General features: G+C 38.2%; 2 protein-coding genes across 2 annotated transcripts in view; one reads left to right on the top strand and one right to left on the bottom strand.

The window, feature by feature from the left end:
• Positions 1 to 20,440: 20,440 nt before the first annotated feature.
• RASSF9 (Ras association domain family member 9) lies at positions 20,441 to 48,795 on the bottom strand. Its single transcript, XM_075150636.1, has 2 exons — positions 48,421 to 48,795; positions 20,441 to 24,034 (listed from the first exon to the last, which is right to left on the bottom strand). The coding sequence occupies exons 1-2, from the start codon at positions 48,465 to 48,467 to the stop codon at positions 22,759 to 22,761; spliced, it is 1,323 nt and encodes a 440-aa protein (XP_075006737.1). The 5' UTR covers positions 48,468 to 48,795; the 3' UTR covers positions 20,441 to 22,758.
• A 16,795-nt stretch (positions 48,796 to 65,590) lies between these two features.
• The window catches only part of NTS (neurotensin), a 13,753-nt gene continuing 7,254 nt past the window's right edge, over positions 65,591 to 72,089 (top strand). The window contains exons 1-3 of the mRNA XM_075150642.1: positions 65,591 to 65,722; positions 66,183 to 66,260; positions 70,379 to 70,440. Coding sequence (XP_075006743.1) covers positions 66,200 to 66,260; positions 70,379 to 70,440 — 123 coding nt within the window. The 5' untranslated portion in view covers positions 65,591 to 65,722; positions 66,183 to 66,199. The remainder of the gene's footprint in view (positions 65,723 to 66,182; positions 66,261 to 70,378; positions 70,441 to 72,089) is intronic.

Here is a 72,089-nt window from a genome sequence, read left to right on the forward strand (position 1 = left end):
TAATTTCTAACCATTCATGTTTGTAGAGGTTGAAATAATTGTAAAGCAGGGCAGAAATCACCAACTTTGTTGATTTCTTTTGTTTGAACAATACACTTTTCTAACAGTACTATTTTCCTTATCGCCGTGTGTTTGAAGATTTGTTTAGAAGATTTTGGATTACAATACTGTTGAAAAGTTAGCCCCATGAGCTGCAGATATCAGCAACTACTGCTCTGTTTACATGTACATTGAAATAAAGGATGGAGTTTCCTGTTGTAGATTACGTAAAATCCAGCCATTGTTAATCAAAGGAAGCTTCCTTCCCTGGTATCTCAGCTGAGATCTGATCAAAATATTTCAGAGAGTCACTAAGGTTGGACACCGTTTTACCGACAGTCATTTTTGGCAGATTTCCTCAGGGGCTCCTGGGAATATTCAAGATGCAGTGTCTGCAAAGGCTGCAGAGCTAACAGCTCACTTGGCACCTCGCAGCTCCCTGGCTTTGTGCACCTTCTCCGAGCCCTGTCAGCTTACAGCTCGCACAAGAGGAAAGCCAGAGAGCACCAAGGTGCCTGCACCTGGGCCACTCTGTCCTCTGGAAATGGCCACATATGCCAGCTCCTCACCCACAAAAAACAACAAAAAAAATTTGCTACATTTATACTACCTTTTCTAGATGATGAAGTATTGGCTGTTTTTGTCTCCATATTTGTACAGACAATTAGCAAATTGCAACCCAGCATCAGGAAACTGCGTGTGCTACTTCTCACTCGTTTACACAAGAATGTCACAGGAAGGGTGGAACACTGCCAGGGTGGTCTGAATATAGTCCGCTGACTTTCCAGGAATTCTTCCATTTAACACAGCTGAAAACACAATTTCAAAAAGGATTTTTTTTCTTTCTGTTATAGTTACTGAAATCAGAACTTAAATTTGTGATAATGATAACTCAAAAAAAAAGAAAAAAAATCACATGGCACTGGTGCCATGACATTGCATACTTTAGGGTACCATGAAACTTCTATGACTCTCATATAAGGAATACTGTATACAGTATAAATAATCATAACAAACCTTACTGTTAAACAATGATGTTTAACATCACTTTAACCCTACTGTTAAATGATGAACTGTAAGGGGAATTTTAAGAGAGAGAGAGAGATATCAAGAAAAATAACTTAGATTGTGAATTCATTTGGCCAATGATTGAAACAGCTATTGAACCATTTAAATGGATATTACCATTTTCATTTTATTTTAAATAACTTAGCTAAAATTCATTTCATCTGGAAGTCCATTTTCACCTTATTATAGATTTCTTTCTACTTCAGCTTCTTCTTCTTTTTTGCAGTTCTCTTTTTTCTGTTAGTATATTTACATTCATGACATTTTCATTTAATATATTCCTCTCCCTTTCAACTCTTTCAACTTCAGACTTTGCACTGTAACAGCAGAATATAACACCCAGGACAGGTGAAATGCTATGTATATTGACATGCAATAAATAAGTTGATTCAAACTAGCAGAGCTTTATTGCCAACTTTTTTTTTTAATTAAACAAGAGGATCAGAAGTTTTTATTTTTTTTATCTGACATCCCAATGACTTACGGAACTCTATGGCTTACAGAACGTTTAAAAAAAAAACCAGGCCTACCAGGTAAATGAGCTGAATAAAGGCCACAATAGACAGCAGTACAAGGGCTCCACAGACAGAAAAGAACTCAGTCTCTGAGGACACAATACATCTGTAAACTCTTCACCTTTTCTTACTGAAGAATTTTAAACTTGCTTCTTTTTTCCTTGCCTTGGTTTTCTGCCCATGGTATCTTTTCAACTCTTACAATGTTTCTGGTTTTGTTATATATTTATTTTTCTGTTTTTATTCCTTTTTATTCCTGAGAGATAACCAAGATCAAACAAGGTCCAAAAAGAATTTTGCGTCCCTCTCTATATGGTACATTTTCAGAGTTATATCATTAAAGTGGCTTCCCAATTTACAAATGTAAAGTTAAAAATTATTTTTAAAGCTCAGATAACTGATGGAAACAGTTTGTGGTTTGGGTTTTTTGTTTTTTCCTGTGGTGTTTTTTTTCCCCCACCAGAAAGCATGTCTAATAAGGAAAATGCTTAAACATATATTAAAATGTAAATGTGTATCAACTTCCCATAGAGAAAAAAAAACAAAATTATGCAGATATTTCTGTTTTTACTAGAATGACAATTACTTTGATGTTTTCAGCACTCATCTTTGCATACACTAGTGGTATCCTACTAAAACTTGGAGCTTCCAAAAGACGTGATCACTCTCAGCCTGCTTTTCATAGTTCTGCCTGTCTGATGAGTCTGCATGTACCTGATTACATATAGACAGCTATCAATTAGAAAAACTGCTTTGAAATGTAGGAGAACTGTCTTACAATCCTGTAGGCTTTGCCTCTTAGAGGTACTTGCACATGTTGAAACTGAAGGCCATCGGGTATGTAAACACCTAGTAGTTAGCCTGAACAGTATTTCAGGATCTAACTTCCATCAGTTTAAGTTCCTAAATACCTTTCAGGATCTAGGCTATAAATACTTGAAAATTTTTTTTATTTCACTACTGCCTTAAAAGTCTCAGTTGCATGACTTTACTGTGAGATGTAAATTCCCTCAATCTTCCTGTCCTCGCAAGCAATTTTTAATAGGCTTTGCTGTATGTAGTAATTTACTAGAGGATTTATATTAGTTTCTACCTTTTAAAAATTCTATATGTGCCATGCTGGGCCTGCTTTTGCTTCTAGAGAAGGGAATTTCAGAACCCTGATTGGCTTCCTTAGATGCTAGAGCAGTCCTATAGTAATATTTATGCACAGCAGGCCAAAGGGAAGATGCATCAGCAGTATCTACGACAGATCATATATTCTCTGCTTAATGGCACTGCAATAAATCTCCTGCAAATTAGCAGGACACTAGCGTGTGAGATACATTCCTATATGTTTGCATGCATTTTTGTTACTGTGTTTTGATATTAGTGATGTTTCTTCATTGGTGTGTTGTATAACTGTATAATAATGTATGATATGATATAATTAAGGATGTCCCACTTACAATTGCCATGAGAATTAATTGTTCAGCTTTATCTGTTTCTTGGACAGGCTTTCCATAAAAGATGTAAGAAGCATTTATGTTTCCCCTACATGCTATACTGCAGTGAAGAGCAATATCTGTTTCCACTATGAATCACTTAATCAGAAGGCAATGTTAGCCCTGCAACATGAAAGCATAAGAAAAACAGGCCTCTTGTTATGCAGGAAGAGATACATGCAGAATCATAGCAATACGAGAAGATTATGATGGCTGGGAAAAAGCTTCAGGGCAAAAGAAGTGGGTGGAGAGAGGAGGGAGGATCAGCTTATAGAAATAAACTGGCAGGGCTCTAGGTTTTTTTTGAGCCATTCCCTTTAATTCTATCACAGAAGCAAATGATGACTGAAAAATCTTTCCAAAAAACCTACTGCTGTCTAAACAGTGGTAGCACTGTTGGGAACAATGTTGAAAGTGAGCACTTTTGAATTTCAATAGGGCCTTTCCAAAGAGGAGAATAACAGCCCTGTACATTGTGTAACTTTGGACCAGACACCTTATGAGGGGAGCTACTACACAGCTAGGAAAATAATCTGAAACCTATTACAGAACAAGAGAGCAACTGTTTGTGGGAATATGAAAGTACTGGCAATGAAAAAAACAGAATGGAGAAAACAGTCCATTAGAAAAGCAAGAAGGAAATTTACATATATTTAAAAAAATGTGAAAATGTCAGAAATTGGCTGGTCAGTTTATAGAAGGTAGGTAGTAATTCAATTTGTACCCTGATACCTGAGAAACTGGAACGAGAAAAATAATTAACAATTTGTCTAATATAATTATGTCAATTTAACCTGGAAGCAATTTCATTTGGCAGAAAGAAATGAACCAATATTGTATTGAGGAGAGCTCTGGAGAGGATTGCGTTCTGATTACTGAGAAACTGAGACACTACAACAAGCAGCAAAGGCTTTGGACCCCGTTCTGATTTTAATTACACCAATATGAATAAGACTAAACTGGCTAATGAGTTTTCCAGTGCAAAAGTCAGATCACAAACAAGTCATTCAAATTTCAAGACCTACCTGGAAGAGGTAAGCAGTGAGTAGTAAAGAAAATTACTTATTCTTATAAATTATGATACTCAGAATACACTATGAAATTTGGAATAAAAAATACAGTTTGTATTCCCAAAGAGCATCAGAGAAGCTGAATTTCCTCTCAGGAAAAAAAAAAATAAAAAAAAAGATTTAGATACTATTTATAGTGTTTCCATGTCCACATAATTTATTTCTTATTATGACCTTGATTATGGCATGTTAACTTACATACATTGAAAAATTATATCTGAGGTAAACGTGATAAAAGCAAAATGAAGGGGGTTTTGTATTTTTTTTTTTAAAATTAGAAAGTTCCAAAACAGCCTAAAGTGGTGTGGCTGACAGGATGATTTTCTAGGTAATACATCAGAAACTCTGTAGATAACACAGCTGGAGATCTCATCATCATAAGAAGGGGGAAATTTTGACTGTTATTGTCCATGGCCTCTGAGTTACAATTTGGGAAATAGGATGTGTACAGAGGATTGTAGGGTTTGACGGGTTTCTCCTCAAAAGGAGACTCTGCATCTACATAATCCATGAGCTCTGCCTTCATTTTTTTGAACTCTGAACAGCCTGCATGTCACAACCTTACAACATGTTGCCACAGCCTTTTTTTTCCCAGCCTCATCAATTATTTTCTTCACGTTTGTTTTTTCTGTGAGGTCTTGTATCCTGGCTATATTGCCAAAGGCTACTAGACTGTAACCTGCCCTGTATGAGAATTTCAAAAGCATTGTACTCCATAGGAAAAGCATGAAAGTCCTTCATGTTCTTTGGAATAATAAATGAAAACAAAGGCAAAAGATCATGTTCTTCTCTCCCGTGCTACTTTGAACACATGCTCAAAATGCTTACAAACTGAAATGCTGCTACTCAATACAGCCACAACAAAGAACAGTACTTTTTAAAGTGTAGTGGAAAGCCATTTAGTGTGTTATATGCAGAAACATCAGTTTATCAATTTTCTTCATTTTCCATGGGTTTGGAAGTCCAGCACATGTGACCACATTATTCAAAGAGAAATTTCAAAGAGAAATTTCACAGATTTCATTGGATACATTCATAAAATGGAAGTGAAAGTAGTAAATGCAGATAATATATTCATGTTCGTAGTAACTAGAGGTACATTCTTATTTTTAATTGCTGTCCAATCCACAAAAGCACTTTAAGCATGTACTTACTTGCTTACTGTATTACAAAGTTTTAACATTAATGGTCCCATTGGGACTTTTACCATTTACTTCAAAGGGAACCAGATTAGGATTTATACAGATTTGGCTAGTAGCACTGCTTATTATTAAAGACCTTCTTTTATGTTGCATAAAACTTTGCCAGACTTCAACCATTTGGGCTGAAATTCCATATGCTTCATAGCTGCTTCAGGCTGAATTCTTCTGGAAAACTCCAAACAAAACAATTCAGCTCTTTTCAAGAGCTAGGACTGACTAGGCAAGATGACTGGGACAGGGAAAACAGAGAATGTGAGTGGGACTGGGAATGTCTGAAAGAGGAAACTTGGATTGGCAGTCCTGATAAAAGAGCATTATTTCACCTGTGAAATATCAGATTTAGGATCAGATCTAGGAAATTGTCCCCTTGTGACCATCTTTTTCTGGTGAGGAATATGAATTATATATTAAAGAGAGACCAGCAATAAAATGAACAAAAAAGACCATTTATGAACCAAATAGGAAACCTCAGAAAAAGAATAGAGAACTGAAATTTTGGATTGTAACCCAGATTATTCCTAGAAGTTCCTACATGACTGTGAAGAAAAGTGTGTGTCTGATTTATTTGCTTCCAACTTGCATATTATCTTCCCTATCATAGAGTGAGAGGGTCAGGTCAACTCCTCAGAAAAATAAGAGGTTGCTCCTTAGATCATGGATAAGGAGAAAAGTTTCCCAGAGACTGCAGAGAAGAGCAGAACAAGACAGAAGGGGAATGACAGCAAGAAACTGGGAGCATGAACCGCTATGAAGATCAGGGAATGGACAGACATGCCTCTAAGACAATGGAAGAGGAAAATACCTAGGGACCAGCAGGGACTGTGTCATTTATTGCACAACTGACTGACAGCAAGTCAGGACCTGTCTTCAGGGACACAGTGGACAAAGCAAGTGTGGCTTTTTTATTTCTATTCTGCTTCTATTTTTATTTAAAAAAAAAAAAATGCATTGTAATATTTAATTCTAAAATACCTAGAGATTTGTGGTTTTAATTTGGTTGGATCTTTTTTTTTTTTTCTTTACTTTAAAAACCTTGGGGAGCTCACCACAAGCAAAACATCTAAGCAGCTGGCTGAAAGATCAGCAAATCTGGGGTTCTGACATGATGATGAAACAGATGTTTCAAGGACAACTACTGCTTTTGCATTCCTTGACTCCTAAACAGACAGATTCCATAGGAAGAAGACTGATAGGTCTACTCTCTCCCTGACAAACAGTACCATCCTACGTAGTCCCTAGTCCCTGTGCTATGCATCACATGCTGTGGTTGCAGTGCTATAGCTGCATTGCTCTTCTCCCCCTCCAGCTGGACCACTTTTTCCACTGAGAACCCAGTTGAGGGGCATCCTGAAGACTCAATGAAATGTAAATTAAATCAATGGAAGCCAGGACTTTGAACTCGTACCTGTTATTGAGGGTTGTATGTTAATGCTATGAGTCAAGTTCTAAAGAACTCTTGTTAAACATGCAATATTAATGGAAACCTTTGACCTTAAGCTCTTTCTGGTTCAGCTTCCCCTCTTCTAAGAGTGACTTATAACAAGAAATTTATCAGTCTTTGTGAATCTTTTGTATCTGATTCCATGGATGCTTCCTACAGTGAAATCCAGGAGGGAATTAATAAGTCGTCTTAATGCCTGAATAGTGTGCAATGCATAGAGCAGAAGGCCACACAGGGAACAAGGAGAGAATAATACCTGAAACAGTGGTCCATTATGTGATAAGAACTTTTCCTGCACTGCGTAAAAGAGGGTCCTGCTGAAAAATATCATAAGTTAATGTGATTGCTGCCTGCATATTATAACGCATGAAGTCAAAGGAAGTGAATTCATTTTGTGAAAGGAAATTGACCCTGACATTTGAATATTTGATATTGCAGTTAAATTATATGTTTTTAAAGTAGTTTTCTTGGGTATATATTTTATAATAAAATTTATGCCTCTGTAGTCTGCATGCAGAAATAACACAAATATGAAAAAAATAAAAAAGGAAGCTATTTAAATACCCCAGATGTTAATGATTTAAGAACTATTTCCATTATACAAAAGGAAATGTCACTTTTAAAATTACAAATCTTTTTCCATATGAAGTACTTGAATGTTGACAGAAGGAAAAGGCAACACTGTATTTATTTTGTTTTTCATATAAATGCTATAAATTATCATTTAACTTAAGTTTGTTGCTAAAAATGCATAAAATAATTTTACTTTCAAAAGAAAAGAAACATTTATGTTTGAAATCCTGGGTTTCTTTACAGACTTTTTTATTTTATATAATCCTGCAAATCCCAGAAAAACTACTGTTGTTCTATTTGCTGTTAACTGTGTCTCTGGATTAGAAGGCAATAGTCTTCCAGAAAGAAGGCAGAGTTAAAAACTCCTGGCCCCAGCAATAACTATTGCTGTGGATCTTTACATTCACCTAAATGGGAACTGATAGAAAATAATGGACAGAGGACTATTCTAGAACTCACTGATTTCATTAAAAATCCCGATTCTACCACTGACTGACTGTTTAAGTGATCTTGGCCAACTCCATTTTCTTCTTCTGTTTTGATTTACCTTGGAAATAGTAATACTAACAAATTTCACAAGGTGTTGTAAGACCTTAAGATGAACAGCATTAGAAGCATTAGAAGCATTAGAGCTATGCTTTCCTAAAAGCTGTTACTGAAATGGTCAGATGTAATTAAATTACTGCTGCACGTTATATTAAAATTCAGGCATTCTGACTTTTACCTTTTTTTTTCCTCATTCCTCCTCCCCAACGTACACCTACACATAATTCCTGCACATCGAAAAACATGCTCATGAATCCATCCCCACACTCCTGTGGGTCAAATGGCTTCCCCAGTACATATCTACAAAAGAGCTCAGCTCTCTTAGCAGGCTGTTGAACAACGCGGCTTTTCTGTTCAGATAGTATATGAGAAGGAAGGTTTTCAAAACATATCCCCTAGAGTCATTGCTTAATAGAGGTAAATCATGGTCACAAGCGGCAATGACTTTAACACTAGTCACTTTGTCTCTTGCTTTTGCTTTGAAAATGTTTCAAGACGTGATCCTATGGTGATAACAAAAGCCATGAGATTCTATTATATTTGGTAGTGATGGCAGACCCTATGTCATTTCTTGCCACAGCAGGAAACTCCTAACTATGCCCCAGATGACGTATCATACAGCAGAAAATTCAAAGTGAATCCTACATGCTACTCCTAACTCATACACGCAGCCCGTCCTTTGCAGAGTGAAACTAAGCAGTTCCACAAATATAATAAAAAGGCTGTTGCATAACTTCTGCACACTTGGCAAAAGCCCTGTTATTGTTGTTGGAAAATGACTGTTGGTAAACACTGAAAATTTTTGTGCAATAACGCCTTCGGCATGAGGAAGCAATGATCTGCTGTAAAGCTGATGGTTGTTTTATTCCATACTTAATTCATACCCAATGCACAGCTTTCCTGGGGCCCGTGATCAGCCACGGTGCAGGTACTAGGCTCCATGCAAGGGGAAATGCCAGCTTGAGCCCTAGGAAGAAGCTGGACAAGAGAGTGACTCTTCTTCCTCTGAACTAGGGGCACTGCCAGCCACATTACACAGAAGCCTCACTCACAGTTTCCCAGCCTTTTGTGAGCTGAGGGAGCCCATTTTTAAAGAAATAAATCCATGTGCAACATATTTATTCTCCCTTTCTCTCCCACATCCTAGTGCTAGCAGGAGAGTATGGAGGGAATTTCACTACTGGCACATCTTCTGTCGTCTCTCCTTCCCATTTCTTCTTTGCAGTTCAAAATCCACTTCCAACCAAAGAGTCCAACAGAGGCCTTCTCTGGTGGATGTCTGGATTACAACTGATGCAGGTTTTGTAACATAAACCTTTGCACATTACATTGTTATTAAACCATTTCCTCTACAAGATGAAATGAGTATGTCTAAAGTGAGTAGCAACTGAAGAGGTTAGGCAGACTGAGTGAGCATTTTTCAGCATCTTACCATTTTTACTTCTCTCCCTTGTGAAATGTTTTTTCTTAGAAATCTGCATTGCCATAACTAGTTTTGAATAGTTATTCTGGGATCAGTTTTCTCTCTAGCACTTCCTCCCTTTGATGTATTTATAAAATACCTTATGCTTCTTAATTCTTTTGCCTGGCAGCAATAGTTTGCTATGAATGACTTCACTGTCAATGTTCCTGCAGAATTTTACACTTCTAAGTCACATGCAAATTTTCTGACATTTATTAAAAAAACCAACAGTCTATGCAAATACAAGGAACACATTATTAAAAAAAAAAAAAAAAAGAAGAAAGAAAAAAGTTACCAGAATTTTCCATTTGTAGCAAGAGGTCCATAGCATAGGCCTGCGAATGACACAGTTTCATAAATTATTGTTCTGGACTACTAGCACCTAAACTGGGAGAGCATTGTGTTGCATCCTGCACAAACACATGATGCTTTCACAAAGAATAAGAGAGAAATTGCTTCTTGATGCTTGTAGCATCATATAGCATTCATCATGACTGTATTTGCTGTATTAGCCCTGAAATTGCTTTAAGATGCAGCCTAATCTTTGCTGAAGATTCAGCCCTGCTTATTTGAGAACTAAGTGCGCCAAGTTCCCTGCCAGTTATGTGAAGTCAGATCACTATTTCCATCTTGACAATCCTTGAGCAATTCTTCCTTTTCTTCAGTGCCTCATGGCTTTTGCAGGCCTCATGGTACAGTTTCCAAGTACATCTAGGCTTTGAGAGACTATCAAAGCAGCAATTCCAGTTCTTCTTTTGGTCTGTTCCCAAGAATATCGTATCATTTGCCAAGTTAGGTGAGGAAAGGTGTATTTAACTTACTAGCGAGGAAAGTCATGCGATTCCATGTGAAATAGCTATGCCTTTAAGGAATAAGTGGAGCTTAAATTGCAGATGTTCTTATGCTTTCACATGTAATTTGCTGCTCAGCATGGGTGTGTATATTCAGAGATCCACACAGTTCTGCAGGGAAGCAAGCTGTTTTCAAATAACTTTATTTAATAAAAGGCTATTTGAAAAATTACTTTCCAGAGGCTGCTATCAAAAAAGCACATTTGCACCAATAGTCTATCAGCTTTGTTATATAGTAAATTGTCCAATTCCCGTTATAACAGACGGTGTGCAGCAATTAGATGATGTCTCATAGAGGACCACATGAATTTTATTAGCTGATGCCTTTGCTGAATCTAAAACTGAAGAATGCACAGGAGCATTTCTCCTTAGTGTGATGTCACATCTTAAATGAGATCCTTCATTTTACTTTTGTCAATCAGGGTAAATGCGATTATACTGAAAATTTCTTATAATAAACTGCCATTGTATTGAGTACTTCATGTGTTGGACCCTGAACAATACATGATGAATTGTGGTTCAGTGCACAGGCATAAACACAAGTTGTACACCAGGAAGTGTTTACTAAAACCTGCTGTCCCAGTGAGGTTCTGCTGATAATTTAAAGATGGGTAGACTCTGCTAACTCCTGTTTCTTGAGCTCAAGGAAGTGATACATTGATGGAAAAGCTTTTGGTTTGTTTTGTTTCACTTTGCCTGTTTTAGCTAAAAGCTTTTTGCTTTCAATACAGATATTAGAAGTATCAGTAGAGAAGACCAAGAAAGTGAGATCAGGTATTGATACTAAACGAATTTCAGTTAAATCACTAAAGCCATGAGTGAGGAATACTACGTAGGACAGACTATTTTTGTTAAAAATATTGAAAGAGGGATTGATCCTTCTCAATCTGTTCCTTTTATTGACTAACTTGCATTGCCCATAGTCCCATCAGGTATCTTAAGGCATGATTTTGGGGGTGTTCAAATTTCATGTTTTTGTGAAGGAAGGTTATCAAACACCCCAGATTTCTCATCCTTTATCGCTTTTTCAAGTTTTCGACCATACCCAGCTGTTAGGTCAGATATCTTATCTATTAAGTGTTCTGATCTGCCACTTTTCTTATCAGGGATCAGTTTTCAGATGTTATTTTTCTGAAATATACCTTAGATGCCTTTCCAACCATGACCAGCTTGTGATGTAGAGATAGCTGGAAGGAAAGGGAGAAGGGGTGGAAGAACGTTTTTCTTACAGTTTTCTGGGGTGGTGTCATCTGAAGGGTCCGTTTTGTTTAAACTTCTGGAAACATTCTGAAAAAGATGAAAAACCCTTTTTCCCTTGCTGGCACAAGGTTTCTTTTTTCTGTGTGAGCTCAAGAGAGCAGATCAATAGTTTGTGATTTAAAAGGGTATATGTCAATACCAACCCCTAGAACACTGTGTTCTCATGTCTTTGACATTTGTTCCAAGTACATGTAATGTACCTCTTATTCCTCAATCTTACAAACAACTTCTGAGAATTTACTAAGCTATGTAACTGGCAGTGCAAGCCTAACATAATTACAGCACTTCTGTTTGTGTGCTTGATGATTTACAGTGAATATATAAAGAAAAAAAATGCAGAAGTCATCTTTGCAGCTATAGTTTTATAGCAATAGGTTAAAGCAATCTGGCTGTGATTATATGACAGAAAGTTTAAATAGCCTAAACCAGCTCAGATTTTAATCCTAATAAAATAAGACCAAGACTCGTTTTTATAATTTTACTTCATACACTCACATGCAGCAGAACTGTCCCAAGCCTAGACTGAAATAGTGAATGGAAAATTAAGAATTAAAGTTGAAGTAGTTTGGAAATTTACAATTCACCCTAAAAAGGATGTGGCATGCAGCTAAAAGCTAAAGCAGAAGACAATTAATACCTTTGGGCTAGGGTATTTCCCTTCTCCGTTTTTTGCACTGTTGAAGAAAAGAGTCAGAAATTGCTTCCCCTCTTTTATTTTATATGGCAAATTATTTTCCCTTTGCATTCATCCATTCTCCCCATCTTCTTTTCACCTATTGTCAGGTGTTGTACACAGAATACTCCCAGTCTTTGAGCCCTGTAGTAGTATTACAGTTTCAGCAGGAGGAAGTAGGAAAGATTTACTGTATGCCAGGGTGTCGTGGCTTAACCCCAGCCGGCAACTCGGCACCACGCAGCCGCTCGCTCACTCCCCCTCCAGTGGGATGGGGGAGAGAATCAGAAGAGTAAAAGTGAGAAAACTCGTGGGTTGAGATAAAGACAGTTTAATAGGGAAAGCAAAAGCCGGACATGCAAGCAAAGCAAAATAAGGAATTCATTCACCACTTCCCATCGGCAGGCAGGTGTTCAGCCATCTCCAGGAAAGCAGGGCTCCATCACACTTAACAGTGACTTGGGAAGACAAATGCCATCACTCTGAACGTCCCCCCTTTCCTTCTTCTTCCCTCAGCTTTATATGCTGAGCATGACGTTGTATGGTATGGGACATCCCTTCGGTCAGTTGGGGTCAGCTGTCGCGGCTATGTTCCCTCCCAACTTCTTGTGCCCCCTCAGCCTACTCGCTGGTGGGGTGGTGTGAGAAGAGAAAAGGCCTTGACTCTGTGTAAGCACTACTCAGCAATAACGAAAACATCCCTGTATTATCAACACTGTTTTCAGCACAAATCCAAAACATTGCTCCATAATAGCTACTATGACGAAAATTAACTCTATCACAGCCAAAACCAGCATGCAGGACTTTGTCAGTCTTGTTCATTAGGACCTTTCTGCTTCTATTCCTCCAGTAAAGTGCTCCATGATGTGAGACAGGATGGCAGAAACTAGATAGGAGGGCAAGTCTTAGCATTAGTAGCATGATAGATCCACGCCTAATTCTATTTATTCCCTGGCTCTGACAGAAACTTCACAACTTTGAGTGACTCAGTCATTCTCAGCCTAGTTTCTCACATGTAAGAAGACACTATTTCATTGTCTGCTTAGACAGTCATTGTACAGGCAGGTAAATCTCTACATGGCTTGACATGAGCGATGTACACTTTGAAAGTGTAGGCAATACTTCTTTCAACTGCCAGAAGGGAAAGTAGTAGAGAACTCACAGCTTGCTTTTTTTTGTGTACGAAATTTTCAGTTAGGCTGTGACTACAACCAAGTCTGGGGACATAATAATTTCAGAACAAGCAGATTTGCCCATTCTGGAAACAGTGGTGCTTTATTATAAGGAAAACATTTTAGATCAGTGTTTCAACCCTCCTTTTTCCCTTCATCATTTTCTGACAAGGTTTTCTTTCTGAGCAACTGTAAATTTTAAGGGCAGATTTTAAGACATAAGGATCATCTGGTTTGATCTTTGCCTAACACAGGCCATAAAATTTCACCAATAATTCTTTTAGTGGAACATATCATCTTCCTCTAAAATGTAAGTGAATACTGTCAAGCCCAATAACTTGTGGTTTACTAGAGCATAAAAACATCCTGTCTCAATTTAAGGAATCCTGGAGATGAATTTCCTTCTTCCTTGGCAGTGGATGATTACTATCACTGCAGAACAGTTGTTTCTAATTTTTATGTTGAACCAGAAACAAATAGGGGGCTGCCATATGATATGGGTGGGTATGGCCTGAGTTTGTCACACCCACAACAAGGGACAAAATATTTTACTTTATATCTGTGCATATGTCCTTGCTCTGCTGGCCTTTTATAACTATGTTTTAAGGGTTTTATGTTATGGTTGGCTCCAGTTCAACCCTTACTTTACTTTTATCCTATTTCATGCTAAACCACACTTAAATTCATTCCTCTCTCAGGCCTCACAAAAGCTGTCCCAGGCCACAGAAAAGAGAAGGCAGGAATTATCTGGTATGTCATGGGATGCAACAGACAGTGGATTGTGTGATGATGGTGCTTTTTACTCTTATAAGATTATGTGTTAGGAGAAAAACTATGGTAGCACAATTCGGTTGTGAGACTCAGAATTATCGGCCTTGTGAGCCAAGCATCTGCCAAGCATAAACTTACCAACTTCTGCATAAATCATGCTGGGACCTCAACTACCAGATGCAACTGGTCATATGTAAGCCTGCCTGACTGCATCAGGCACATGGGATCATGAAGTAGGAGAGTGTCAGCACGGTGAATGCCAGAAATACTAGTGCTGTAACAGAGAAACTTGAAATTGGAGGAAGATATATACAAATGCGTAAGTCATAACAAGTCCATTCCCAGCGTATTTCCATACTCTTCTGATTTTTTAAAAAAAGAACAAAAACCCCAACCTCTCCCACAATGAAATCCTACAGATAAAGTTTCCATATGCTCTTTATGTGTTGGTGATTTTCCATTCTCAGTGTCAATCTATACCGTAATTGGCAAAATCATGTATTTGCCTTATAAATACATTTTTAAAAGTATTGATAAAAAGTCGATCTCTCTCAACAGTGTAGCAGCTGCACTAACAAACTGAAGCGTCTAAAGCTGTGTGGACTGATTATGGGTCCAAGTGCTATTTGGGGAGGGTCATAGTCTAAAAAGAAGGAAAAATGTTAATTAACAAAGTATAGATACAAACTAACTGTAAGATCATTACTCAGCAACATAAAAGATTAGTTAATCCAGTAGTGTATTAAAAAACCACACTATGTTTAAAAAAGAAAAAGGAAGTCATCTGGAGAATGCTATAAAACAGTGGAAAATTAACTGGGAATCACAACAAACTGTTGTGTTTTTATGCAGAAATATAAGGATATTAATCTACTTTTAGAAAACAGATGAGAGTATGCTTTCCTTGTTTTATTCCACTTAATTTTCTTATAGCATAAATCTGAACTACTGTATCACTCATTTAATGTAAGGAGGAGTGTAGCATATTTGTGAGGAAAACCCTATAGTTTTTGTGTACAATTTAGGGGAGAGTCCAGTGATGGAATGAAAGCAATTTCTCAGATGCCAGATGTCAGGATGCTATTTTGATGGATGCTTTCCTTAAATACTATTCTGAGGTTCTGTTGTGGTTCAGTAAATTCAGGTGTGAATAATTTTTTGAGGCAAATCTGTAATTTAAAACTACAGTTTTATCAACCCAAGAATTAAAAGACATTATCAAGACCTCCTGACCATGAATTTATCTTAAAATAATTTTAAAAATTGTTGGTTTTGAACAAGCTGCTTGTGCTTGAGCAAAAATTACATGTGGATCATTTTTCAGGCAGTCTTCTGTAAAACTAGAACAGGAAGTTTACTCCCCACCCCTCTCCTAGTGAAAGCAGAGTCCCCATAATCACAAAATTCAAGAAATTGGCTTATCAGGAAATTACAGTTCATAAAGCATTCTCCTGCCATCTTCACCAAGATGCAGTTGTAGAACACTCGTGTTACAGCAGATGCTGTGAGATGGCTCTGCTTCCACTCCATATATAAACAATTTCTCTTTCGTTTATCTCGTGGAATTTTACAGCAATGAAACAGTTACACAAGCACAGGACTTGGCCTTACTCTAAATGCCTATGTTGCATAGCTCAAATATTGACTTAACTACAAACACTCTCAGCCTGTAATTTTAGACATCAAAACCAAATATATGAAATATGTCTTGGAAAAGAACACTGAGAGCAGCAATAGTACGCAAGTGACTAATCTGTACAGAAAGGAATAGTACAATTTTTTTTTCAAAACACTTGAGCTAAGATTTGTTTATATCATTCTGCTCTTGCAAAAAAGAGAAATGAAAAACAACTAAAGATCTGCCTGCTAATACAACGTCCTTCCCAAAGAAAAGGAGGGTTCAAATTTACAGAACAAAATTGTTTACATAGTAAAATAATCATCCAGATGGCAAAAATAAGCAACCCTGAAAATGGTAAATGTTAAGAGGAAGATTATGCCTCTTGGGGTCATCATCAGTAACAGTTTCATAAAAACTATTTCAAGTTCTCAGCTTTAAGCATACCAGAACAGTTTAGTGAACATTAGCTAATCCATGTATCGCTAATCTATTATTCTAGAAATGTGTGACTGTGCAATACAGTCCTGGGTTTATGATTGACCTGGCCCTGTTTGACATGAAAATACCAGAAAAGAAATACCAGGTCAGAATTTTTTTTGTTTAGCTCCTCTGCTGTCAGAATTCAGTGCAACTATAAGTAATGTAGGAAATATTTTAATCAAGACATTCCTATGATACATAAAAGCATCTTCTGATCCACTTAAATTTTTTCATACATAAAAACGAAAATAAGTAAGGGCAAACTACTAAGAGGCTAATCAACTTGGTGAACTGAGATTTAAGCAGTAACCTCCTTCCCCAAGAAAATATGCATATCTATTTTATGAATATTTAAGCAAAATAAAATATGAAACAGCAGCTACTTAATCTGCAGTTTAAAACAAATACATGCACTCAGAAATAAGAACTTGAAATACAGTTGATCTGAAGCAAAATAGGAATGAACATAAAATAAAAGAGCACGATATTTGATGCTGGAAGAAATTCTAAATAAAATCTGATCTAACCACTGAACAGCTCAAAAAAGTGCAGATATGAGCATAATGGAACTTGCATGGAGTTGCAAATACATAAGACTGGTAATTATTTAGGTAAAGTATGGAGATGAGTCAAATCAGAATCAGGGAAAATGGTCAAATAAGCTTTACATTCACACAATCTGTGGCAACCTGCAAAAGAATTAAAGTACCATGAACACTGTATATTTTTCTGTTGCTATAGTCTAATACAAAAGGAGTCCCCACTACTTCTAGTTCATGAATGACAAAAGCTCTCTAAATCAAGGTCCCTCTCTATGCCTAGCAAAAACTCTGAATACCGATAGAAAGGAATTAACAGCTACTTCCTCATGCAAGTAACTCCCTCTTTCCCCCTACAATCTGCAACAGAGTTGCTGACATGTAGTATTCTCAGGAATGCACTGGTAAAGTGCTGAGATACTTTTGCATCTCGTAAACTCCTCTAATGCTTTGCATTGTGGAACAACAGAAATTTTTTATCACAGCAAGCAACTGCATGACTTTCTCCATAGTTAATATTATGTGATCTATCCAGACTCCATACTTCGTAGTATTAAATGGAAGTTCTGGCTGACAGTGAATTTTTTGTACCAGCTGGGCTTTTTACTTTATCTTAACTGGATCCTTGTAACATGATCCCTGTATTGTTCTTAAGAAAATAATTCCTCTGTCCCCAGAAAGGATTATTATTTCCTGAAAAAATGGATGTCAATTAATGGATTGAACATCACAAGTTAAGTTTTCAAATATTTGGGTGAACTAAAATCTCAACCAACAGGCTAGTCAAGCAAAATACGCATATAGTCATTGCCTAAACAAAACCCTGCATTTACATGCACAAAGACTAAATTTTCCCACCCTTATGTGGGTTTCAGCTGACAAAGCTAGCAGAGTCAACACTTTTCATTGTAAATATTTTTGAAAATGGAATGATCATTTGTTTTTTGAATGAAACATTGATGCGAAAACCCTCAAATTCCAGATGACTAAGATAGAAAACTGGTATGAATTCTAGTCAGATTTGAAGTTTTGGATTTTCTTTTTTTTTTTTTTTTTTTTTTTTACACCTGAAAAATGAATGTAGCATAAAATGTAAGCACTTAATTCATAGTTCAGGAAAAGTGAAATACTGCCCAAACATAACTATAGGTTCTTATTTGGGAATGTTTCCTGAATTAAATCTGAAGTCTTGTAAAACATTATGAATAGCTCCTATTGAAATTAGTGACTGGATTCCAGTTGGACTTGATCTGTCAGACATACAAGCCAGCCACAAATCTGATTCCAGAAAATCAGTCTGTAATCATCCATCTGAAAAGCTATGTTTGATGTAAGGCATATTAACTAAATATTAGAATCTGTTATGTATTAGAAAGAAAATCTTGACGTCTGTATTTTATATCCCAGCAGTCCTCTCTTTTGGAACAAAATAATTTCAGTCATGGCCAGTTTTGTTTGAGAAAGGGCTATGAGATTTTGATATAGTGTAATATATTCCGAGTTGCTTGTTAAATTAAAAAAAACAACAACAAACTTTGGAATGAGACTATTGCGTTTTACAAAACACTGTACCACAAAGGCAATATAATATTGAAAAAACCCCTATACTAATTTAAACACATTTCAGGAAAAAATTAAGTTTTAATATACGGAAAAAATGATTATATTATGGACACTGGAAATATTGTCATATTTAAGTATGTTTGTGTTGTCAGATGGAGACCTGAGAAAGATAGAAACAGCAATTTATTTTCAGAAGTTATAAAATGCCAAATAATCTAGTTGTCTTTTAAATGCTGTAGTAAAATACCCAGAAGGACAAACACCACAGCTCTAGGAAAAGAAAAATATTATGTGTGTAATCATTATGAGCATGTTACTGTTGGAAGAAAACAGTAATTTATGTTCAAGCTAACTAAACTGGCGAGACAGAAGAGATGGTCTAAAGTAGGTTTAGAAAAAAGCCCTTTGGATTAGAGACCCCTGTTCTTAAGTGCATGTTCCACTTGCACTGCTAAAGAAAATGTTTATCGTTACCAAAGATATTTTATTATAAAACCAGAGATTAAAATGGAAAATAATAAGTTGGGTTGTTTTTTTTTTTTGGTCAGAAGGAACAGTCACAAGAATACTAAAAATCTAGCAAGGAATGCTCACGTATTATTAAAGAAAATGTAATATGCATCACACACAAAATCATTCAAATTACTATTTGCTTAAAGTTAGATATATCAGTACTTTGTTGAATTAGGTGCATGAATCTAAATCTTTGTCCAAAGTGATGAACACAATTAGGCAATCAGAAATAGAAATTATATGATTTTGTAATAATGATTTGTTACATTACGTCTATTTATGTCTTTACACAGTTGGAAATATGCAGAAACTAACAAATGGTGATTCTGAGCATGTAGAGAAATATAAAGCCTACTACCTTAGCAGCCTAAAGCTGCAAGTCAAAGCTCTCATCTCTGTGAATTTCAATCTGTCTGTATCATATCATCGAATACTCTGTGTTAGCAATATGCACGTATGTATGTATGGAGCACAAGACAGCCAGTAGAACAATTCCTGAATGCACAATCTGAAGACAAATATATAATCTGTAAGTTTGAAGTGATAAAAGTTCTTGGGGACTGCTCAGTTTTGCAGGGAAAAAAAAATCTGTAATTACATGTTAATTTTTAAGAACATAAATGGATGGTAAATACTGTAAATTTATATATAATCAAATGATAATTATGTTTTATATTTGAAAGAGTCATCAAGGAACTGAAGCAGATAATTAAATTGACTCATCTGCTTTCATCGAATTTGTAAAAACACATGATAAAGTCAGACAGAAACGTGAGATTGGGGTATACACTGTGTTCCCTGGAAATTGTTGAAGTTACATTGGTTATAAATATATGTGTGAAACTATTTAAGGATGTAGGATCCAAAGAACTTTGTATTAGGCAAGTCCATTCATTTCAGTACTGTTAGCCCAGATGACAGTCACTGAAGTTCTCTGCATAGATTCATATCAGGGACTAACTTATTCCACCCCAAAACAGTCATGATACAAGCTGAGTCTGGCACCTACTCACCACGATACTCCTCTCACTCTGAAGAAATAACTGTCTTTCTGTCAAAACCCCCTTGTACAGATGAGTGTAATGGACCGAATTTCCTTTCATTTCACTTTGACATTTCACATTTCCACTCCCTGGGTAGAATTTTTCTGTCCTCTTATGCAGGACTTTTTTGATCTTCCTCTTTGTCGGTAAGTATAGCATACTCCATGGAAAATTGTATAAAATAAAACAAAAATGTGAAGATGGAAAGGGAACTAGCTTAAGAGAATGACAGGAAATGAGCCAAAGTGTTTGATTGTGCATTTCCTTATGGCAATTAAAAAAAAAATCATAGATAGTTGAGCCAAAGGAAGAATGGTTAAGTAAGGCGCATAAAGATTCATAAAATATACTTTTGGCATTCTAAAACCAGATTGAACAAGTATATGAAAAGTGTAGAGGCAGATAAACAGCAAAGAGCACACAGAGTCTTCAATCATCTTGTACATTCATCTAAATTCTGAAAGGAACAAGTTTGTTTGAGATATCAAAGTATAAGCTTCAAATATAAGCTTCAAAACACTGGATTTTATTATATTATTTTATTTTTTAAGAAATATTCTCTCCCAACCTATTTTTCCTATTTTCTTCTTAAAACACAGTAATACTCTTAAGATCTACACGTTGCAGGGGATGTACAATCAAGCACATAGTGTGGATAAAGATCAGTTCTGAGAACCAGTACAAGTTCCTGTGAGTGAAATAAATTTGACAGAGTATGAGTGGAAATTGGTTCCCCCACCGGTCTTGCACTAGCCTGCGCAGCTGTGAATATTATTCTGCTTGAATTCTTTATCCCCTAAGTATTTATATAAAAAAATGACTCGTTAGAAATAACTGCTAGCTAAATTCACAAGAACTCATAGACTACATTAGCCTACTCTCAACATCCAGAGCTCTGTGCTTACTGCTTGTCAGAGTGATACCACAGAGTTCAAAAGATGCCGAGTTGCGTTAATAAATTATTACAAAGATAAGATAATATATTTGATACATACTTGTGTTTCCATCAGGAGCTGAGTCTAAATATGACATATTATTATTGAAGTATTCAAATAACATTGTATAACAAAAACACAACACAAAATATATTAAGGCAACTAGCACACTTTCCTGGAACAGAAACTATTTATAATATCCAGGATTAAAAAAACTTAAAAAAAATCCACAAAAATTGCCTTTTTAGAAAAGGCTTTTTCTTTTCTTTTTTTTTTTTTTTTCCCTGCATCAAATATGTGCTAATCAGCAGTCCTAGCACTTTGGTCATTTTAGAAAACAGATGGTTGACAGACATTTAAGAGAAGAAAGATACAGAAAGGGAAAGCAGTGTATCTGAAAGTATTCTACATTTATACCTTCTAGGTACTGTCCGTCCATTTACTTTGTAGGCTTTTAATTCCAGGATCTGTTTGAATTTTGCTAGAGCTAAACTTTGTTTAGAAACTGTAACTATTTCTCCATTCAATTCATTTAATCAAAAGCGTTAAACAGATTGATCTGCAAAATATAAACATGGCAACCCAGAAATTACTCATGTACTCTCTGTTAGCAGAGTCTATACCTCAGAGTTAGAAACCTTGTTTGGTAACTGAGGAGAATACCTCAGTTATACACCTTCTCCTTGGATTCACAGCAACGTGCTGGAGAAGGATTTGAGATCGACTGCTACATCTTAAGTGAAATAATTTGACTTAACCATGTAGTTGTGAAATTCTCAAGTTTTGCATTCCTTCTTTTTTTTCCTGGGGCCCAATATTTAATTAGCTATATAAAGCGGATCAGCTTTAGCTGTATCCCAAAGTCCTCATGACAAAGTAGGATTTACAGGTCCATATCCCTGCTCCAAAACAGCATGAGACGGGATTCACATACCTGCTATGTGAAAATGGTAAATACCTGGCTATTGGGAAACAGTGTCTAGCCAGAGCCAAAAATCTCTGGTTCCTGCCTGTCCCTTCTGTTATGCTTTATTTGGTAGTCATGACCTGAGGAGGCCTAAGACACTGGATTCGGACTGGTGAGATAGGCAGGAGAAACCCTTGCTGAAAATGCCCCTGGGGTTAGGTGTGAGCTTGGGATTTGAGCGTCTCGCACAAGCAGGACATGGGCAGTTCTGACATGCCCGCTGGCAGAAACTATGTGGACTTAAGCATCACTGGGGCAACTACAGGGTAACAGCAGATAAGTAGGGGTTTTACGGATCTTAGCAGCAGTTAAACGCTGCTGAAAGAGAATGGAAATTAAAAACTGATGCGTGTAAGGTAATTTTTAAAATGGGACTTAGGCATTTTTAAAAATATCATCCTGATAATTCAAAACTAAATTTAAATATACAGCATAAATGCAATTGCATTTTTTTTTGTCTTACAATATAATAAAAACTATTTTTTAACAGATTACATGCTCGATTATATATTCCTTTACAGCAGCTTTATGGCAGGGAAACTCCAGCTGAATAAAGCTAATGTAACAGAGCAGAAAATCAAGCTTGCTCCTGGTCTAATCTCTAATTCACATTCCTAAAAAGTTAGAGAGATGCAGAAGCGGACCCAAAGATTAGGGGATATCAAATCTCCAGACTTTTGGTCCAAGCCAGTCAGAATGCTCCTGTTTCGCTTAGTATCAATATTGCAAGGTCTAAACAGTCTGTCCTGATTTAGCAAAGCCAACAACCTTGCACCTATTAGCAGTTAACCCATGAGACTGCCCATGCATTTAAGCACAAGTATACTATTAAGCACATAAATAGACTTGGCTAAAGCAGTGCCACAGTTTTAACATCTTGAAGGGCTGAAATCTCAAGACAACAAGGTTTACTAACTCTTATAAATATCCTCCAAAATATGACTTTTCATAGATGTGTGACTGTTTTCAACTATGTTGACAACAGTACCATGTCCCCTGAAGTTATTTCAGAGTCCTGACTGTGTGTAGAGCTGATTCCAGTGTCAGAGTCTGTATCGTTTATGTCCAGATTAGTCACTCTATGAACAAAGTCAGGAACAGCAATGCTGTTACTGGAGATGCCACTGCCCTTGGATGGCTCTTCATTTGATGGAAGCCTAGTTTCAATGTTGTCTTTAACATGTAGTAAATTAAATTCTTCTGTAAGAAGATCATATTCTTTTTCCTTCTTTTGAAGCAGTGAGTCCCTGTATGTAAGCTCTTTCTGAACGCAGCTCAAGTATGAGTTGATTCTCAGACCATCTTTCATACTTTTTTCCAGCTCATATTTTACATTTTCCAAATTTGAGTTTTCCAGTTCAGCATTAGCAGCTCCTTCTGTGTGAACATCATCTCCATTTTTTTCGATGCATATACCGTGTACCTCTCTTTCAATTTCAGCACACAGCTTCTCTATTAATTGTTTGTGATGTTTCAGTCTCTCTTCAACCTGTAAAATTCCCTCACTTTTGCTCAAATAGTCATGCATCTCTTTTTGATCATCTGGTCTACTCCCTTGCTGCTCAGTCTCACTTGGATTGATCATTAAATAGGAGTCCTGCACATAATTTTCTCCATCATTGGCCACACGATCTAGATGGAATTTCGCTTCACATTTTTCAATTTCCATATCTAGTTCCTTCATTCTAAGGACTTGTTGATGAATAGTATGATCTTGAGAAATGATCAGATGAATCAGTGTCTCCATATTATCTCTCTCTTGCTGAACACTGTCCTGTTTAAGCTTGGCCAGTTTCCGGAAAGTCTTCCTGACAATTTTCTTTTGCTTGTCTATTGGCAACATCTTCATGTAATTTGCTGGGCTGAGCTCCCACTGTTTTTCTACATTTTGCACTACCTTAGCTTCAGCTGTCTTCCACAATGGAAAGGAGAGGAAAGCATCTGACTTTACCAACACAAAGTGCAAATTAGACTGCTCTTCCCCCCAGGCCTTCCAAAGTCTCAAAATCTTTGTCAAGGGAGGAAGTACTCTCTCCGAACCTCTCCATTTTTCTACAATGCAGTAATCACTAGGTTTTCCAAAAAGGACCTTTTTCTCTCCAAACGTTGCCTGATGTTCCTCAAGCAGTGCTTGAATCACTTCTGCGCACGTTGTACGCTTTGTCAGGCCACATACAATCTTCTCTTCCTGGCAAACCCAAACCACAATCTCTCTTTCATTTGAAGCCATGTCCTTGTTGGGAGACCTGGAAAACAAGAAGAGACCAAATATAAATTACAGATCAATGGCACAGACTGTATGAATAATAGCTATAATTCCGATATGACTACCACATTGAAAAATTCCCGTATTATTGTACATGACAATATACCTGTTTAAATTGCATGAAGAAATACCTTTGGATTAAGTAACAGAAAAACACACCCATTTCAGCTGCTGCTTTAATATTATTATTAGTCCAGCTGAATGTGAATCTCACACAAAATGTCTTTTATCAAATTTAGCTTTTGTACACATGAGAAGTGTGTATTAACAATAAGTGATAAAGTTTGGCAATCTGCATTACATTTCCAGACTGTCCTAGGATAACATAACTTTCAGATCTGTGTATCTGTTCTTATCACACAGACATTGCGCAAACATTTGTAAGCTCTTAATATCACCAAGGCTTCTGAAGGGAAGAATCATTCCTCCAAATATGCGCTGAACATAGATGGACTGAGAAAAGATGATTGAACACCATCTAAGTTAAAAGAACTTGATGACAGGATAAATCTATAGCTCTTCTGCCACACCTGCACCCACGCAAGCATAAACACCATTGTTTTCCACTATGATTTTTCACTAGCAAGTCTCAAGAAATGCGTTGCTTGTCCTGAAGTACCAAATAGCCTGAATTCCAGTGAGTTGTGGGAGAATACCAGCTGCACGAGAATACATATATAGGTCCATATTTTATAACCTTTGTAATGATACAGAAATGCCAGGAAATGTAAAAAGTGTACATTTTTTAAAAATTTATTTACGAAGTCCAGTGAATGTGGTATTAACCTGAGATTAGCAGCTGGTACCTCCTTATACACTGAGATACCTAACTTCAGGTGTCTAAAATCCCATTATGGCTACTGTAGCTGTAGTAATTAATACAATCAGCGGACCCTAGAAAGCGACTCAGCTGACCAAATGTAGACGTTCACTTTACAGTTAACTCTCAAGTTTGTCCCCATCTGAGTGGCCCGGGACTGCCATGGGCCTACATTGGCAGAGCGGCCTTGTGGAACCTGCCCGGGATATACCTGTCCTCTAGCCTCTACACGCATCAATCGCTGCTTGCTCAGACCTGGTGATTTGGCGTCTTGCCTAAAACGATAAAATAAATTCCCTGAGGAAAAATGCATTTCTTTGAATTTTCTGGTATCACTTCCAGTCCATTTGAATGAATGAGATTTAACCCACTCTGACAGAGAAAGCTTGAAAATGAAAATGACAATTCAGACAATATTCTAGGGGCTCAATACCACATTTGTTTCTATCTGGGACTACTTATTCTCAGTGCTTTTCTAGTCTTTTGAGATGTAGTAGGAATAGAGTTTTACTTGGCGCAATTAGGGTTATACCCTATGATTATTAAAGCAATCCAACTTGTTTCTTTTTCTTAATTACTACACAACACGAGAGACAAACTGCAATCCAACAAATTGAACTATGATTGACTCAGCTCTAGGTGCCACTCTGACCAGGAGGCAATAATCCTCAAAAGATGGGAGACTGCAAATGAATACTAATAAAACCTACAAGAATGAGTTTATTAGTATCATCGCACAGGAGAGCTCTGTCTAACTACATTGTTCCAAGTCTTGGAACGTTCCTCTGTAAAATTTGTGTTTCGGTCGATTACTCTGAGTAATGACATCATTTTCCCACTTCAATAGCTCCCTCTTACAGGCCAGCATTTTACACTAATTATTTTTTAAAACTGGTGTTCAGACGATTAATAATGTTTTCACAGACGACTACTCAAAATAGGAAAGCTTATGTCACAAACAGAGAAAATGGCAAAATGGCACAAAGAACTTTAAATGGAGGAGAGGGAATGAAAGACAATATCATATGAAATGGCATTACTGTTAAGTATGTCACATGCTAAAAAGTCAGTATCTGTAAGGTTTTTTAGGTTTAGAGGATACAGGATGCTACAGAAATATTTTTGTCTGTTAACAGATTGTTAGTTAAATGAAACTTACATAAATAGACAATTGCAACATAAGTCAGCTGTGACTGTCAAATAACTCAGTATTTATTTTACACTACAGATATAAAAAGAAAAAACAGATAAACTAGAGTTACATTATATGTAAGTATAAAATTATGCAAAATGAATTATCAAAAATACAGTATCTCAAACAATGTTCACTACTGATACATAAACAATTGTCCTAGAAATAAAAGTATATTACCAGTCATTGGATTTCAACTTATAAAAGTACTGACAGAAAAATAAAAATTAAATAGGCATAAAAACATAAGAAATACTAGATTGGGACTTTGAGGCAGTAAATTCAGACCGCATCTTTCCCGTGTTTTTTGTAATCAATAAATACATTTCAGAGAATACATGTTATCTCAGTCATTTAGCACTCTTCTGAGAGTCTTATGCAATTCGTTTGCACATTGAAAGTCTTTTCTCATTCTTGTTTTTGGTTGATTGCTGTATTGTCTGCTTGTCAATATTTTTAGCGTGTTACAGATTATGTGAGCTAAGCAGAAGTTTACTGTGTCTTTTCCTCCTGTCCGCTTTAAAGCTTTCCTATGAAGACAGTTTCTCTCTGGGATATTAGTAAATCTTCAGACAAATTTGAAAACCCCATCGATACCCCATAGTATTAGTGTACTGATAAATACTTTTGCTATACCCATTTTTTACTTGGACTTCCCACTGACTTCAGCAGGAGTTAAGCAAGCTTCTGATGGAAATACATTGCTTATTGTAAGGCAGTCTCTACAGGATCTATGAAAACAATACAGATACAAAATAACATTTTAAAATTACTGTTTTCAATCATTTTCCAGTTGTTTATCACCCCCTGTTATTTTTTCAGTTACAATGCACCTGTCTACCCAGACTTTACATTGAGCTTTTTGGGGAAGAATTTTTCTTTACCTTGTCTATAGCATATTTAACATACTGAAGTCTGAAACTAGTAGTAGCACTGCAGGAATGAATAATGTATGCACATGCAGGTACAGAAAGAACTCAAGTATTTATACATGAAAACATATACACAAACATATATGTATGTATAGCTTATGTATCATACACCTTGTAATTATGTTGTCACCTTTTACAGAAAAGGAGAGAAGAAAAAAAAAGAAATTCTGAACATGGCTTTAATTCTTGGATCAAAACAGAACTGTAAAGTGCAAATTCTTTCATTATTTTTTCCATGTGTTTGTCACAACATATATTATCTCCATTTTTATTCAGTAGCATAACTAAATTTTTGATCTTTCTTTTTAATCAAAAAGAATTAGCAAGTCATTTATAATCTTACAGTGCCATGGAATTCTAATATAATCTAAAAAATCAAAAGTGTTCTTTATTGTCTTCCACTATAAAATCATAAACTGATGTGGCCTACTATGCACCTTTTAAGTAAAATTTATTATATAATTCTTTAATCATAGTTAATTCAGGTAGTGCCAAACAAAAATGAAGCTTCAGTATGTCAATCACTGCATAACAATTATTAAAGACTTGCTTTCAGGATGCAAGAATATGCTAATATTGGGAACCATCTTTCATTAAACTATGCTTTCCTCATAGAAAGTGGAGAGCATATTCTGCATATACAAAGTGGAATTCATCTCACTTAGGCATCTGGAAGTTAAGATTTCAGTATAAATTCACAATCAAAGTTCCTCCTTGTCATGGGAGGAGAGTGGACCTCCAAAGAGAAAGTCACCACAGCCTAAACTATATATGATCATTGGGATGAACCCTCGAATGAAGCTATTTCTCTCTTTCATTAACTACAAGAGATCTATGTGGCCACCTTCAACTAAATAGCTCATTGTCACGTACCTAAATACAGGTGAGAGTAACCCAATCAGATTCTGGTTTACTGTCTGAGAGAAATGTAACAGGAATGATTCAGATAGCAGTAGATTTAATAAAGATAACTAAACATGGGACCTACATATTATGACTTCTAGCTTAGTTTAGATGCTGACTATTCCATTTGCTGTTCAATTTATTACTACCATTTATAAGGAGATACATGAAGTCATTTCAATACTAAGGCAAATGTAATCCCATTTGTAACTCCTCATCTTGAATAAATGTTGGTCGTTGACAGTGATTTTTTTTTTCCTGAGATGTAATACTAAAAATAACAACATTCAGCAACAAGATCTGCTTTTACATGGTCATTTTAATGAAGAGGCAAGCTTCTTATATTTACTGATTCCTTGGCCTTGACATCCTGCAGTTTTGTAAAGAAAACAAAAGAATTGTCATTTTTTAATAACCTATCAATTAATGAATCTTGAATAGCTAAGGTGTTTATCTAGTTTAAGTGTTTGACTTTCTTGAAAAACAATTTCAGTAGCAACTTCTTCATTTTTTCAAAAGTTTACTGCTGTTGCTGTAAGCAGGCTGTAAAGCTTTCAGTTCTGGCTTGAATTCTGTTTCTTTGAATTGATCACTGAAACATTCTATTTATCTATCTACGATTTTAAAGATTTGATGATAATGAGAACATGCAGATCTATCTTTTTTTGCAAAGTCTCTTGTTGCTCATGAACTGATGAGAATTTAAGCTTAAGAATGGTCAAAAGTACATTTCCAATCTCTTTTGTTTGTTTGTTTTGATTGCTAGTTTTATGCCTTCTACTCTTTGCTTCTCTTCATGACGATCCAAAAAAACATTCTAATCACGTTACAGACCTCACACAAAGGCTTGATTGTGTCAGCACAAGCTGATTGTTGTGTGTCAGATATACACTTCATTAATTTATTATTCAGGCCTAGGGGAAGAAAGGTAATACATTCCAGCAATGTATAGACAAACCAAAAATATGTACTTGTGTTGCACAAAGTCAAAATATGAGATAGCTCAAATGCTGGTAGCGGCACTTTTGATAATCACTAACTTTAAGGGATGTCCGGCACAAAAGCATACATATCAAACACATAATTCTTTGCCTTCCTGAAAATTTGAACATTCTTCCTAAATACGCAACATATAGTTTTACAATCAATCATGCCAATCAAATAAAGGGATCCCCCTACTTTTTAGAATTTCATCTATATGTCTACAAGATGCTTGTTTTTCCTTACTAATTTCAGCAAACATTCTGTTGGGACTAGATCACTTACAGATCATATTGTTAGCAGATTAATATAGTGTTTCTGAAATACCATTGACATTAACAGAATATTTTGTCTCTGTTGAGAAAAAAACACAGATAAAACTCTTCTCTCCCTTCACTGTAATAAATTCTTTGTAGACTTTCTCAGAAAAATAAAATGGAATTTCATTCTCAACATTCCTATATTTCTTGACGTACTGTCCCCAAGGCACTAATCAAACTGAGTAACTCAAAAATACCTAGATAATGGCTAGAAATTTTACAGCCAAGACATTTTTGCGAACCCCTTGCTAGCACTATTGTTAACTATTACTGTTTTACTAATTTTAAGTCAGTGTGACCAATTGAGCCAATTTTAAGTCATGAAAGTTCTTGTGTTAGGAAAGGGATTAAAAACTTGGGATTATGTTCATGATCAAAAATTTTATTAATTGTCTCCTCCCAGTCATTGAAATAATTTATACAGAATAAAAAAAATCTGCAGATGAAAACAGATGGCACACAAAGCAATACATTAATCCTTTGCCTGAAAATGTATACAGCTTAATAATTTATGAATTTGACATCAAAAAGTTTATGCTGGAAAGCCATTTGTGTGAAATAGCTTAGTCATTTTTTCACCAATTTATTGGGGAAATCGTGCTTTATAATCTTTATTTTCAGAGGTAGAAGAGCTTTTACTTGCTACGTATGAATTAAATTACTGTTAATCAGATGTCATAAAGCTGTATCTCTTAGAGAGTACAAATGTTTGTGAGTTGGAATATTCTTGTACTTCTTAGTGTAATAATGTCACAGTTTTTTCTTTCATCATTGCATCTGCAAGTGGCACATGTGTAATGTGTAATTAATTATTCTTTATGTCAGAAGGATTGCTTGTAGTATCATCTAGTAGCAGATGATATAACTAATTATCCAATTTTAGTGTAGAAAATGAATCAAATTTTGTACTTTTGAGATCTTTTCTTCTCTTCATCTATTTTCTTATTTTTGATGCTGTGCTTGCATAAATATATTTCAGCATACATAAGACCCAGAAAGCCACACAACACAACTATCACTTGCAATGCAAAAAAAGCAACAGAACAGTAATGTATAAATGGCCTCCTACTGACAGCATAAACCCTCTCAATAGCGCATTTGAACATACAGTCTAATCGGCAGCAAATCAGATGATAATTGTGGTTTATGATTGACTGGCTGCCGCGGTGGGGCCCTCAGTTGACCAGAGCTCTCAGGTAGGTACGCTGTTGTCACGACCTCCCCAGAGTAAGACCAAGGTGCTTCTAAACTTCTAAGAAACAAACTCCTACATTATGTCAAGATACCACCCAGAACGATTCACTTCTTCAATGGAGAAACCAAAAATGACTAAGTGACAGAACAGAAAAAAAAAAGGCGTTAGGAGACAACCCTCCTGCTGCCTTCTGCATCCTTGCAGTGAAGTCCTTGCCTAGAGCCTCGGTGTCTGCCATCTCAGTGCTTTCCTGGAATCCACTAAGAAACATGAAGCTTTCCGGCAAACCCAGGCAGGGTCTGTGCTCCCTGCACCTCTCAGCAGGCTCTCCCTTTCTCAAGCTGCACACTCCCAGCTCCTCACCAACACCTTCTGTGCCTCGTCTGCTACCTACCATGCTGCACAGTGGGGAACAGTCTCCCAGCCAAGCACGCTCAGCTGTTGAGCCACTGCTCTCTTTTGAAAACGGTGTGACACAATGGCATAAAAATGCTGGGAAAACAAGAGACATCTGCCACAAAAACATTTAATAATCTGATATTTTCAAGAGGATGGTCTTTAAGCATGCTGCTGGGGCACGCAGATGTGCCCACTTGGATTTTGGCAAGTATGTATTTGTGCTATGTTCTTCTCTTTGTTCTGCACCCATAAATGTTTCCTTCATGTGCTAGGACCCAGAGAACACATGCTTTGTTTAAGCACTTGCTAATAACCTTGTTATCTGTGCCTCAGATCCAAGCCATAACTACCTATCGAAGAAATCTGATGGCTTTTAATTATATTTACTTGCTGGAAATAAGGAGAGGCCAATATTACAGGGATACCTACTTGATACAACCAACCTGCATTTCTAGCATAGGACACACTCTCCATGTCATTTGAGAGCTTCTAATACCAGTGATATTTACATGTCAGGGTATATAAGGGCTAATTAGTTTATCAGTTGCCACATTCCATTTATAAATGATAATATAATATTGCTTTTATTATTTATTTTTCAAAATCTTAGCATGTTACCATACATATAAATAAAAGCATATATGAGACAGTGGAAGATCATTCTGAAAGAAAAGATCAAAACATATTTTGGCTCTGTGGGATTTTTATCTGTGAAATTTGCAAAAAAGTAAAGCTATTGGTGCCATGTGTTGCAGCCCTTGCTTGGAAGAAACTCTAACTTAATTTGATCCAAACGGATTTTTGACAGTGAGTTTAAACATTAAAGCTATAAAGAATACACAGCCCATATGAAAGCTGAGCTCAGAAGTATTTCAACCTTTCAGGCACAAATGGATCATACTAAAAGTTCACACTAAGTTTATTCAGACTATCCACATTTAACCCACCTTTTTTCTCAACTTTCTGTCACCTTCTGTAAAGTTATTCAAAAAGCAATAAAGGCCAAATCTTATACTCAGTATGCCTCCTGCCTAAGTAGATTACATGCTTCTGAGTTTCCTAAGGGCAGCGATGAGGAAGTATCTACTCTCTCACCACCCAATGAAGCTGGAATTACTCCAAAGCCTTAGGGATTCAAGACAGCCTATTAACTAACTGCATTCCCATTCCCCTTCACCTGTCCCTAAAACACAATATTAATGGAGGCACAGTTAATGTCCATATCATGTAGGAGACAGAAATTCCATACATGATGTGTCAGAAACTTGGTCCTTCTTCCCTTCTGCATCACACAAAAGTCAGGGCAATGTCTAGCTAAAAAGTATCATGGCAAGGCAGGACTGGTACTTTAACTATAATAATAATAATAAAACCCTTCAATAGAGATAATCAGAGTAGTCCCAATACTGCAGGAAGACTTGTAAAGAACACCACAGAACTTGTGAAAACAAAATAATTCTTTCAAAAGAAATAACTTAAATTTCTCTCTACCATCTGTTTCTGTATCCATTGAATGTTGCTCTATGATAATGCTTCCTCCTTTACAGAAATGTACATAGGCATTCATTAAAAATAAAAGAAAATTAGGCATCTAGATATTCATGTGACATTTTTCAAACATACACTTATACACAGCAGTTTGGATGTTCTAATTGAAACATTCTAATTGAGATATTTGAAACAAAAAAACAATTTAAACAAAGGCTATTTTAACTAGCTATGTACGACACATTTCTCCTAGTATCAGTTTATGTTCATTTTGTAATTTCTTTTTAAATGCATAAATTTTTAACTTGGCAAGAGTCCCATACTGTCAGGAAGCCTTTATGAAACATTTTAATTAGCAACAGCTGTTGAAAATTATGTCCTATATCAATTATCATTTATGCACTTAAAACTAGTTCTTTAATCCTTTCTGGAGAGGAATGCCATCACCTCAGTTAGCTACTGTACAAAATTGCATACATTATAATTCAGCAATGATCTGTGGTGAAAATTTCTGTTCATCCAATCATTTTACATTATATTAGTGCTCTATGACAAATTTCAGTTAAATAATTTTGAATTGGAATGGGATAGCACTCTTCTGTCATGGAATAAATAACATGAAAGGTATGAAGATTTTTTAAAAAAAAGTTCTGTAAGATAATTATTGCAAATAAGTCATTCACAGAGGAGTTCTTGCTGACTTGAAATGTCAGACTTCAGTAAAAATCCCATGGGAAATCGTGTGCTTCATTCTAATAACTGTACTTCTTGGACACAGATGCCTGAACAAGGACCAATATTTAAGAAAAATAAAATGGGGAAAAAAAACCCTGACACTACTTAAAATAGATACAAAAGAATAAAAGCAGCCAACAAGAAGAACCAACAAGGACTGACAATAATAATTCTGTCATCTGATCAGTAGATGGATAGCAGAGTTTATACTACGTAGAAAATAAACCAAGAAATTGCACTAACTCAGAATGTTGCGCTAATAGAAAAGAAGAAATAAAAGACATTGTAAGAGGAATTATACACCTTGCTCACTCAATAAGAGTGATAGTTATGGTGGATTATCCTGAACACCCTCCTGCCCCCCCGTTGAATAATGACATAACCCTCTGTCATCGCTCCAGTGGTCGATACTGTTTTGCAAAATCTCAGTTGCAAAGTTCAAGTGCAGATTTTCAGCAGAGGTGACCAAAAGGTTACTAAGTCCTCCCCTTCACTTATTAGCTCTGCCCTATACCATGTTTACACTCCCAATCACTTAACCTACAGGCAAGTGCAAAGGCTGCAGTCTCCATTCAGATGAAGACTCCATCTGCCCCTGCCCTTTTCTCCTGTCTTACCTCTGAAATTATTCCTCTCCCCCTAAGGGTACACATTCTCTATAAATTACATCTATGCTTCAAATCTTCCTTCCTGTCAGACAAATCATCATTTTTCCATTGTATATTCAAAGTCGTAAGGTTGGTAAGTGGATATTAGTCAAAAAAATGTTTGGAATTGCAGTGAGTAACATCAGCAAGTGTGCTATGTACACAAAATGCCATGAGAGGTAACATATTCATTGTATCAGGTCTGTATTTGTGGTGGCCTGACACAGTGGAGGTCTGAGAACAGAGGAGAGCTAGCTGTCCACCAAAATATTTTCCAAGATGAGCAACATTAACATTAATAATTTGCTTTACTGGGAAAACATGCTTTGATGTGTATATTGCAACAGCTACTGAGGAAGCAGCTGTGATACAGGAATGGAAGATCCAGGAAAAACTCCAGAGCCAAAACAAACACTGACATATTCAGTGGTAATAATTCTTTAGACGATGATGGGGGGAATGGGAAGATGGACATTTTAAAATTCCTCAGTGTTAGTAAGCAACATCCAAAGTTTAGGAATATCGATATAGGAAATGTTACATCTTGATTTTGGGCAGTGGATAGCTCTCACTAGTTGACAAATGAAGATGCCACTGGTATTTTTTATCTACCAGAAGAATTTTGCTACATTGCAAAAATATAATTCTCTGTATTGTTCCTGTGTCTATTTAAGTGCCTATGCATATGTGAACACAAGCTTTATGGGGGTTCTATTAATAATGTACAGAATGTGTCTAAAATTCCATCACTTTCAATAATACAGAGGAAGCTGAATCATTTATAACTCATTTAGAACATAGGCTTCTAAACGACAAAGTCAGAGCTGCTATTGCAGCTAACAGAAATTTGGTTTGTCTAACTTCTCCCATTAGAATTTTTATAACTGCCTTTTAGAAGCACCCTGGTTGTTTATGAGCTTTTGAGATCAAAGAAGCAAGGGGAATTCCAAGGGTTGAAAGCGCGATTTTTGTTGTTGTTGTTGTTCCATGAAATTCAGTTCAGCTTTTGTTGAAAGGCAAACGTATACTATCTCCCTCCCCTGGGTTTGTTGACATCTTGCCCAGTGAAGAAGTAAACACAAAGCATTCTGATATTGGGTCTGGACTATCAAAACAGGAACAAAGCACGCTATACGGAGACCAGTGACAATAAGGTAGGTTAATAAAGGAACAAGATAGAGACAAGGAAACAATAAGATTTCGTGCCACCTTTCCGATATTCCCTGGGCTAAAGGAGGCTGGGATGGTTACCTTCTTATGAACCCTTGTACAGTGCATGGCTCAAACAGTCCAGTGTACCTCTTCTCTACTGGTGGCACCATGTGAGGCCAATGTTAACGTCCTTCACAATGAAAGGAAAGAAAGTCCAGATGGACTTCGTTTCTTTTCACCAATTCCCCAAGTTGAACTCAGGCTCAGCAAAGCATCTCTTCTTTTCCTTATAGTCTTTTCCTGATAGCTACCTACTGTAACTACTTCTCTAGCTGCTCTAGCAGCAGCCTGTGGTGAATTTCAGAGTTTGGACACTGCACTTTGTGATTCTGAAAAGGAACATTGTAGGAATCAGTATTTTTGTCTTCTGTTTTTTAAACACCCCAACACTCCCCAGACCCATCCCCAAAATATATAAAATTATTTACAAGATAACTACCTTAGGAAAATGATTATCCTAAGTACTATTTTTACTGCTAAATCTAGTCTTATAGGTTAGCAACTGTATGACTTAAGATTTCATGAAGTAATTTAGGCAATCTGATGTCTGCCTGACATTCCCATCTCCTTGCTTGTGCCAGCTCTGCTGGGGTTTCCAGTTTGTTAAACTGGCAGCAAGCTAACCCTGAAAAAAGAAAAAAAAAAAAAAAAAAGAAAAAAAAAAGGAAAAAAAAAAGGAAAAACTTTTTTTTTGTAGTAGTAGTAGTGCTCCCTGAGTTAGGTTCTATGGTGTCAGGTGAGAACAGTACCAGTGCACAGAGTAGTCAGGAGCCTGGAAAGGGGGCTTAGGACTGCCCTTTGTGCAACAGTAAGCCTTTAGAGCTGTTTAGCCATCTCATCAAACATCATCCTTTCTTAACTTTTTGACATTTAATGATCTGTCAAAATAGCTTTTTTTCTAGATCATAGAACCTAGTTTGAGTATCTTTTTACAGTTTGCCAGGAGTGAGAAAGGCAGGATGGGCTTTAATTTTGTTCTGTATTTATTGCAATAAATTTTGCAGAGAGTGAACAACCCCACTTTGAAATTATACCGTATGATCTTCCCCTTTTCGTTTGCTTTCATTAAATTATATTGAAGATGTCACCTCAAAAGGGGTTCTATCAAGACCTCATTTACAATCAATTCTTCTTCTTTTTTTTTTTCAAATTTCTGCCTTGAACTTTCTGAAAGATAATTCAGGGACAAATGTGTTCCATTACTTACAATATTTGAAGAGCTGAAAGGAAAAAAAGATGAGATGATGAAGTGAACTATTATATATATCTTCACCCTGAAGAGCTAAATTGAGTACTAGATACATAATTATGCTAACAAGAAGAGTGGACATAAATTTTAAAAAAAGAAACCTGAAGCATTTTAGTGTCCATTGACAATCTGAGAGATTTGTGCAGCTTATGCTTTCAAGTAATCTTCTAAAATTGCTTATCAATGAATGCTTCAATATGTAGTTAGCCAGGCACAGGCTGATAGGCTCTCTGAAATATCACCACATCCTCTCTGAAGAAGCTACTGAACAAATGAAATAAATTGTTAACCTTACCAACTGTGCTCTGCCCTAGCAATGGATATGCTAAAGAGGGCACAGGAGCTTGCAAAACTAGTTCTAGCCAGCTGAGCAGTAGAGATAGGGAAGGCAAAAAGAGAGGAATTGCTGTCTGGATGCAAGGTTAATGCTGGATCCTAAAGATCAAGAGTAATGGGAAATTCACTGGATTAATGTAAAGAAGAAAGCGTCGGCAAGAGAGAGATACAGAGAATAGTGTCCAGTAGCACACACACACAATTTTTAGCTGTGAGAAGATGAAGGAAGCGGACTATGGAGGAAAGACATTCCATGATTCAGATAAAAAGCCATGTGAATCCTAAAATATTTTAATGATCATGACTTAAGCCCACAAACTGTTCTAGAAAAGAGATAATGAGTACAGATAATGAGTTTCCAGCCGGGGCCAAATGAAAAGGCTCATAGCCATGCCAGTTGTCCATCACAACCGTCCCACTGGAGCTGAGCTGCTTGCCTGACTGTTCTTCAAACCACATGAGTCATGATGAATTAGACCATAAAGATAAAGGCTTTGTTAAACCATCTAAGATAACCCACCTGAATGTGATTGAACAGTTTAGGAAGAAATCATTCAAAAATTTGATGCAGCTGAAAAGATGGTAACCTCTGGCAAAGGATTTGTGATGAACAGTGAGAGCAGGTGCGGGCCAAAAACCTGCAGTGAGCACAGCTGAAGCCAAAGGAGGCCAGGTGCCTGTGGCCAAAGACCAAGGCAGACCCAAGAAATAATGGGGCTAGTTTTGCGAGACGCATCTATGGCAGGATAGTGATTATCCCAAGAAGGCTGTGACACCAGAAAGACACTGCAAGCTACTTGTTGTCTTTAGTTCACAGAAAGTCAGACTGAGTCAACATTCAAATTAATCCAATGTTTCTTTATTTCACATATCCAAATGTCTTTGCAGGTGGGGATCCTTTCAACATATGAGCAATTCAGATGACTTCATAGCTCAGGGAGGATAAAAAGGCAGTTTACTTCTAACAAGGCACGTCATAAACTGAATGGATACCGCAGTGACAGCTGAATGAAGGCATTCTTCCTTCTGCCATGCGAACAACTCTGTGATGTTTGGAGACATATACATATTTAGCATTCTTCCGTGACATGTTCACATTCTGTTTGTCACTTCTGACTTTTAAAGAACCCTTGCATGTACCCAGTTTTGTAATATGTAGATGCATATGTATGAGATCTACAGAAGTGGCTATTTCTGCACATATTGTTTATATATATGATGATTTCGGGTTTGTAATATATTTTATTGTACATTAGATGTACAGGATACAGGTTAGATATGTGACAGTATATCTTATGTGCTACACATATGCATTACATGATCACATACAACACAAACTAGTTGTACTAGTATATACATTTATACACTAAATATATGCCTACCATGCACAAATGCTTTAGCAGAAAGAAATATGCTTAAGTTGCAGTCAAACACTCAAAAAATTTAGGCATTGGTGTCAAAGTATTCCATACTACTTAGTTCAACGAAAATGAATTTGATTCAGCATATCCATAGCAAGATGCATTTTCTCCCTTACATCGAACCCGTGGCCTCACTTGAATGCATACAAGAGACAATATTCAGTTTTACCAGAGCCACAGAAGGTACTGAGGCGTTGCAAACACTGAGTGTTACAATTTTCAGGTGTCTTCCCCCCTGCTGAAATTCATAATCCCCTCTCGGACACCTAAACTTCCACAAAAAGTGCCATGGAAGGGTTCAACTCCTAACAACGGGATTTGCTGACACCAGCAAGTTCAGCAGGAACTGACCTGAAGTAGACAGAAACATGAACAAAAGGGCAGGACTTAGGTAATGTTAGACTATATTCAGATGTTCACTGCATAAAAAATACAATATTAATTAGAACAGCAACCAAAAGCCTGATCCCCTTCTCCCACTGAAGCCTTCAACATGAATCCTTGTCTTTCTCTGGGTTACTGTAACTCATACGAGCCAGCACAAAATGAAAGAGCTTCAACAGGAAATACGGAGAGAATTTCAGTTTAGAATAGCTTGACAGGACTTTCCTGACAAATACATGTTTGTATCGGGGCATCTCACAGGGGTGTTCTGGCCACCAGGCCGCCTGGCTGCACTTTGTGTGTTGTTGCACATGCTCTGAACAGGGCTATTAGATGGGCCCTCATGGTTGAAAAAGCTGAGAGACTGCCTTTTTCTTAATTTTGGTAAGGTGTGAGGGAGGCACGTAACTGCAGAGTTTTCAGCACCTGTGTAAGACATGATGGGAGTACAGGTGGTTGTGGAGTGCTGCCAGTCAAAATGTTACTATCTCAGGATTTAATCATAATTTTGTGAACATCAGAAGTTCTTAAAGCTTGTCTTAGGTAACTGTAATGACATTTAAGTACCAAAGCCTCCTTCATAAATCTAGTCCTTATTACTTACATTTGTTCAGTATGTGTTCATTTTACACCTTCTCTCCTATGTATGGTACTACCCTTTACAGAAGACATTTTTAAATTTAATCTTTTGCTATATGCCTTTTATCACCAGATATTCAATTGCTTCACAAGCTGACACATTACTGAATTTATCTCCACATACTCTTGTAGGGAGAGAACTCCCTTTTACAAACCAAAGCTCAAAAAGATCTAGGCCAAAGCTATCCACTCGTTTAAGTTCCCACTCTGGCTAACTGAATTGATATCTAAAGAGATGTCCAAAGCAGGACATCCATAAACTTCCTCTGCTCAGCCCTTGTGCAAAACAGATTACAGGACATTGAATTAGCAAATGAGGAACATGCAGTGAGTAACCAGTTTTGTAAACTGTGGTTTATGTGACTTGCCCAACATCACGTAGAAATTTGCAGCAGGGGCAGCGAAGACATCCATGCTATTAGGATGGTTCTCCCTTAATCATACATTATCCACCTGTAATTCACCTCTCCATTCACTATTCCCTTTTTAATTTCTAAAATGAATGGTACAAAAGATGGTTAATTAGGTGCTCTACAAAGTCTGAGCATGCTCCATGGAGACCTTCCCTTTGAAAGTGATTGGGGTGGAGCTCATGTCATCCACCTTAAGCTATTTAAAATGTAGATGTGTAGTCAAAGATAATTTTCTGACCTTCCTCTGTAATCAGTGGCATAAGATAGGCACCGCCAAAAGGGTGACTAATCCCATACTGAAAGCTTGTCTAAGGCTGAATGAATTGCCCTCTGGAAGTGTTTAGATGTATCCATTAACTACAAAGAGTATCTAGATGACTAGATACCTACATTTTCAATGGCTCAAGTTGAGTAAGATGAAGCTCGACTTTTGTGTTTTACCGTGTACCTGAATCTCATGAACAGTATGAGTGTCAGTAAAAGTAAGTACTGTGGCCATCCACAACTGCAGTTCCAAAAATAACTCAGATCTTTGTCTGACACCTGTAGTGGCCTTCATGGGTAAACAAACGTGATTAGTTATCTATCCAGACCTTAAAGTACCAGAAGTCTGGGAAAGTGCAGTAAAGTCAATACCAAGCCTAAATTTTTGTTAGAAAACTGGATTTGTACAGAGCTTTTCGGTAAAACAGGATACTAACAACAAAGTGGCCCCAAGAGATACAGGCAATAATCAAGTTAAACAAGTACACTTAGTGCCTTAGCCAAGTGAAACAATAGTTCAGAACATCAATTTACCAATTATAAAGCCAACAGAAACAAGAGCAGCTGAAAATCGGCGTATGGTCCCACATTTATAAATATCATCCAGCCACTCTTTGATTAGGGAGCAGAATCTGCTAACTTCCTATGAAAAATGAGCCATACTTTATGTCATCAAAACAGTGCCGCAACCGTTTCTCTGAAAAATTTTGTAGTTTAAAAGTGTTTTCACAGTGGAAACTACCCTCTGTAGAAATAATCCTTTCGAATTTGGAGGAGGTTGGGGAAACCAAAGCAAGGTGTTCCACATGGATGAAGGAATCTATTAACACAGAGCAAACTGCTGGTTCAAGACCCAAGGGCAGACTCCCTTAAAAATTAGTAGTCTTCACTCAACTACATTATTCCACTGAGGTCATGCATCCTTACAAGTCAAAGTAAGGTAAACATATTTATACCTGACCAAAACAAAACTTGGTCTGATAGATTAGTGTATTTTTATAAATCTGATTTTGTCCCCGAGCACGAGAATGTTATGCTTTTGCATATTTATTTTAAGCTTTGTTAGTTTTGTATTATTAAAAGGAGAAAAAAATAAGTATCTTGTGCTTTTCAAGAGAGCTGATTATATTTTCCATTATGATTGGAAATTCATAACTCAGAATTCTTACATTAATGAATGAGAACAGATAGGGTGGAGAATAAAAGAAAGCAAATTAATCAGATTGACAGTTTTGACCCTCAAAATAGACAAATTATATTTATGTATTTCATTCACAGCAAATACCTACCCTCTGTATAAATATATTTTCCTCCTATCGTTACTCTGCAGCTGACTAATGAATGTGAAAAATAAAAACAACAAAAAAACAAGCCCAACCCAGGAAAACAGAGGTTTACATCACCTCCAAGATTACAACGTAAGAAATAAATTGGTAGCCTGGCTGCTTCTAATGCTAATGCTCAAAAATTGTATGTCTAGCAACCATCTAAACTACAAATGAAATGGTTCAATTTGACAGAGGCAAACATGTACTCAGGCAGACAGGAATGAGAGTGAAATAGGAAAAAGCTGGTGAAAGGGAAACACATCTTTAAATAAAGTGCATTTGAGAGGTGTGCCAAACTTGCACTGGAAAATTTTCTTTCAAGTTTAGTGTCTTTTATTCCTCTCCACATGATATCCACATGAAACGGACTTAGGTTTCATAGTATTAAAAATATAATTACATGACAACTTTATTATCATTACCAGTGAAAACCTTCCTTTCTGATTTTTGGTTTCAAAAGCTAACTTTCTTTCCTTATGTTCACCTCACAGAACCATCTCAAAATCTGTTAAGATACACACGGCATTTTTTTATTTATTTCCCTTTCTGTGATATTACAACCCTCCTCACAAGCCATTTTTAACATTATGAAAAATTTTAGACCGTCGAAAATTCCTAGTGAATCATGTGAAATCAAACCTAAACAACCCGCAGTGTATTCTCATTTCTCTGCGTGGCAGCCAGCTCTAGTGGACTGTACAAGAATTAGAAACAAGGAACTCCCAGGTTTTATTCATACGTCTCCCACTAACTGGCTTTCACACTCTGCACTTCTACAGATTTTACACTGTCTGGTCATGCCCTACTTATTTTCCTGAGGCATGTAAATATTATCACCCAAATTACAGCTAAGGAAAACTAAGTATGCTTATCAGTTGTCTGAGGTCACAAACAAGTTGGTATCATTATCACTATTACAACACGTGCACCTTAAATGCATTTCTGGATAGGTCGAGACAGGAAAAGGCGACTAGTGGGTGCCCATTTGAGGCAAGTTCCAGAAAGGTGCTCAAATTTTTCTTTTGGACAAGGCTCACCAAAAAATGCAACTTCCAAAATCACTAATTAGCTCTTGGTTTTTATATTTATGTGTAACACATATGCATGGGAAATGGTTTATGAAAAATTCTCATTTTTATTGCAAGAATTTTGCAGGTCCATGAAAAATTTACAACCCCGGAAGGTAAATGCCATCACCAGAATTTGCATGAAAACTATACTGCACTCAGCAGTTCTAAGTAATTTTTTCTAATGGGAGACATAGGCATGGAATAGTCGATTAAAAAAAAGACCAGACACAAACTGATCTGATAGAATTTTTCAGAGAACTCTGCATGACATTTGTCTGTAATACAGTATCTTACCTACCTGAAAATTACACTGAACTGTATTTGTTTAGTACCGACATTCTGTAGAGGATGGTTCTGGCCTTTGTTACACAAATAAATTTAGTCATCTATTTTCCCCTCTAATTCCATTTGGTTGGTCACTCTTTCTTTCTGTTCATCCTGAAACCATTTGACTCTTATCTGTTGTGTCTTGTGTGATACTTGGGGAATTGCTAGCATGGTAACACTGCAGAAGAAGACAGAAAGTCACCGTCTTGAGAGTATCATAACACATAAGAGAAACAATAGAAGTGACAATAATAGCCCAGTTACCTATGCACACGACTGGATACCAACATGTCCAACATTCAGTTCTAGGCTTCACTTAGTGTGTGGTCTTAAACAAAAACTTTATCTTGCATCATTCTTTCTGTCACCATTAATAAGGATTTATCTACATACTAAATATAGAAGTTAGACGAACTAATTAAGGCTTGTACAGCATGTGTGATGTTAATGCTTGCAGATAATAATGTTTAAGATCATAATTTTAAGTTGTTATTATTCATCATATAAAACAAACAAAACAAGAAAATAAGATTTTCTGAGTGTAAGCGTATACCTTTGCAGGTCAATCAACAGGTACTACCCTGTGATTATCACTGACTTTTATTAAAGTTATTAGAATTTTTAAAAATCCCCATCTCTGAAAACTTACATCTCTTTACTGAAATCATTACACATTTAGCAACATGTCTGAGTCTTTTCTCTGCATGTAAAATGCTAAATAAAATAGGAAATCAACACTGACCAGCAATATTTTTCTTTTGTATTACTAAAAATTCTTCTCAGCCTGACTCTACATTATACTAGTGTTTCAGATTAGCTTCAACTTTACCTAAGTAATGCTCTTTCCTTAGATGGTGTAGTATTACACACATCTATTACTCATTTTATTTACTCCTTTGGAATGAAATTGCTGTCTGCCCTCCTGGAATAGTAGATAATTAACTCGTTAGAAATAAGGTTAGTGTTTTGCTAGACGAAAAGCTCTTCCTGAAAGTGAAGTGAACAAATATGTACAAAGATTATTAGAAAATTTATGCAACCACTTTGACCCCTGAGACAAAGCTGACAAGCCAGACCAGAAAATAAATTATAATGCATGAACTCTGGCTCAAAAAGGAACAACTTCTTCGATAGTTCACTAATACATCTCACACTCAAGGAAAAGTAAAAATAAGGAGAAGAATGTGTTCCACCATTACGAAACAAACACCATCTTCTCAACCTAAAAATTTAACAGAGAGAGCACTACCGATTCAAAATAAGCTTTTCTCTACCCCCTCCAACATACATACCAGATGCCTGGTAGTCTTGAATCAAAAAGCACCTTTATAGCTTCATATAGACTTTTCTCCGGGTATGCTCATCCAAGAGGAGAAGTATGAGACGTCTCACATGATCCCGTGAGAGTTACAGTGTGGGTCATACACAGTTCATTCAGACAAGCAGCTGATCTCCAAGCGCTTTTCCAGTTCAAACCTAAATGCTGAATATTTTCAGTTGTGCTTCACCAAGGCTTAAAAAGTACAGCAGTGTACTCAACCGTAGAGCAGTAGAGATGTTCAGAGTAACACTCAAATCACTGTGCTAACTAGGTACAATGAGAAACTACTGGAGGGAGGGAGGAAGGGAGGGAACATGGTAATGCTAGGTCAGTATCAGATAGATGAAGTCTCTAATCTAATTCATTAACCTGCGCTTGTAATATAAAACCTGAGAGAATAATTGAATGTTTCTCTCACTGGGGAGGGGCCTCTGACTGTCAGGACAGGAAGAACTCCCTCTGTATCCATACAAATGAATGGATATATATGGTCTTTCTTTCTACCGGTGAACCAGAGGCGAGCTGATTAAAGAGAGGCAGACATAAAAAGTAAGCAAAGTAGATCTTTGCCTCCTATACAGAAACACTGTGCTAACTGCTGTGGCACTGAGACGTTGACAGTACAAGATGGGAAAAAACAGGAAAGAAAAGCAAAAGCAATAAATACGTTTAAATAATAACAGATTTGTAATACAACTGTTTCATCATCAAACAGTACTGTGGGTTCAGATGTGTTGTATGTCAACAAAGCATACAAATGGTTGTGGTAAACTTAGGACCAGTATGAATTACACTGACAAAAAATATTTCTCAAGCTATTTGTGCCTAACAGGACAGCCCTACAGCATCAAGGACAACTATGTAAAGAAGACAGATTCTCTGTAACCTCTCCCTTTCAGACTGCTACTTCCCTGGCTACAATTTGCATGGAACAGTAGAACTTCAACAAGTTTGGGTAAGGTTTATGTGAAACACTCAAGGAAGTGGCCTCAATGGAAGAGAAACAGCAATGGAGTCAGCTTTCACGGTGTGAGATCACTGGGCCGATAAGACAATGATAGATCCAGATATCCTTGAGATGGTGGATAATGTCTGAAGTATTTAAATGAACCTAAAGACCCATTCTCAGAAGTGACCAAATCTAGCACCCAAGAGCAGAGAAGTCCTAATCTTACAGAAAATCAATGGGGCATAGATTCCTGTTCTACTTAGCAACCAGGAAATCGTATACAATATGAAACCCTGGTACATAAACACTGCAAGTATATATGCTTCGTCTTTGTTGCTCATATTTGGATAAGGAGCTGTTTTGTCTCTGCAGTGCAATGTGTTATATCAATACTAGACCTTGTCTGCAAAGAACTCAAAGCCCTTTCTCTTACTCCATCTTGGGCTGAGCATTTCCTCACATCACCACACTTCCAAAGTGTGATGTCAGCTGAGCATTCCTCACACTCCCAGAGAATAGCAACTTTAAGAGATTTGCATAAAAATAAATCCCCTTGAATTTATTCATGTTATGGAGGCTTAGTCCTGCAGGAAACTGTCCCTTGTCCTTTATTGCCTTAGAGGGTACAGTCTGTCCCTGCTGAACACATTTGATTTGTAGGTGGGGTGGGGCATGGCCTTGCTACCTTTTGGATGTATTGTTCTCCAGGGGACACACTGACAAGCACATACACGCCCTGGGGACTATGATTATTTCTGCATGTCACAGGAGGTCAAAGAATAGTAGAAAAACCCCTCATAACTCTTGAAAAAGATATCAAGATATCACTTGTTCTCTTTCTGGCCAAGAAAAATACATTGGGGCCACATTCCTAGCAGCTCCTCTGAAATCAAATCAAGGCTTACAGAGATCTAATGGTTACCTAGGCCTTGTGCTGTGTCTCTGCATGAGCGAGATTTCAGCAGCCCAAGAGAGTAATACTGACTGAACATCTTTTAAATACTAGAAGCAGTTCAGCACAGGTTTTGTCTTCCTGAGGCTTAATCTCAGTTTCTTTCTCTAAAGGCTCGTGGCATCCCAGCCAACATCCCCTGCCTCTTGCTCAAATACCTCATACACACAGATACAGTTACAGTAATCTCTTTGTTTGAACTCTGAGGTCTTAGGGGTAGAGATGGACATTTTATGATCTGGATGTGAAGAGTCTGCTATGAAACAGGGCCCTGATCCGGGACCTCTGGGCAATGCTGCCAGACAAGCACCAATTACTGAGGTGTCATCTTCTTATCTGAGCAAATGACTGTAACGCCTTCATTTTCCTTCTGGCTCTTCTTCCAGAAGCAATCTTTGTTGCCTTGACTTAGCTTTATGTTCTCCTCCTGTGAACATAGATTTTATTCCTCATTTGCTTATCTTATAGCTCTCAGGAGTTATATTTGCATATAGTTAATGGTCATTAAATACTTTCAGTGAAAAAGCAAGGTGGGAAGCGAAGGAAGGAGAGTGCTTGCTCCTCCTGTACTCCACCTTTACTCAACAATTTTTCTGTTACAAAACCTGAGTTTCTCAAAGAGAAGCACTAGACCTAATAAACAAAGCAGCAAATTAAATATATACATATATGTATGTCCCTTTTTGGTCCCTCTTTACAGGTAGGCAAACTAAGACAAGGTAATAAGCCACAAGTTCTGACTCCCCAACTACTGCTCTAAACACACTCAAGGATTTTAAGCTCACTTGACTTCCTTTTCAAGATTTCAAATGAGTTCACAAAGGCACAATTATAATGAAAAAGGAATTATTACATAGCTCTTCAATCATACTACAAGACCCTTTTACTAACTGCATAAGCAAAGTTTAATTCTCAAAATTCAGTATCAAAAGCTAACGTTAAATACACAGAAATTTAAATATTTGAATAGATAATAACATGTCTTAAGAATTATGTAGTTTGCTTTGTTCTTGACACCCCCTCCCATCCCCCCATTTCCGTAGTCACAAGACTTTCAGCCCCTTCTTACGGCCACACCATCTCTCTACCATTAAAGGCATTAATTTCTTTTTTCGGGGGGGATGGGAGGGGTGAAATGAGAAGAAAGTGCTAGATGTTCACAGTAATGGTTCCTTTGGTATTTTAATTTTTATTGGCTATTTAAAGCTTTGGATTATGACTTTCTTTTCCTGCGGAATCAAATGTCACATCAGCAAACACAGTGGGATTGATGCAATTAGTACGAAGATATTTTAAACGTCCAAAAGAGGAACAGTTTCACCGTTGAACGGAGTGGAACTGTGCTTTGTGATTTAACACAGTTATTCAGGTAATTGCCAGCAGTAGTAAAACTTTTATTTTAATAGTAATAAATTTACAGGTCTATGTAAAAGCAAGTTAATGTAAAAGTTCATGTCCACCTTTCCAGTTCTTCTGAACATAAAATGGCCACATGAGTACATCAAAGTTTTTGCTTCCAGACACATTAGCAAAATACACTGTTTAATCAGTAACCTACAGTATTAATAATTCTAAAATAGCATCCTATTTTTTAAACCCTGACAATCTTCCTGATTTATAGTCCATACAATATGCTAAGTTCCCAACAAATACAATCCCCCCAGAATATCGTTCAGTGTACCGAATGGGAAAACCGAAAGCCAAACCTGGAAAAAAATTGGGGCGTTTTTAGACGACTTTTTAGCGTCCAATTATATTCCCTCTGGAAAAGATTTTCCCTTGCATACCCTTAAATATGAACTAAATTTCAGTGGTGAGCACCAGTCAAAGCGGGGAAGAGATGACGAGTGATTTTTGAGTTTCTCGCTGAGCCAAACTTTCAGCGATCTGTTCCTGTTCAGTCTTAGCTAGATGGGTTCGGCCACTGGAAATTCCATAGGGTCCAAGCAAATTTACTCCACTCCAAGCACATTCGCTCTTAAAAAATCTAGTGCCATCCTAGCACTTAAAATGATTACATAACCTTTTTCTTCTTTTTACAGTTGGTGTGTGCGTGGCATGTGGAAGCACGCACAACGTGAGGGGCAAAGTCTCCATAAAGAAACTTCGCAGGAGCCAACCCAGGGACCACAGCTGTCACCCTGAACATTTTTCTAGGCGAAAAACCCCATAGGCAGTCAAGTCCAGCTCAGACTAAAAGCTAACCAAAAAAAGCATCCCCCCTGCCCACGCTGGAAGATCGATGCTCTCCTGCTTTCCGGGCTTATAGCCAGCGGGCGAGTTAAGGGACGGGGTTGATCCTCGGGGGTCGCAGGCTGCGGCTCTGCCTGCCAGGGAAACGGGGGGAAAGCGGACAGCGAGGGGCCCGGAGCCCGGCCCGGCCCGCCGCAGCCCTCCCCTGAGAAACTCGGCGAGTTTTTCCCAGGGCGGGTGAGGGGCTCCAGGTCCCCCCCGGCCGTCGGCACTTGCCGCTGCAGGCAGGACCCGCACGCCGGGGCCGGCAGACTTTCCTCCCAGCCCCGGCCGAGTCTCACCTTGTTAACACGGGGGACTTCCAATGTTCGCCTTGGTTTAGACGGGGGAGGTTCAAAGTCAGGAAGAGCTACCTTCCCCTCACTGAAAATATTGCCCAGGAGTCAAAAGCGCCAGAGCGAAGAGGGCAGAGACAGGTCCGGGTGTGGGGGGAGGGAGAAGCGCCCCTTCCCTCCGCAGATGCCGACCCCGCTCCCTCCGGCCCCGCTCCCACCGCAGGTGAGCCCCCAAGTTACAGCTCCCGGGAGCGGCATGGGTCCGGAGCAACACATTCTTCCTCCAGAACCAAAAACAGAGTATAAAAGAAATCCATCCCGTTTCGCCCTCCCTTGTCCTCCACGTACCCACGCACTTTACCTGTTTTTATGCCGGGTTTTTAATAAATTCCTTCCAAAGGGAGCCATGATCCCAGCGGCAGAAGCATAACATCAGCGATCCCCAAACAATTCGAGGGTGTTCCCTTCTCCCCTATTTTTTCCCTGAGCGCCTTCCAGCTTGTTAATAGTCACTGAGCGTAGCGATGAGCTGGAAGTTGTGCAATTTACTGCTAACTTTGAACTCCGGCTTGTTGCTGCTGCTGCTGCTGCACCTTTGGAGTCCTGCCCAGCTGCGAACTTGAAGGAGGCGTTTAGGAGCAGGAAAAAGAAAGGAGGGGGGGAAAGACGCACTTGCTCTTGTGATGTGAAGTTATGCTAAACTTTCAGCCTCGTCACCCTCAGGGCACCAGCCAGCAAATGGGAAAGAAGGGGTTTTGCTCCGGTGGGGAACTCTGTAAAAACACACAACAAAAGGACTGAAAACTTCCCCCTGGGAGGCTCCAGCCACTTCAGGTCAAGTCGTTCAGCTAAACACCAGCGTTAATGAAGGCCAAGCAACAGTTGCCACACCAGTTCTCAGTACATAATAACCTGCCTTTTCAGTAGCTCTTTACAAGGTGTTGGACAAGTAATGGGAAGATGAAGGGAAAAAGTCAGACCGCTGTGGCCCCTCTGCCCTCCCTGGATTTTTAAGTAAACGAGCTATTTGCATGAAAGCCTTCGCAGACTAAAGCTCTTAAGCGTGGCCTAGCAGAGAACAAGTGCGGCAGCAACACGAAAGGCTCAGTTCATACTGCGATGTTGCAGGATCTTTTTTGTTATTATTTTAAGCTGGCTTCGCCAGAAGGGAAATGAACGCACGCTACAGTTCCTGTTCGCTGGAACCCCCTGGGAACGCGAGATTTGGAGTAAAGCTTCAGAAGGGAAAAACATTTTTTCCCCCCTCCAATTTGGAGCGGAGCAAGGGAAAGTGGACCCATTGCGCCCCAAAAGCTGATGCCGGAGGGTGAAGGGCCGGGGCAGGTGGTAAGTCCCCAGCACAGCTTAGCCCATCCTAGCCCTCTACTTTCTGCAGTTAATTTAACAGGTACATATTAGATGTAAATCACTCCTTTTTTTCTTTTTTTTTTTTTTCTTGTTTCTCACATATTACAGGGCAAATTCTTTATGTGGCCGCCCAAAGGTGCAGCACAATAGAGAATTGTTTTATTAACCAGGGGGGATCATTAAACAGGAGCCTACCAGAGTGAGGGCTTATCTGAAAAAAGACTTTTTCTTTTTCTAAAATTCCCCTTTCCTCCCTTAGTCAAGATAGTCACAGCAGCCTGAAGAAAACAAAGCAAAGGCCCATTCCATGGGTTACCTATTACTGGCAGCTCTGGGAATACCCTACATATTTTCAGTTCAGTCCCACGCCTCTAAATTCTCTGAGCTGTAACTACAAAGAGAGGGACCGGAGCCTCTTAAAAGCCTTGTTTGGGTAACCATCCAAATAACACAAAAATAGGGAAGCTGAAACGAAACAACTTTCAGATTTCTTATCGTGCTGCCAGGGTAGATTTTAAGTAGTCTGATTTTGGCATTATGAACATAAGCCCAAACACATTAAGTCCATAGAAGCCTTTCCTTTTGCTTTGAATCAGGTTATATATGCCATGAAGAGGGGATTTTCTTATATCTAAAGGAAGGGGAAAATTTTTCGGTCCCTAAGAGATGTTCAAGGCATATTTGGCATAAAAATCAAATCAGTGTAGAATTTCCTAGAGAATAATTAATATTCAAAGAACTATTTTTATTGGCAGAGGTAAAATGAAATAGCTTTATCTACAGAATAATATTCACTTTTCTCTTCATTATGAAAAGAAATGGGAACTCGACGATATTTGTAGCTGGTTTTATTACTTCTGAATAGTCCTCTCACAATTTTAATTTATTCAAATATTAAAATACCATGTAAATTGTTCCTCTTTTACTAGCAAATGCAAAATAATTTTCAACCAAGGATATGTAATGTGGGAACTGGGTCCCTCTATGCAAGTAAATAAAAATGCTTGTTACATTCATGTAGCTATGCAAAGAATTGTAGGAAAGACTCCATCATAACAAGCAGGCATCTTCCCCACAGCTGAGGGAGAAGAGAAGGCTTTCAGTCTACGCGCTTTCACAATTAGGCTAACCAAAACCAGGAAGAAAGTAAATGGGTGTATGATAAAGTCTTACAAAGTAATAAAGGAGAGAATCCTAAGAACGAAGAACATTGCTCTTTACTAAAAACCAAAGGACAGTTAGTATACCACAAAGAAGTGAATACATGCTGTTTCACTTGGTATTCAATTAATCTGTAGAACCCAATCAAAAGTATCATAGGGGGCAAAAAGACTTATTGAGTTTATACAAATAATACACAAAAACATAAAAATACACGGATATTTCTCTTAGTAACAGAAGAGACATGAAATTCCATTCCTCAGCACATAAACCATTCCCTGAATAGAGTAGAAATAGTAGCAAAACATTTCAGAGGGACAGGTTAATTTTGTAGGCAGTGTTGACAAAACAGTTCAATCAGCTTGCCCTTAAACTTCCAAAGTGCCTCAAACTATCTGTATCTGTATGTACACGTCCTTAGTTTTCTTTAAACTCTAGCTCTGATCTTCCAGGAATATTGGGCCAACATTCCAGACCAGGGCCCTGGCACTTGCCAGCATGCCACGTGGACATAAAAGGCAACTACCGCTCAAGTCTTGAGCATGATCACCTTCTAATCATGCTTTCTCCATGCAAAAATGTAAAAGGCGGATAGCTGGTAACATCCCATTTTTCACCCGTGAGCTGTTGAGCTCAGCCAAATTTTCTCCGACACAATATCTTCCCCCTAGGAGAAGTAATGAATGAATGGCAGATAGTTCAGTTTGTAGGACTTGTTTTTTGAAAATGATCCATAAAATACGTATGTACTGAACTTGAGATCATCAGAAAGACGTGTCAACAATTCACTCTGGTATTTAAAGCAGAAGGAAAAGGAATTATAAACACTAGAGTATCACCTGCCACCTGGGTAAGCTTACTGAACAACAAATCTGGATGCAAATCTTGGGTGCTTGATCAGAAAGCTTAGGGTTAATAAATTGCAATGTTTCATTTGCCATCTTCCAAAGCAGCTCACACTGAGCGTTGTATACATCTCTTTGGCAAAAATACTGCAGCATAGCAATGCTTTAAACCCCAGCTTTAACCCAGCTTTAAAACCCAGCTTTAACCATATCAGTCTACAGGTACAGCTTCAAATGAACTTCTTACATGCAACAAGGAGCAGGTGTGCTACTGCTCTCTCCTTCCCTTTCTTACGTCTCTTACCCACCACTTGGTTCGAGCGCCTATCTTACACAGTCTCTGGGATCTCATCTGATCTCCTGGTAAGCTGACGTAACTCATTCAAATTCCAAACCAGCAACAAAAGTTTGTTCCTTCTGTTTTGGGCTGATAGGTGAGGTGAGTTGGCTAACCTCGGGATCAGACAAGATCAGTCAGACAGTGTGATTTCCAGAGCTGATGCAAGGGAGGAGTTGAACTATAAGTAGGACTAAGAACGGAGTGGAAGCAAAGTGAAAGGAGGACTTGGAAACAGGGGGAGGGAGCAAGACCTCCTCCTTTGGCTGTGTGGTGGGGCAGCTTGGCAGCTTAATGAAACCTATTCTAAGAGTGGGTTTAAGTGAAATGACTTCATCTGATCTAATGGCTTGCTGTCCTTAAAAGTGGGGAGGTCTCATTCCTCTCCCACCAGCCAGAGACTCCTGACCCTTTCCTTGTGCCAGGTCTGGTTGTCAACAGGCTTTGTGCTCACACCATTCAACTTTTAAAATGGATGGAAACCTGACTTGACACAGGAAAGTGAATAAACAGCTTTTTGTTGGGCTAACAAGTTAAATTGGCTTATTGTGGTGTCAGACTATTGGCAGGACTGGCATGTGAGGAGAGAAACAGGACCACGTGGCCAAGAGTGTGGGCAGAGGGATGTGGGAGGAAGACGTCCCGTCTGAGCAGTCCTGAGCAGCTGGATTGGCTCAGCCACCTTGTGTAACTTCATTCTGGCTGCAGCAGCGAGCAGCTCAACGGAGGCAGCAAAAGCTACCTTAGGAACAGGACAAATTGTCCATTCCTTGCTCTAGATTACTGTGCATAGGCTCCTTCTGATACCTTGGCTCCCTCATTTTAAACCATCATAAATATTTATGTCTGCTTTAAGTGCAGCCAGGTATATGAATACAAGACACTAGACTAAATGGTCCAATAGAGTAAGAGGGAAACGTCAGTGCTGGGATTATAACTAACTGATTAAAAGGCAGGAAACTGGGCAATCCGTCTTCAGAGAGGCTGTGGATTTGTGCTGCTCAATTTACTCACTTGAGAAGATTTGTAAAAGGGACTCAGAAGACTGGTGACTGATGATAAACTGGTAGGTGAAGGTCATGTTGATAAATGCAGAGTAATATACTGAGAAGAAAATCTAAAGAAACCTTTAAATTTACTGTCACGTCTCAGAAACATAATTTATTTGGGGCAGTTCACTCAAAGCCTTAGGTAAATGTTCTATACTGGTAAAACCAAAACCAAACAAAAAAAGAGAGTTAACAATTAATGAGAAAAGAATACAGAATGAAGTGGAAAACCTCATCATGCCACTGTAAACATTAATTCTGAGCCGACATTTTGAATATCCCAAAACACCATCTGAAAAAGGATGGAGGGGGGGCAGCAAATGGCAGCAAGAGAGTTTTAATATACAGAATAGCTTAATATTTGAGGAGAAATTAAGTAGAGAGATAAGACTCTTGAATCTGAAGAAAGGTGAATATCTGATTATTATAAGAGAGGTCTATAATAATCGATATTACAGAGAAAATAAGTAAGAAACAGTTATTTCTCACAGTATAAGTACAAAGGCCCACTGAAAGAAATAATCAGCGAAGTTAAAGACACACACACACAAATGTAAGTAGATGACAGAACTGCCTTCTGACTGCAAATGTCAGAGAGAACAAAAGTATGAATGAGTCAAAAAAGACAAAGAGATTAGGCAAAACCATGGACTATATGGCAAATAGAGGCCACAGAAATCACTGGGTTCTTGAGTCTTTATCGCCTCGGTCCAGCTGTTTCCCAAACCTCTTTCTCTTTTCCCTTCCTTCCCCTACAGCTCACTAGCTACTGGCATAGCCCTAAGTACAGTAAACCTCACAGGTTACTTTTGACTTGCAGGTTGGGTCCAGATGTAGCATCACCTCAGCTGCTGTGACCTCTGTAGAGGACTTCCATGTCAGGATTTTCCTGTGCTTTAATACAGCAGTAAACAAAACAGGCAGCTTGTCCCCCTGTAAGCAGATTTTTATTCAATATTGCAGATATAGAACTATTTTTTATATTCTACAAGCCTTAAGTATTCCTATATCTCAAGGCAGGGAGCAACTCCCCAGATGTGGAGTCAAATTCTTTGTCTGTGCATGACTGTCCCAGTCAACACGTTCTTCATCTAGCCCCAAATCTCCTTCTCTCCTTGCTTTCTTTGGGTACTGAGATGATGTCCTGTGATTGAATTTACCATTTTCTCCATTTCCAACACTCCTCCCTCATGTGTTCCCACTCTTTCTGTAATGGTGTAAATGTTTGTCAGTTAGGTACTTGAAGGCTCTGCAATAAAGAGGCCGAAGCAAATTAAGTGAGCATCGAGGTATATGAAAGAACATCCTTCTGTCTATTGCAGGGACTATTAAATATAATGGTCCAAATAAGCTTTCAGCTCTGAAAATCCTTGAATCGCTGATTACCTGATGCTGGGAGTAAAAACACTACCTCATATTTGCCTTGCTTTTATACTCTTCCCTAAACATCTGCTAGTGCCCACTATCAGAGACAGGATACAATGCCAGCAAGGCATTCGGTGTGATCTAGTAGAGCAGCATATCTGTTAATAATTGCATGTAACATGACAGTTACTCCTCTCCTTGTGTCTTTTCTCCATCTCCTAGCAGATCCTTTTTCTTCACTCTGCAATTTGATTAAAATCTGGTAAAAAACTTGAACTAAATTCTCAGCTCCTACAGATTCGCACGGTAATCATGGAAACAGCAGACAGGGTTCAGTGATCTATCTAACACCCTCCTTTACTTATTTTTTTTTTAATCCCCTTATGAAACATATCATATAATTACTTTTCATAACAATTTTTGCAGCATGCTGCAATAGTATTTTGTGGTTATATTCTTTGGTGTAAGTGCCTGACTTAGTAGCAGCTCTGACTATTGTGGCATTTAGGTCAAAGAAAGCAGTTTAGATGAACTGCTGCGTCCCAAGCTGCCATACCTGTGTCACCAATAATTTGTGTAGAGGATTTACTGCAAAACCTAAAACTGATCTGAGCACACCTCCAGGAGCCCTAGCTCAAACTGCCTCCATTGCAAAAGGCACATTGGAAACACACCAGGTACACCAAAGAAACTTCCTATTACTGGAAGGGTTTAGAAGTTGAAGAGAAGAGACACAAAGAAAATAATTTTCCTTATTTAAAAATGTGACAGAAATACTTTCTTGATACAAATATAATATAGGGTTCTAAATATCTTTAATAAAACTTTTTCTATATAGCAATTTTTTCTTTCAAAAGACATATGCTACATTTGCATAATGTACTATAACCTGCTCCCATGTTCTGAAAAAAGCTACTTAGGCTGCCTACATCCAAGGATAAGCAATGACAGCCCTTGCAGCACTAAATGAGAAAAGATGAACATAGGATTTGTAGATAAGCAATTGACAGTATTATTTTCAATGGTTTGAAGACTTTTAAACACATAGAAAGCAAAGGAATACAGGAAGAACCTATGGAAACATTCTCAGAACAGTCCCCCTGACTTTAACCTCCACGAATGATGATATGCTTTGCCCCCACTATGTGATTAAAAAAGGGAATATTAATTGTATGCCTTTTGGTCTGCAATGATGATGTCCCATTTATTTCATATTTTGTGGTTTTCTGTGGTTTACATTTAGCTATGACTCTCCCAAGATCTTGGCTCACACAGTAGGAGAATAAATGGTTTCAAACTACAAACGGGAGAATAACATTATTGTTCCTCCTCTTCCTGCCCAAATTTTAATCAGCTTTGAGAAGGACAAGGACCATATATCCACCAGACAGCCTCCGAGGTAAGGAGTCTTCATGCCCTATGTATATTTCTTTTTTTGAATATTGTATTACCTCTTTTTTTGAATGTTGTATTTAAAATTGCTTCTTAACAAAGTGATACATTTTCACTGGAATTAAAGATAAACTGTTGACATGGTCATGGCCAGGTTTGATTCCTCAAATACACACATATACTGGGGTTATTTTATTTTTCTTGTGGCTGTGTTTCAGAAACCTCTTGCTCAACTGAGCTGGATCAATTGGTTCGTTATTTAACTTTGGGTCATTATTTCATATTTCAAAAGAGGAACTAATTTTTAGGGAATTTAAGTAGGTTTTACAGTATTTAGAAGAACTGACCTTTGCAACTGAAAATGATTTTCAGAAAGAAACAGGCCTCTGAGTGTGCTCTTGTCTGCTAAATGAGAACATCTTTTAGAGACAAACATCTGAAACAAATGCCCCCTGGAGGTGTGCACTACTCCAGTCATTACCGAGGGAGTTCTCATGTTCTTCTTTAATGCCAGTCCCTGAGATCCTGTCAGTACCTGCACCCATTAAGCCTATCACTTTTCAACTTTACACCAAAATCCTTGATATTGTTTTCCTGATGTACGCTTCCAGCATGCCTGTTCTCGTCTTCCTGCACAGAGAGAGAGATCTTCTCCAGATGTCGGCTCACATGTGGGCCAGACACACATTAAGATACAAGCCTTCTTCCCTTGCGAGATTCCAGCCATGCATGGAAAATACTCAAACCCTACCTAAACGGCAGAATAACTCCATCCCTGCAGTCTATTTTCGTGAAGGACAGAAACAAATGTTTACACCCTCCCTACCCCCATCTCGTCTCATCTAGGGGAACATGGAAAGTATCACAGATAATTCCACAGTGGCAGAAAGCTGCTGTTTCATAATCTTATACTGGCACACTGCCAGTTCATGAATTACTTTTAAAGGAAATTAGGGCATCGTGAAGAATAAGAAATCTTCTAATACACAACATATGAAAATTCTAGGCTGAAGCAGCTTCTAAATCTTTCTCTCACTCCATTTCTTATTAAAAAAAAAATCAGCAGGGTAGGAATCTGCATATGATGTCATACCTGGAGACAATTAAATTCACATTTCTGTGTGCTTTTTTGAAGCTTTTGCATTGAAGCCAGTGGGAGTTTTGTCTGATCAAGGCCTTCTTACACAAACGAACAACTGCAAATGTGTTAGGAAAGACTGATCTCTAGGATAGTGAATCACAAGTGTTTTGTCTCCTTTAGAAGGAAAAAAAACCTCTTGAGACTGTTCGGTAATTCATATCCAAAAGAATTTCTTACTTTCATCCTAGCTGGAAAGCAGATTTATTGCACAGAACATTAACTTAAGAATAAATCTGGTGTTAACTTCAGAATAAAGCAATTCAAATAGGACCAATTTAAGACAAAGAAATGAAAAAAAAGATAAAACTATATTGAGCAGCTTACTCTCCAGATGGGGCAGAATATTTTATATTGTATTTTCTAGTGTCTTTGTCTATTTCAAATATATAATACAATCAAAACTATCTGAGTCCTTCAGAAATCTAAGACACATTTGCTCTTTCACAGATTTAGCATTAGTTCCAATAAGGAACACAAGTCTCTAATGAAAGGTTTAGGAGGATTTTAGATGCCTGACTGTTTCTGACAGAGATGCCAGAGGTGGCATTCCAGACCAGCTAATATCAGGAAGATTTTCAAAGGGTGGAAAGCCATGTGGGATGCATGCTTGCATCTGACAGACCAGAAAGAAGCAGCAGGATGAGACAGTTTACATAGCAGAGGTACGTATGTCAAGACGCACATCTTCTCCTGAAGATGTTATCATGTGTTGAACTGGGGTATAATTCCTCACAATGGAGGAGGCTTTGCCTCTTTGTAAATGATTGCTCCTCTTTTGTGCCTCTTGGTCAAGTATATATATATTTTTCCCTGCTAATTTGTTAATTATTATTTCAGCAAGAAAATTGCCCGAGGCCCAGGCACCTAAACTCTAGAGGATAAAAGGAATGTACTCCACTGGTTTCTTCCCCATCCCGCTGGCTGCTAGTATCCTAATTCCTGAAGCAGTATAAAGGAAATCTAGTTATCTAATAAAAAGGTATAGAGGCTTTTGACTTAGCATTGCTTCAGGCCAAATCCACAAAGTTGTTTAGATATTTAACTCCCACTGATTTTAATATGTATGGATACTTTTACTATTTAAGCCTAGCTCCCTTGTGCTAGAAGATGTAGCATTCGGGGGAAGACGGTCAGTCCCTGACTGTGACTATGACTGACTGTGCAGGCCTGTGTGATGGCTTGAAGGCCTTACGCAAAAAAGATCTAGTTGGTTGGGTGTATAAATCTATGACCGGAACTGGTATACAATGCGCTGCATAACCACAAAGGGTATGATCTGACAAGAAACTGCTGCCATTGAATTATTTATGCAAAAAGCACAGGTTTAGCACTGCAAATATGAATGACATCTGTGTGATGGTGGTGGGGGGAGCTGGAATGGTTGTTACAGATGGCAGAGAAGTGTCCTATTCTCTTCTCTCCTCCGTAGTGAAAATTACTGTTAGAAACACATATTGAATCTGACCCTGGTAGAAGAGCTGTAGGCTATGTACGATGGTGCTGGTGTCTGCACATTGTAAGCGTTTCAAAACACAACTGCAAGCCCTATTCCACGAAAAGAAAATGTACAGGATCACCCAGCACAGGCTCTCTGATGAAGTCAGCATTATATCTGAACTACCAGTTATAAACAAATGTGTAAATAATAGCCAACGCCTTACCTTTAATGTTTATGTTTCTGATAAACTTTGGAGAGTGGTAAAGTTGGTCAGTGTTGTCCTGTGTTCTCTACTAAGGTCAGTAAGAACTGAATATCGGAAAACCCATAAGGAGGGTTAATCAAATGCATCTACCACTTTAACTGAGGCACTGGTCCGTGATACACATTCTTCTTCTGTGGCTTTAGACTGCAGGGAGTAGGCGCTACCTATACTTGCTGTACCTGTGTACGCCTGGCATAGATAACATGCCACACCTGCTAGGTTTTTGAACTCCTTCACACCTTCTAACACCCCTCAGCCATATGGGGATGCTAACTAACATTGTTCTTTCTGCCATTAAGACCTCAGCTGGCTGTTTGCACAGCAGAGGGACCTCGTCTGTGTAAACAAACCTTTTCCCTTTGGTGATATTAATCGAAATAGGGGCAGAGAGGTTCACTTCCAATGCTTTACCTTGCTCGTAAAGATACGGCCCTATGGAGTGAGACCATTGCAGCTACATCTATGCAAAGCTATCCTTTACTTTTTAGCCGTAACAGTGAATATCAAGCTGTCTCTCCAGTTACCAGTGAGTACAGCTGGAGCACTTGTTCATCCAGGAGAGACTGGGGACAATGATGAGCAAAGGAGGAAGAAACTCAAGTTTGTTTCTTTGCCCTAAATATTTATTCCTGATTTTCAAAAGTTTCAATTTTACCTAAATCAACAATGTGAAATGTTACAGGGCATCCCCAGGTAAATGTAATGCTTTTCAAACATACTTGTAATCTTTGACTGCTAACGTATTTTCAGTTAATGTCCAAAGTGTTCCATAGGTATCTCACTAAAATCAAGAGTTGCAATCCAGGCCTCACTGTTTAAATGAACAATTCATGTTCCTCAGTGTGGGTACATGAAAATTACAGATACAGACAAGCTTAAGTTTTAGCATTTGAGTCATGCTACTCATCTTCTTAAAATTAGGCGTGTATGGAGGTGTTTGCAGGATTGGGGCTACATCATCGAGTGATTAGAAAACAGTCCCCTCTGGGTCTCAATTAAACATGGCTCCAGTAGCACAAATCAATGCACCAGGGGGGTGGTTTGAAGCTGAGATCATGTCTACAGCACAAGGCACGGCTGACATCACCGTGTTAATCTGGGGTGTGAGCGCTCTGTGCTCGCTGAATCCCCTAGTTTACCTGCAGTTATAACAGCACAACTGTTCTCTTGCCAGTCTAACATATTTCTGTTGGGAGGAAGGGGGGGGGGGGGGGAGAGAGAGGAGCGGGTAAACCAAGGCTTGATGCCGTTATGATATGGATGGCCATCACAGATGTGGAACTACTGCCATGACACCTGTCCAGGAGGATGCACTGCTCTGGATGGTTTTGATAAGGGATAGAGGTAAAAACTGCAGCTCTTCAGCATTCCCTGTGATAAGCCTTACCAGAAGAAACAAGGCTGGTATAGGCTGCCACAGATGTCAAACACTTTTTTCCAAAGCAGTGTATATTTATAGGCTGTATTCTAGTTTAGACATGGCTATAGTTAATTAATGTTTGTAAAGCACTGAAATTGAAAGGTGTTATGCAAATGCAAAATATTCTTCAGATGCAAAGCCTTATTTTATTTTTCAGAAAGGGTGCTTGCTTTCTTTGTCAGTTATGTTTTTGCTTATGTTGTAAATGATTGGTTGCCTGTGCTTGCTGTTGTAACTTGTATTCTTATTACCACTTTGTCTGCCTTTATTGGGATGTCTGCTTTTCAATCTCCAAAGAATTTCTTAAATGCTATGCATGTAAATTTCAGTTCACAGATGTGCAAATTACATAGATGCTTTCCATCCCTCATAGGTAAAAAGGCTGGAAGTTGCAGAAGGGGTGTATACTTGGAATGTGCATGCTGGCACAGTACTGAAACCACAGCTCTTTGAATTCATATTTTGCTTCTGAGGATTACTCCTAAATCAAAAACAATCAGATTTAACAATGATTTTCAAATGATCTACTCATAAATGGTCAAACCAAGCACCTTGTATATGAAGAATAAATTCAAAACTAGGGCTTCTGCCCTGCTTAATAAAATTTTCTGAAAAAGGAAAAGTAACTAATAAATTGAATAAGGGAAACACTTCTATGAAATGAGGCAGTGATTCTTAGTCTTTTCTTATGTTGCAGTAGAACAACTGTGGAAGACTGTCCATGACTCTTGAGGCTCCTTTTTATTAAAAAAAAAAAAAAAAAAGAAGAGGTTACTGGTTGTTAGGAAACCTCTTAAGGATTCCTGGCGAAGAACCCGTATCTGGCCAAAATGAAGGTCTCAACATAATCTCACTGATTTACACTAATAATAACATGTTGCCTCTCTACTGTGCACAGAGGAAATATTCCTCAGTATTTTTAACCCAAAATTTTTTCATGGCTGTGTGATTCTAAATAACTAGTTATAGTGAAATTGTCTTTTGGGTATGAGGAAACAGCACGATTATTTAAGAAAATTGTGAAGGTGGCGGGAAAGACAAAATAGAATGATTTCAAGAGTTTCACAGTGCGGAGTCCAGTTCCTACTTATGTGACATAATTAAACCAGTGTAATGTAACAGTGCATACTGCATGTCTTCAGTTACCATGTTCCAGGGAAAACTGAAGAATAATTGCAGACAAAAACTGAATATCATGGGAAAAAAAGCCACCCATCTGAATTCAGATCAATTTCATTTTGCTGTTTCAGGAACTGTGGATAAGCGTTGTTATCTGATCAGCCCAACAGTAACACTATTAAAACAATAATTTTGCATCTTGTAACTATTTAATCTGCTTAACACAGAATTTCAAAGCATGATCACTCTGATGAACAGTGGATTACATGAATATGCAATCTTCAACAAAGTTATATCAGGCTTTTCACCCATGTCCATTGTATATATTATATCCTGAAACTTAGATTAAAATATTCATAGCTCACTGGAGAGAAATGAAAAATTGATTAACTTAAGTATTTGGGGAAAATGTGTAATCAGAGAAATGAGAAAGGTGCCGTCTGGCCTGGGAATGCATTGCTGAGAGGTGAAAGTAAGGAGGAGGTGCCCAAAGCATAACTCCCATGACACACAGTGGTGGCACTTCTAACTGCACTGTTTGCTTTCTCAGATAGGAGGATTCTAGTAAAAGCAAAAAAAAAGGAAATGGAAATTAGAAGTAGGAGGGAAGATTGTTTTCTTATGGCCTTTTTTATCCAAAATGACTTTTCCTAAACAATTTCCAAACAGTGACATATATATGTGACCAAAAAGTTCACATTTTAGTGGTTTTAAATATGGGTGTGTAGATGCATACATGCTGTATTTGCTTTATAGTAATGGAAATATAGAATCTGTTCTTTCATGAGAAGGGTTAGAGAATCTCAAAGTCCTGAAAATGTAATGGCCATGCTTTAATGGAAAAAAAAAAAAGAATTCAAAAGAAGAAATGATACTTCAGATCATTCTGTTGAGATGATACTTTAAAATTTTCTGTGATTTGAGAATCATGATCCCCTAGGGTACTGAGATGTTGTTGCTGTTTGAAATGTCAAAGCATCACGAAAAAAAGATTTTCCATGCATGTAGACCTCTCATGTAGAGGCTACACAGAATGCCACTTTCACAGTTTCACACTCTGGAACTTTAAAACATGAAGAAATAGCTCATTAGACGTCCAAGAAGCTTCTGCTGATTTGCAGCTCCTTACAAAATGATTTGCTGCATATTAAGAAATATTTCTGATTCAGATAATAATGTGATTGCTTATGTGTTTGGGTTTTTTCTACAGCAGTAAGTTCTTGAGTATTATTCAGTTGACTCCTGAAAGTTTCCTTAAAGTACACAACCTCACAAATCTAAAAAATCGAGTCACAGAATGGCTAAAGGAGATAGGGTTTGAAGTAAAGAGGATGCTTAATGTTTTACTTGCTTAGAAATGATCCAGTGTGTTAAGCATCACCTCCCTTTTACTTCTGAATTTTTTTCTGATATCCTCTGCAGCACAGGAGATCTCCAGGATTTTCAGCAGTTGAAGACACCATCAATTTTTGAGCATCGCTGTCCTGACCAAACAGAATAAAAACCCTAGACATATTTTAAGCTCAGAGAAACGACGCTGAGAACTCACAATGCCTGGGAAATTCAGCTGCAGTGTCTAACTATGCTTTATGCTTTAAATGTGCTTTGAATACTCTTCCCTGTCTGTCCTGCTGCTTTGCTTGAGCTTATTGTCTCTTGAGCTGACATGATAGAAATTAATTTGAGTCACCAGTTTTCTGCCCAGATATTAACCTAAACTGCTGATAGCCAAACTGTTGTAGGGGCAAAGCAGCCTAATCATCACAACTAAATTCAAATTTGAGATTTTAAGTGACCATCTTAAGCCAGTTTGCTGTAGGAAATTTTGTCTTGCTGACCAACTCCAGAATGATTCCTCTTCTAGTTTCCATACTTCTGTAACTACTGCAAGGTTTGGCTAAAAAACATAAAAAATAAAAAAATCCACAAAAAAATTCTCAGACATTAATATATTTAATGACAAGATTGAACAGCTTGAATTGCCTTCCATTCTTTCTCACTGTGTTTATTTCTGTTCCCAAGGCATAAGACTGCTAACTGGAACATCGACTGTTTCTTATTATAGTCTCCAGTACCTTCTACTGCAGGATCATTAGCGGAATGGTTTTCTCCTTCTGTTTGGCGATTACAGCTTTTGTGTTTGGTGTCATCCATATGTTATGATGGTAGTTTTATGTTCCAGTCACAAAGTAAATCGAGGTTCATGTATCTGTTCTTTCATGAATCTGCCATTTGCCTGATTTTTCCGTTATCTTCAGATGCCTCACAGTTGTGAATGGAGCTGATTTATAGGCCTGGGCAGGCTGTTTAAATCACATGTTGAGGGCAAGTAAAGATAAACTAAGTTTCCCAAGCTGACTGACACTAATGAATAGTTATAAATATTTTCTTTAGTTGAGGAATATTTAAAAGAGGGAGAGAAAGAGAGCGGCAGATCTGCAAAGAGGTATTTTTTTTCTTATAAAAGCTTCTCTGGAGCACATTTCTCCTTAGGAGAGATGTGATATGAAGATGACTTGAAAAAGTCAAGGTGATTTAGGGAATTAATTGTTGAAAAGGTTAAAATTCCTAGTATGCAATTCTTAATGGAGCAGTAGAAGCTACAGCTGTAGGAAAGAGGTAGAAAAAGTAAGTAAAGGAGCATCTGAGAAACAGAAGACAGTTCGGTTCTGCTGAGAAAAAAATATAATTGTCTGAGCTCAGTTATGCCTGATCCAGGGTACTTGAAGATAAGAACATTCAACGTGATAAGAAAGCAAAGATGATTTCTAACACTGAAGTTTCTGCCTTGTCATTTTCGGGGCGGGGGGGGGGGGAAGAAAAAGTGAAAACAGAGCAATGATAAAAAAGATTATGGCCCATAACATACCATACATTCATCCTCTTGAAATGACTAATAATTAGTATCTCAGCATTAAAAAAAAAAAGGAAAAAAAGGCAACAATTAGGCAGGAAAAATAGAAATTACTCTCTTCCTGAGGAAAAAATAAAACTTCATTCCTATAAATTCCAGTTACATAAGAATATGGGCAATTACACTATTGAAGAAATCTGTGACAGAGAGTAGGCACTAGAAAATATCTATGAAATATGATTCTCATTCATTGAGCTTTCTGAACTGCAGAACACCCACAGAGCAAAATCAGCTGCAGATTGGTCTTTCTACATCACAGAAATAATAGAAAATAGGACTAGAGGGGAATGTGAGTGGCTATCTCATCTAACCTCCGTGCTAGGGCAGATGAGCGATAGCCGAAACCTTCTGGCAGACTAGCACAGCCCATACAATGTGATAAACGTGTTTTGGGCGTTTTGTTTGTTTGTTGGTTTTTAAATTCTCTCTTAGTAGGATAGAAAGATGTGTTCCCAACTGTATGCAAAAATCCGTGTTCTTAAAACAGCTAATACCACTGGAATGCACTCAACTTTATTTCTGCGTGTATTTATTTGACCATAAACCAGAACAACATTCAGATTTAAATTCTGTTGTGCTGCAAAAGTTGATTCAGGAAAGAAGGAATTCAATTAATTAAACTTTTCTCACCAGGTGTTCCTTGTGGCAGGATTTTGAAAATTCTGCGTGTTTTCTGTTTCTGCAGCATCTATTCAGTGGCATAGATAGGCACAGAGGGTACGGGAAGAAAGTAACACCCATCACTGCTCTTTGCATTTTAAAGGAAACTTTCTGCAGTGAGGAGAACATCCACGCTAGCAGAATCTACCATTCACGGAGTGCGTTCCTACTATGTGTGGCATGTGTATCTGTCCTTAAATGTATTCACAGAGATCAAAATGTTCCGCATTGTAGAATCTGCATTCAACAGATGGAGCGTTTGATTGTATCTGAGAAAAAAAAACACAGTAAAAGCACCAGCGCGGTGGAGGCCGATGCGAGTCTTCAGCTTTACATTTATATACTCACACGTTAAAGATTACCCTGCCCTACCCTCCACTTCGGGCAATTTCCGTGGTTTTTACGGCTCAGGAGCTGAGATCCAGAAGGCAGAAGGAGCGCCCGGAACAAAACAGATACCGGCTCCCGTGCACGCACGGAGGGCAGGGCGTGCGATAAGGAGATGGGGGGCCCCGGGCCCCCCGCGCCCTCCCCCCGGCGCCACCCGCTGCCACCGCGCCCCCTCCCGCGGCAGTGCGCGTCCGCTCGCCGCCCGCTCCGCGCTGCCTCCCGCCTCGGGTCCCCCGCGTGTGTTAGTGGGTCTTGAGCTCTGGGTGCTGTTCACGGAGCCTGTCCTTTGCGGGTCCTTGAGGAAAGATATCTATTGTAAAAATCAACCGGGAAAAGTACATCTTAAGAGAAATGTCTCTTAGGAGCGCTTACGCTCTTCAAACCGTTGGTTTACGGCACGCACTCTTCAGAAGTAATAGGAAGTCTCGCCGCGTCGGGTATTAGAATTGTTTGCGCATCTATGAAAAATCTTATCAAGTGACTTTCCCGTTATCTTTCTCCGTCGCTCTCTCTCTCACACGGACTTTTTTTTTTCCCCCTGCTACCCCTGCCCGTGCCCGATCTCACACACCCCCTGCCCATCCCCGGTTTAAGACCCCTCTCCCTGCCCGATGTCACACCCTTGCCCGTGACCGGTGTGCGGTTCTCTCCGGTTTTTTCCCTCGCTGTGGGGAAAAGGAGGTGACAGACGGCGACCGCACGAGGACCACGGCTCTACGCGGGGCGCGCACGCTTACGCGCGGCCGTTTCCCGCCCCTGACCCAGCGCGCAGCACGCGCCAGGGGGCCGAGCAACTGCGGTAACTTTTTTTTTTTTAAAATAATAAAAAAAAAAATATTTCTGGGGCTTTGCCAGATCAGAGGATAGTTCCCTTCCGGGAAAAACCCGCTCCGGCCGCGCCCCGCGGCGGTGGGTGCGGGGGTTTGCTGCGCGCCCCGCTGCGCGCCCCGCGGGCCTCCGCGTGCGTCAGGCGGCGAGTGGCGTCAACGCTGGCGCGCGGAGCGGCGGGGAGGGGGCAGGGGCAGCGGCAGCGGAGGGGGTGGAGGGGGAGGAGGGAGGGCTCTTAATCAGGAGGCGATGGCGGCACCGCTGTGACATCACCCCGCGGCTTATATAGTTGGGGAAGGGTCCGGGTCCCCCGTCTCGTGCCAGCGCGCATGCTGAGGGCGCGGAGCGACGCGGAGCGGCGGGGCTCTCTCTGTCTGTCTGTCTGTCTCTCTCTCCGTCTCTCCCTAGGATTTATGGACTTTACTTTCTAGAGGGCGGCGCGGCAAGGATGAGAGCCCAGCTGGTGTGCGTCGTGCTGCTGGCCTTGGCCTCCTGCAGCCTCTGCTCAGGTAAGCCCCCCCGCCGGCGCCCGCACCGCCCTCCGCCCGGGCGCGCCCCCCCAGCGCGGGCTTTGCGCTGGCCGCCGTCCCCCGAAGTCTCTCTGACCGGCAGGCACTGAGCCGCGCCCGGAGCCTTGAGAGAGACCTAAGAAAGGAGGGAAAATCGCTTCGGGCTGCCGCGGCTGAACTCAGTGGGCGCCAAGGAGCTGGTAACGGGCTCCGGCCAGCATCATTTTCTCTGTCACTCCCATAACTTTCTGTCTTCATATAAACCGTTCCTCCTCACGCCATCCATACCACGGCAGTTAATGTAGGCTACTCATTGGAAATAGACCATCTGCTTGATTATGCTCCCTCATTTGTGATTTATTGAATACCACGTATTTCCGAACTGTCATAGAATGTATAATTTCTGCAACTCATATGAATAGGTGCCATAGTCCAAATCAATATGAATATATATACGCGCTTTAGTCACTTTTTAGTGACAGAAATACAATTTTAGTATTCCGGGGGAAAAATTGCTAGCAACTGATCTGAAATTACGACAAAAAATGTTAAATCAGATGCAGATCACACGATAGGAAGGTTAATGTAAGTGCATTTCTACTCCAAGGGCAATTGCTTTAGAAACCTCAAAAAAGAGGACCATATATTGAAATGCATTGCCTGCTCCTTTGGAAAATGACACAAAGTGTGTGTCATTTATGCCGTGAGTTTATGACCAATAATGGGTATGATGGTGATTAAACAGGTGTACACACACACAGACATGAAGCAGAATAGGCTTCAAAATCCAATCTTAACTAACTTGCAAATTACTTTAATTTTTAACTGTGCAAAATTTAAAGAGTATATTTAAAAGTAGCTTCATTTTTCAGCGTCAGTATTCAGGAGGACTCAGAATTCCTAATTCTCACTTTAGATGAAAGTTTCCAATTTGTATTCCACTGCAGAAAAAAAATGTAACACACGTAATACCTGCATTTTATCACAGTTTAAGCATAATAATTGTGTATATTATAGAGAACTGGTCATCTCAGTGACAAGGCTTAATATTTATTATTTTCTCCCTATATATTTGAAGCTTTTTAAACAAATACTCGACTAGTATTTTCAGTGAGGCGGTTTCAGATTCAACTGTTTGCAGTGCCTGAATGGAAACCCACTAAAGTAAAAAATTTCAGTGGCAATTAAAATAGTGGCAAAAGCAGCAAAAATTTCCATGGCAATAAAATCCCAGAAACAAAATTGTATGTGTAACTGACCTGATGGTTTATTTGCTTGAAAATTTGAAATTATCTTTAAATGAGAAATGCCATGGAGCTTGTGTGGAGAGACCAAATCAGTTTTAACTAATATGGACCATTATGTCATAAAGAAAGGGTCATTCATTTTAATTTTCTTTTGAAAATGTTTGCCTTCAGGGGAAAGTGTGTACTTCTAGAATGTAACTATTCCTGTAGAATGTGAATGTATGAATAGAAGCTATATTTCTTGTCAATAAGAAGTGAATCAAGAGGACTTCAAATTGTGTGAAGTTCCCTCTGAACAATAATGTGTAACCAGACTTTTATACATTGCTCTCTGAGAGCTTGCTTTTTTTATGCTTTTACTGCTTATCTGTTTCTTTCACTCCTGAATTACCTGGACGTGCTCCCTTCTCCTCCAAGCCTGGCTTTATTCTTCACTCAAGGAATCTTGACCAGCCTTCTAAATAATGTCCTCCAGACTTCTTTTCTCAATGAAAATGTTTCCTGATACCTATCTTCCACGTCTGCAGCTATCTTCCAACCTCGATGGTGTGGAAGCTATCTTCCATCCTCTGTAGAATGTAAAAACCAGATGCTAACCAGAGACAAGTCCTTTCATTGTCCTCAGTTGGTATGACCACAAATCATGATGCTGTCACATGCGTGCTGCTCACCCATTCACTGCTATCATTAGTAAAAATTCAGCTGAGGTGATCTTGTGCTGCCAGCAGAACTTTGGCTAATGGTAAAGCACTTAAGAAATTAGGTAGCGCTGACAACTGGTAGTGCTGAAAGGGCTGAAAGGCATTAGGTTGGAAATGAGTTGCTAGTGACTTGCTGTAATACTGATCTACAAACCAGTCTCATTTAATATTTTCCATAACAACTTCAATGCAAAAAGTAAGAATGAATGAATGTAGTGTGCTGGTAACGCAAAGGTGAACAGGAGCATCACTACAGAGGAAGATTGGCATAACACAGAAGTTTTTGATGACCTGAATAATAGGATGCAATAGCTTAGGAAATAATAGAAGTTCTTATTAAAAGCTCCTTTTAACAGAAGCACAGCTGCTGGAAATGTCTGAGGAGATAAAAGACTTGGTCGTATTATCTGACCTCATTTTTTTATGAGATACTAAATTTTTTCATCCATGAAAGACAGACAAAATCAAAAAATGTGTAAGGGAGCTACTTCCTGTAGCTAATGGTAAGCATTAAGGTAGTTAGGTACTGAGGCTTCTGATCCAACCTGTACTATGCTGTGCTGTCTTGAGATCACATCAGGCACAGAGGAGGGCCGCTCTGATGAGTTGGGGAATACAAGGCTATTACAAGAAAGCAGAATAGATGAGAGTCTAATAGCTCTGGGCATAGCCCTTCAGTGAAGTATTTATGGGATTTCTAGGGGGAATGGTTTATGTCCAAAAGGCACTGTGATCTTCTTGCATTTGTTTGCTAATCACCATGTAAGCACACCCTAAAAATCTAAGCTGGGAAGGGCTGCGATTGCTCTCAAAAAATACATGAGTTGCATAAATATTGCAAGTAGAAAGGTAACATTTATAGTCAAGGAAGTTATATACAAACCATTAATAAATTTGTAATTAGAAATACATTAGGCTTGAAATTAGGAGAAGGTGAATAACCATTGATAGTTTGGAAGAATTGGCCAAAGAAGAAACACAGTAGTGGTGGTAGTGAGATCTTGTTATTAAGATTGAACATGATCGATTTTTAAGAGCATTATAATGGTTGGCTTCCTGTGCTAGAAGAAATCTATGACAAAGTAGCGCATATTTGTATAAAAGGTCCCTTACAGTGTCATGTGAAAGGTAGTGACACAACATGGTGATGATGCTTGAAATGAAGGCATAGGCAGAATCTATCCACAGATTCTGTGGTATTGATCATTTTAGTGAAAGTGAGATATGACTTACATGAATATGGAATAGATTTTTGGTTTAGTTTGGTTTTAAATATAAGTAAGTGTATTGTTTGGCTTTGGACTGCTGGTATTCCAGGAAAGCTAAAAGCCATGTGAGACTCTGTTTTGACTGAAGACTTAACTGATTTCTGTACATATCTCATCTTTGAGCTGTGATTGCTGCTACATTTCCAAGGCACCAGATCTTTCTTGTGATTCTGTACAGCACAAACCAGAAAAGTCTGTGGCTGTTTTCTCTTTGTATAGCAATCTTTACCCTATTCACAGGTCTTGCAAGTCTGCCGAGCTCTCAAAGGTCAATTAAATTAGTAAAGAAAATCCTAAGACTTTCAGTCAGAATACTTTCTTTTGGTATATGCTTTCTCAAGAGCTTGTATCAGAAATTGGTCAAGCTCAATTCCCTATGTCAGTAAAAATATTCTTAATTTAACCAAGAATAATCAAGACGAAATCTTGTCAATTAATCATAACTGCCATTGACCTAAATACTTAGCTGCTATTTAAGTAAATATTATTTGAAAATAAATGCCCATAATCTTCTTCCAAAGTACGCAGAGGTGACTAATAGTGATTATGAAAATCATACTGATTTTGAAAGAAGAATATTGCAGCAGTTTTGTTTACTGAAAGGGGTGCAGATTAGTGGGCCTGTCTACCAGTGAACTGAGATTAATGAATCGTTTCATTCACTTCAATAAGCTTGATCATGCTTTAAAAAGGTAGTGAGTATCCATTTTAACATAATGTTGCTGTTACCTGAAGACTCCTCACAGTCTCTCTAGATCGCTTTGCTGTGTTTTTATCTGTTTGTTTGGGTTTTGTTTGTTTGTTTTTCAAAATTCATTGATATATCTAAATTCTGTATGCTGAATTGAAATGTCCATGATTTATGATGAAATAGTAAACACATGTTTCTGGTTTATTCCCAGATTCAGAAGAGGAAATGAAAGCGTTAGAAGCAGATTTATTGACCAATATGTACACATCAAAGGTAATTATTTTTCCTCTTGTAGGTGACGGGTAGGGAGCAAATGAATTCTCATTACAAACCCAGAAGTCTTTGCACAAAGTAATAACCTATGGTCTAGACCGAAAAGTTCAGTGCTAGACATTACTTTGGTGCAAGATTTTCTCCAGTTCAAAGGAAATTTAAAGGTGTTGATGTGACACACTAAAAGTGCTCCTCACTCCAAACACTGGTACTTTCATTAAACTGTCAAAACTGTGTTATGGGCAGAGATGTAAATTTATATGAGGAAATGTGTTTCCAATAGGATTATGCCTGATGAAAGCTAAATTAACCTTGAGTCAAATCCGTAAGTGCTATTTTTATGCAGAACTTCTCCTATATGCATATAAAATTAAGACAGTCATAAAGCAAAAACTGTAAATACATATGCTGATTTTGGTTTAGGAACTTAATCATAGTGTTAGTACAGGAACATGGGGACATGACTGTGAAAATACTAACCTGATAAATGACATTTCCTTGACAAGTTGCCAGACTGTGAGTGATGTACATGTTACTTAATACAAATAGACAAAAAATCAGTTCCAAGCTCATATTGACAAGGTGAAGCAGCAAGTGTTGCACATATCTATTGAACAGGATGATAGACAAACACATTCTCAACACTGTTGTTTTCCACCAATGATCTAAGAAACATACACATCTAATATCTCTTCAGCAACATATTAAAGAACAAACCCTGAAACAAGTGCCATGGGGTTAAGGTTGAATATTTTAATACTTTGTTTTAATGAAGTTCAAGTGGTGCTTAAATTCAATGGAAAATAAAATGAGAAATGAAAAATTTACCCAAAAAAAGAATTTCATAAGCCAAAGACTAGTTGAAGGTTAAGGACAAAACTTGCCTGGAAGACTTCTGTATTTACTGTATTTACTTATATGTGAGCTTTTTTACGGGATCCTTTGAATAGACTAGAATAAGAAATGAAGCCAGAAAATAAATTGTTTTGATCTGGTCTGGCAGTTCTTAGGTTCCCATGTTCTTTACTGGCGTGGTAATTAACCTTAATGCCAAATAAACCTGTTTGCCACTCACTTCTCTAAGGTACAGAAAGATTTAATAGATATTCTTTTCCTGAGACAAATTTAAATGTAGGAGGCTGACAAAAATAGTTTCTTTTCTGTGTGGCAAAGCATAGTATGCCCTGGGAGGAAACACTGCAGCTGTTGGTATTTCTGCTACTGACTGTAGTGGAACTGTGAACCTAACTTCCATTTCCATCTTTTCCTCCCTGTCAGCACAGAGCACAATCTCAGGTAACTAAAAATGCACAAATATAGTCAACAGTTGATAATGTAATGATGTTTGCCATAATACTCTTCTATGTTGTTTTACATCATGTAGCTTGCTATTCAATTTCCTTATGGTATATACCATAAGTCAAGTGACACCTGAAGTTGACAGAAGCAGTAGATGCATGGTGGAGACATTGCTTTAATTCTACATTATACTGCCTTAAATCACCATCTAAAATTCATTAGTTCTGTATATATTGTCTCTTGACATCAAAGGAAGGCATGGTGGACCCACTAAAAAGTGAGCATAAATGCTTCTACAGAGGCATACCACTATTCCATTCATTACCGAAATGACAAATTCTTTTTTTTTT

The sequence above is a fragment of the Calonectris borealis genome, chromosome 1, assembly GCF_964195595.1.
Source record: "Calonectris borealis chromosome 1, bCalBor7.hap1.2, whole genome shotgun sequence".
NCBI classification, from domain to species: Eukaryota; Metazoa; Chordata; class Aves; order Procellariiformes; family Procellariidae; genus Calonectris; species Calonectris borealis.

Bases quoted from the DNA above. Each gene is read 5' to 3' on its own strand.
- RASSF9 (XM_075150636.1), bottom strand. From the start codon at position 48,467: ATGGCTCCCTTTGGAAGGAATTTATTAAAAACCCGGCATAAAAACAG. The intron at 24,035-48,420 runs GTAAAGTGCGTG...CTTGTTTTCCAG, and splicing joins AAAACCCGGCATAAAAACAG to GTCTCCCAACAAGGACATGG.